The sequence below is a fragment of the Schistocerca americana genome, chromosome 2 (genome assembly GCF_021461395.2).
Source record: "Schistocerca americana isolate TAMUIC-IGC-003095 chromosome 2, iqSchAmer2.1, whole genome shotgun sequence".
In the NCBI taxonomy this organism is placed as follows: domain Eukaryota; kingdom Metazoa; phylum Arthropoda; class Insecta; order Orthoptera; family Acrididae; genus Schistocerca; species Schistocerca americana.
Window position 1 is genome coordinate 589,430,060 of NC_060120.1, and position 72,089 is coordinate 589,502,148.

General features: G+C 40.9%; 1 protein-coding gene across 1 annotated transcript; it reads right to left on the reverse strand.

Moving 5' to 3' along the window:
* Positions 1 to 3,564: 3,564 nt before the first annotated feature.
* Positions 3,565 to 55,599, reverse strand: LOC124595831 (brachyurin-like). Its single transcript, XM_047134728.1, has 7 exons — positions 55,489 to 55,599; positions 52,482 to 52,548; positions 43,577 to 43,745; positions 35,771 to 35,916; positions 23,265 to 23,363; positions 7,520 to 7,656; positions 3,565 to 3,810 (listed from the first exon to the last, which is right to left on the reverse strand). Exons 1-7 carry the CDS (start codon positions 55,555 to 55,557, stop codon positions 3,640 to 3,642), a joined length of 858 nt encoding a protein of 285 aa, XP_046990684.1. The 5' UTR covers positions 55,558 to 55,599; the 3' UTR covers positions 3,565 to 3,639.
* Positions 55,600 to 72,089: the final 16,490 nt, after the last annotated feature.

Below are 72,089 nucleotides of genomic sequence, written 5' to 3' on the forward strand. Positions count from 1 at the left end.
GAAGTTCATGGGAGAGGGCAAGTTTCATTGTAACTTTTGTTAGGGTTCTTTCCATTCCGTTTAAGTATGGAGTGCGGGAAGAATGATTATTTAAATGCCTCCTTGCGTACTGTAGTAATCTAATCTTGTCCTCATGATCCCTATGTGAGTGATACAAAGGGGTTTGTAATATATTCTTAGACTCATCATTCAAAAATGGTCCCTGAAAATTTGTAAGCAGGCATTCTAGGAAAAGTTTATGTTTGTCTTGTTTGTCTTAAAGATTCTCTTTGTCCATTTTCTTCAACATTTCTGTGACACTCTCCCACGCGCCAAACAAACCTGTAACCATTTGTGCTGCCCTCCTCTGTACACGTTCGACATCCCCTGTTAGTCCTATTTGGTATGGGTGTGACTCACCTGTGCAGTATACTAGAATGGGTCGGACGAGTGATCTTTAAGCAATTATGTTTGTAGACTGATTGCTTTTCCTGAGTATTCTATCATTAAAACGAAGTCTACCACCTACTTTATCCACGACTGAGCCTATGTCATCGCTCCATTTCGCATCCCTGCAAAGTGTTACAACCAGGTATTTGTATGAGTTGACTGAATCCAACAGTGACTCCTTGAAGTTTACCTCGTTTTTTGAAGTCTGCAGCTACTCATTTCAGAACGTTAGAGCAAGTTGCCAATCTTTGCACAACTTTTAAATCTTATGAATATGCGATTGAATATCTATGCAGACTCTGTGGTATAGTACTTCATTAAAGATAGCTGCATCATCTGCAAAAATTCTGACGTTACCATTAATATTGTGCGCACGGTCATTATTATATAACATGAACATCAAGGAACCAAACACACTTCACTGGGCCACACATGAAGTTACTTCTGCATCTCACGATGACTCGCCACTGAAGGTAATCTCCTGCGTCATCCCTACCAAGAAATCCTCAAGTCAGCCACAAATTTCGCTTGATTCACCGTATGATCGTACTTTTGAGAATAAACATAAATGTGCTACTGAGTCAACTTGTTTTCGGAAATCAAGAAATACTGCATTTACCGGACTACCTGATCCAAAGCTTTCATTGTTTGAAGTGAGAAGAGGTTTGGATTTCACATGATAGATGTTTTCGGAATCCACGCTACCCGTTGGCATGGAGGAGGTTATTCTGTTCAAGATACCTCATTATGTTTGAGCTCAGAACATATTCTAAGATTCTACAACATACGGATATGAAGGACAATGGGTGATAATTTAGTGGTTCAGTTCTACTACCCTTCTTGTAAACGGGAATCATGTGTGCATTATTCGTACTACTGGGCGCGCTTTTTTGTTTGAGAGATCTGCGATAGATTATAGTGAGAAGAGGAGCTAACTCAGCGTCAGTGTAGAATCTACTAGGGATTTTGAAACCATTCCTGCAACCACATTTATAGTATTACATAATGCTAGAACAAGTTTAACCTTTAAGCCCAAACAATGACCCCTCAGACCCATAATTCATTTGAACATTGAGTGTGGCAGCACTGCAAAAAACCACCCTCTCTTTTTCAGTGTCATCGCTTAAATGCTTGCTGCGTCTAAGGCAAAATTCAGCAATCAGATTAAGTTTGTCAGTGTAACGATAAAGTATATTGCTTAGAACTGAGTGCGGAAAAGGTTGCTTGTCTGACCGCACGTTTCGCATCACTTGTAATAATTAGATAAGTCTAATAGTCTGCATGTTTCTAATTAATGCTTATTTTCATTTCAATTGATTTTTCAGAATTTTTGTTTCACAGCTTCTTATTTTATGTGTGAATTAATTATTTTTTAGCTATAGCATGGAGCGATTTTCGAAGAGCTGATGCTGATATCTTTTTGTGGTAGCTGGTGGTCACCATGAAACAGTGTGTGATACTAGTGAAGAAAATGCTTCACTGGAAGCGGAGCCAGTTGTGCCCTGTACCACAGAAATTATTCACAGCAAACACAGTCTTTTCATCACAAAGACAAACTCAAGTGGGTACGTTAAAAGTCCATTAGAGCAACAACAACGCCTCAAGACAACATTTTTAAAGGAGGAATGCTTGGACTAAAAGCAAAAATCGAATTTTGGTGCAAGCGCCTACCAAATTTCGAATACAGGAGAATTATTTGATGACGACATGTTAGAGGTACACCAACTGACAGAATGGAAAAGAGCAAGACGTGTATGAAGTGTCCTGCGTCAGAAAGAAGGAAAAGGGCGTATAAGCAGTGGCATATGTTCACCAAATGTGGTCAGCCAATTTGCCTGAAACGTGGTAGGAAGATGTGCGTCGAGCGTGCAAACATTCTGCGAACTAATATTCTCAGTTCATTTTATTACTGCGTTTGTTTACTTTTCTGCAACCTTTTTAATTTATACTCAAACACTCATAAGCATCGTGACTGGTGTTCATTTTAAATATCGTAATCAATGAAGTCTGCAGAAGCGCTGAATAGTATTTCATATGCTAATAGTATGAAATAGTTCACTATTCACTTCACTTTAATAGCTGATGTCGAGTCATGTGATAAAAAATATTAAGATGTTTACAAGACCGCACGTTTCTAGTTACACATACACTATGTGCTCAAAAGTATCCAGACACTCTCCAAAACATACGTTTTTCGTATTAGGTGCATTGTGCTGCCACCTACTGCCAGGTAATCCATATCAGCGACTTCAGTAGTCATTAGACATCGTGAGAGAGAGCAGAGTGGGGCGCTCCGCGGAACTCAGGAACTTCGAACGTGGTCAGGTGACTGGGTGTCACTTGTGTCATAGGGCTGTACGTGAGATTTCCACACTCCTAAACATCCATAAGGCCACTGTTTCCGACTGTTTATTTAACCAATATGCTTACGTAAAAACACAGGGTATTTTAATAAAAGCATTTTGGATATTTATGCTTTCAAATTTTGATTTTTAATTTTACATAGAATATTTATTCTGTTTGTTTCTTGTGTTGACTGTAAGACAAGCACTGTGACGTCAGACACTGAAGCACTCTACACTGCACTGTATGGAACTTCATAGGATAGCTTTTTTAGCACACAGTCTTAAGTTTTCTAATCAATTTTGGTAAAAGTTATTTGCAATACAGTTATACAGTTTCAGACGGATTTGACGACTCTTTTTATCAAAAAGCGTTTACATAAACATTGTTCAGGTTTACCTTAAAACAAAGACACACACGCAAGTTAAGGAACAGGGAAACAGTTTACATATACGGCAGCAACAAACAAAACAATTACACAGTACGTACGTCATTTACGAAACTAGCAGGAAAGTATTACAATCGAGTTGCTCCTGCCTGCTTCCAACATCAGCTGTGTGTGATTGGTAATGACGAATAGCGTAAGGACTTTTTTTGGCGTAATTTGCGGCTTCAAAACAACATGGCTGCCTTCTTAAGTGCCGTTGTCTATATGTTTCGTACATGGAACTGAAATTATGGAACTCATAAAGAAGTTTACAGATGAACTGTGTATGTAATTGACGCATTCATACTCTGGCTAATTAACGAGCAATAAATTAATAAATAAGACACTTCATATACTGAATTATTTATTTGGGGCTCTATATTGTTCACAGTTTCTTCTCTCGAGGAATTTGGAAATATCTGGTGATGAATGTGCTGCCTTTACGGAATGGTGATGCCGGCGGTACTTGAGATCCAGTCGAGGAGGTAGGTGACCCTGATGAAGCCGGCCGGGTCTCCGCTCGCACAGCCCTTGCCCGAACTCCAGCTGACGATCCCGATCTGCGTGTAGCTTCCCTGTGAGCCGACCACCAGCGCGCCGCCGCTGTCGCCCTGAAACGTGACCACAGTATAATATCTGGCTGGTGGGAGCCCCAATCAGGTATTCCCCAACACAGTAAAGTGTCACTCACTCAAGATGTAGTGCTGAGGGTAAACACATACATTCTAAAGTAATCCATAAGTACTTGAAGCCGTTTCCCTGGAATGCAACTTCCATTGTGGCGGATATTCGCTATCTGTTCGAAAGTACCCGTGCGTGTCCGCCACGCGCCTTTACGTCGGCTTGAAACTGTGCTGGGACACTTTCAGTCAGGTGTCTGAACGTATGTGGAGGAAAGCTAGCCCAAAACTAGAGGAGGTTGTGCTGTAGGACGCTGCAGTTTGAAGTAAAGGAAGTCGACCAAAAAGTGTTCCATTGTGTTCAGGACGGGACTCTGTGCAGGCTAATCCATTTCAGGAATGTTATTGTCCACAATCTATTGCCTCACTGCAGCACCTTTATTATAAGGTGCATTGTCATGCTGAGACATTCATCGTCTGCTAACTGTTCTTCTACTCTGTGAAGTACACGATGCTATAAAATACACTGACGAAAAAATACTGCAACACCAAGGTGTCCTGCGACATGCACGAAAACTGGTAGTCGTGTTTCTACATCTGAAAAACGATGTCTACTCAAATTTCGAGCTATTCGTATAAGAGTGCCGCTAGTAGCGTCACTGTGAGCATGCAATTCAGTTTTGCTTTAATTACACGCTGTAAAGGTCGTGAGACTTAGTTACCTTTGAGATTGAATGTGAGTTGATTGCAGTCAGGGATGCCTTTAAGGCGATAAAGACGCCAATATCATCACCTCAGTGAAATTGAACGGGGTCGTGTAATAGGGCTGTGATAAGCTGAATGTTGCTTCTGCGATACTGTAGAAGAACTTGGTAAGAGTGTAGCCACTGTGCATGATTATTGCCAGCGGTGATCACGAGAATGTACAGTCGCGAGAAGAGCGGACTTCGGACGGCCACGTGGCACTACCAGGAGGGAAGACCATCGTCCTCGGCGTATGGCTCTGGCCCATAGTACTGCACCTACTGCAGCAAACTCAGCAGCAGTTGGCACCACAGTGACACATTAAAGAACATTCGTCTGTCATTGCTTCTCTACTGACAAAACACAGAAGAGGATATTTAAAAATATTCTCTTCTTTGTGAAACAAAATGACGTGAGCACAGAATCTGGGAGAGCCCAAATTTTTATTATCGTCAGCAGACCATGATTGGTAAAATGAAATTTGGCATCTACATTTACGCCTTTTTCGTTACTTGTTTCCGTACCAAAGTCCAATACCTGAAATTGATACATTTCTCTTTCTGTACCACAGCTAACAGTATGCATCCTCATCACAGAAATACCCTGTAGAGAACCTTCCCTATCGTTAACCCTAGATGAACTTATTTTCGCGGTTCGTTCACATTATGGAAGATGTGCAGTACGTTTAGCTTCACACACAGTGTTGCCCATAACGCAGGGTAAACTCCTACCGGGAGTAACATCAGCTCGGCATCGTGCGAACAAAAGTATATCAGATTCGGAAATATTTTTCATATCTTTGGACACCGAGATTGCAGCATCAGCTTTTCATGAACGATGAATGTTGTGAAGTATTTCAAGGATCTTTAGTAATTCGGTATTGTGAATCATTCGGTGGAGAGGAACGATCTTCATGATTTCAGACCATGAGTATAGTACAGATACGCAGTGCACTACCTCCATTACTGTTCATCACTTTTATGGGCGATGGAATAAAGAACAACTAGAAAAGTTTTATTGAAATTAATGCAATTGGATTTGCAGATGATATCATGATCTGAGGCAAATCAGAGGAAGGAGTTCAGAACAGATTCAACGTGTGTGGAAATCAGCTCCTAGAATACCTTCATATCAGCGAGACCAAGGCAGAGGCGACGGCATTCAATATAGACGAGCATCACGCAATTGTGAGACAAGGACATCCTCAGCTACAGTTCTACAGTTTGTGGACTGTTTTTCGCACCTCTATAGCATAATCTCCATGGATAATTCGATGGATGGAAGACTACGAACAAAGTTCAAAACGGTGCTGAGTTTTACCAACAATAAAAATTTTGACATTCAGGCATGCGATCTCACAAAGAGAGGCATCGAGGTTCCTGGCATCACAAATGAAACTCCTGAAATCTACCAACCTGAAGACCAAGATGGACAAGAAATGAGAAGAAGAAAGCCAAGGTCAAGATATCCCTTTTAGACCGTATCAGCACATCCAGACTACGGTTGTACAGGATGTAATGAGAGTGGAGCCTGCACGAACAGCTGGAATAAATTCGGGCAGACAAGTGGAAGGGGAACATCCTGTAGGAAGAAGCAGAACTCATTGGTTGACCATGATCAAGCATGGCAGGTGTCAGAGGAAGGGCAGAGGATGATGTTCTCCGCTACAGGTCTTATAGGGACCGAAGGAAGCAGAAGTGGCTCATTAACAGCACTCGATAAACTGGTATTGAGCTTTGATGATGACGATGACGATGTAGGAGAACAAACTGAGAAGTACTGAGAGTCCACGATGATGGATAAGTGTCAACTGGTGAGACGCAGTTGAGCTTTTCCTAATGCGGCTGTCTCGTGTGTTTCCAAATCGACAATTAAAACCAGTGACCTCAAAGGTTCATCGAGAAAAGGGACAGCAGTGTGGGCATGCGAGACACCTCAGCGTCACTGAATAATGACAGGGTATCTTACCAGACTAATATCGAGCTGTGCTGCAACGAACCGACAGGTGATATCTAATGAGCTGCACAGCTTGCAACTTCACCAGACTTAAACAAGGTTTAAAGGAACACAGGCACTATTACAGTATGGCGGCGACTGATGCCAATAGAAACGCATCAGCCTTCATTTTGGATACTCTGCGATCCCGACATCTAACAATTTTCTCAAATTTTTTCTAACTATAGTGGCGTACTATGGAAATTAAAATTACTACAGGGCACCCGTAAAAATAAATGGAAGACAGCAAGAATGTTATGGAAAGGCTGAAGATCAGCAAATGATAGGTTTGTACAAGAAGTGGCAACCGTCAATGAGCCTTGTTACTATGGTATCACAGCCAGCAAACACTACACAAGGGGCAATCACGCTGTGTTCAAGGACTGGCACCAGAGATCGCGCTGTTGCCCGACTGCGACAGCGACGCAACCTTCGCCGCCCAGTCACCGGACGCACGAGTGCCACGCACCCTGAGCTTAGGCGCCACCGGTGCCAAGCATCACCTTGGTAAGAGGCTGCCCGACCGTAGCTCTAGCCAGTTCCTGCTGAGTTGTAGTCCAGTTCTGGCATAGTTGTTACCCAGTTGTCGAATAGCTCGGGTTAGCAGCAGTCGAGGATAGTTACAGTGCAGTCGTAACTTGCTCTACGAAAGTAGTGCATCAAACTGTCATCAAGACTTTCAGTACGTATATTTCTATGTAGTCAACTATTAACGTGATAACTTATCCCTGCTTTGCTAAAGACTTTTATACGGATTTCAACAAGGACACTTTGTACTAAAGTTAAGTGTAATACGATATTACGCTGAGTGATGGTGTTCACTAGTTCTTTTGACTTCTATCCCAGAATCCACGTACCGTCCCGACTGGACATGGTACTCTTGGTGGTCAGACTACTCCGTCACTTCAGTTACCGTGTGGAATCAAAATCTGTAGCAGTGAAAATGACGGTAGGTACTTACGCCGCAGACATTCTGTCCGCTGGAACCGACGGCGCAGAGTGTGAAGTCGTAGATGGGACCGCCGTAGTATTGGCTGCACTGCGTGTTGGACATGACGTTCAGTGTCGTGTACTGCAGCGTGTCTGGGATGACACCGTCTGGAAACAAACAACACGGCCTCGTGTACCCCTAAATGCTTCCATGAGTGACAGCTTCACTAGATGTGCTGATGTTCAGTTTCCAAGAATGTTCTTTATCATGTTACGTTACGGAATTACACAGATAATGTGTAATGGAACTAGTAGGCCGAACATTAAACATATTCTATGTATTTTGTATTACATGTTTCTCTTCACATACATAACTTCATTGTAAACTTTTATTAGGGTAACAAGTGCCACATTATATGTGCTTTTATTGAGGCATGTACAGGGTGACAATTATTGAACTATGTGAGAAAAAACCATGAAACATTGACCTTCCCATAGGTAGGGTGGCTTGCGTGCCTCAGTGATACAGATAGCTGTACAGTAGGTGCAACCACAACGGAGAGTTATTCGTTGAGAGTCCATACAAACGTGTGGTTCCTGAAGAGGGGCAGCAACTTTTTCAGTAGTTGCACGGGCAACAGTCTGGAAGATTGACTGATCTGGCCTTGTAACACTAACCAAAACGGCCTTCCTGTACTGGTACTGCGAACGGCTGAAAGCAAGGAGAAAGTACAGCCGTAATTTTTCCCGAGGGCATGCAGCTTTATTGTGTGGTTAAATGATGATGGCGTCCTCTTAGGTAAAATATTCCGGAGTTAAAATAGTCCCCTATACGTATCTCCGGGCGGGGACTACTCGGTAGGACGTTGTTATCAGGAAAAGGAAAGTGACGTTCTACGGATCGGAGTGTGGAATGTCAGACCCCTTAATCGGGCAGGTAGGTTAGAAAATTAAAAAAGGGAAATGGATAGGTTAAAGTTAGATATAGTGGGAATTAGTGAAGATCGGTGGCAGGAGGAACAGGACGTCTGGTCAGGTGAATACAGGGTTATAAACAGAAAATGAAATAGGGGAAATGCAGGAGTATGTTTAATAATGAATAGGAATGCGGGTTAGCTACTACTGACAGCACAGTGAACGCACTATTGTGGCCAAGATAGATACGAAGCCCACGCCTACCACAGTAGTACAAGTTTATACGGCAACCTAGTTCCGCAAATGACGAAGAGATTGATGAAATGTATGATGAAATAAAGGAACTTATTCAGATAGTGAAGGAAGACGAAAATTTAATAGTCATGGGTGACTGGAACTAGATAGTAGGAAAAGGAAGAGAAGGAAACGTAGTAGGTAAATATGGAATGGGATTAAGGAATGAAAAAGAAAGCCGCCTGGTAGAATTTAGCACAGAGCGTAACTTAATCATAGCTAACACTTGGATCAAGAATCATAAAGAAGGTTGTATACATGGAAGAAGCCTGCATATACTGGAAGGTCTCAGATAGATTATACAGGGTGAGTCACTTAACATTACAGCTGGATATATTTCGTAAACCACATCAAATACTGACGAATCGATTCCACAGACCGAACGTGAGGAGAGGGGCTAGTGTAATTGGTTAATACAAACCATACAAAAATGCACGGAAGTATGTTTTTTAACACAAACCTACGTTTTTTTAAATGAAACCGCGTTAGTTTTGTTAGCACATCTGAACATATAAACAAATACGTAATCAGTGCGGTTGTTGCATTGTAAAATGTTAATTACATCCGGAGATATTGTCACCTGAATATGACGCTTGAGTACCACTCCTCCGCTGTTCGATCGTGTGTATCGGAGAGCACCGAATTACGTAGGGATCCAAAGGGAACGGTGATGGACCTTAGGTACAGAAGAGACTGGAACAGCACATTACGTCCACATGCTAACATCTTTTTACTGGACTTTTTCACTGACGCACATGTACATTACCATGAGGGCTGAGGTACACGTACACACCTGGTTTCCGTTTTCAATTACGGAGTGGAATAGAGTGTGTCCCGACATGTCAGGCCAATAGATGTTCAATGTGGTGGCCATCATTTGCTGCACACAACTGAAATCTCTGGCGTAATGAATGTCGCAGTAAATCTGGTGTAATGTCGCCGCAGGCTGCCACAATACGTTGTTTCATATCCTCTGGGGTTGTAGGCACATCACGGTACACATTCTCCTTTAACGTACCCCACAGAAAGAAGTCCAGAGGTGTAAGATCAGGAGAACGGGCTGGCCAATTTATGCGTCCTCCATGTCCTGTGAAACGCCCGTCGAACATCCTGTCAAGGGTCAGCCTAGTGTTAATTGCGGAACGTGCAGATGCACCATCATGCTGATACCACATACGTCGACGCGTTTCCAGTAGGACATTTTCGAGCAACGTTGGCGGATCATTCTGTAGAAACGCGATGTATGTCGCAGCTGTTTGGACCCCTGCAATGAAGTGAGGACCAATGAGGTGGTCGCCAATGATTCCGCACCATACATTTACAGTCCACGGTCGCTGTTGCTCTACCTGTCTGAGCCAGCGAGGATTGTCCACGGACCAGTAATGCATGTTCCGTAGATTCACTGCCCCGTGGTTTGTGAAACCCGCTTCATCGGTAAACAGGTAGAACTGCAACGTATTCTCTGTTAATGCCCATTGACAGAATTGCACTCGATGATTAAAGTCATCACCATGTAATTGCTGATGTAGCGACACATGAAACGGGTGAAAGCGGTGACGATGCAGTATGCGCATGACACTACTTTGTCTCAGTCCACCGGCTCTCGCAATGTCCCGTGTACTCATGTGTGGGTTCATGGCAACAGCAGCTAACACACCAACTGCACCCGCTTCTCCTGTGACGGGCCTGGTTTTACAACGTGAGGCACGTTAGATGCTCTCTGTCCGGATACCGTTCTGCATACACCCCGCAGGCTTCAGCTGCATTTCGTCGACACTCGCTTTAGATGAGTATCATCTCCGCCTTTTCAGAGTTCGAATACACCATGGTCACAGTTCCCACACCACTACACTATCCGTGATTTCCCCTAAATCGCTTCAGGCAAATGCCGGGATGGTTCCTTTGAAAGGGCACGGCCGATTTCCTTCACCATCCTTCCCTCATGCGAGCTTGCGCTCCGTCTCTAATGACCTCGTTGTCGACGGGACGTTAAACACTAATATCCTCCTCCTCCTCCTCCTCTACACTATCACAGACGTCTGGTAACACGGTGTACTGCAGTTGGTCTGCGTGCGAAGACGAATGCAGAATAACAACAGCAGTAACCGCTACATGCGGACACTGCGACAGCTAGACCAAACCACAACATTGCACTACAGCCACACTCGTAAACACGGTCGTCATCGTAAACATGTCCCTGCAGATGCTGCTCGCCGACCGTGGCCCGTGTTTATTACAACACGCAACTGAACGTCGGAGGTTTCAAGCGTCAACTTTAGGTTACAATATCTCCGGATGTAATTAACATTTTACAATGCACAAACGGCACTGATTACGTATTTGTTTATATGTTCAGATGTGCTAAAAAAACTAACGGGGTTCAATTTAAAAAAACGTGCCTTTTTGTATGTTTTGTATTAAACAATTACACTAGCCCCTCTCCTCACGTTCGGTCTGTGGAATCGGTTCGTCAGTATTTGATGTGGTTTACGAAATATATCCAGCGGTAACGTTAGGTGAGTCACCCTGTATAGTGGTAAGACAGACATTCAGGAACCAGATTAAAATTGTAAGACATTTCCAGGGGCAGATGTGGACTCTGATCACAATATACTGGTTATGAACTGTAGATTAAAACTGGAGAAACTGCAAAACGGTGGTAATTTAAGGTTATGGGACCGGGATAAACTGAAAGAACCAGAGGTTGCAGAGAGCTTCAGGGAGAGCATAAGAGAACGATTGACAGGAATGGGGCAAGAAATACAGCAGAAGAAGAATGGGTAGCTTTGAGACATGAAATAGTGAAGGTAGCAGAGGATCAAGTTGGTAAAAAGACGAGGAATGATAGAAATCCTTGGGTAACAGATAAGATAATGAATTTAATTGATGAAAGGAAAAAATATAAAAATGCAGTAAATGGAGCAGGCAAAAAGGAATACAGACTTCTAACAAATGAGATCGACAGGAAGTGCAAAATGGCTAAGCTGGGATGGCTAGATGACAAATGTAAGGATGTAGAGGCGCATATCACTAGGGTAAGATAGATACTGCCTACAGGAAAATTAAAGAGACATTTGGAGAAAACCACTTGCACGAATATCAGGAGCTCAGGTGGAAGACCAGTTGTAAGCAAACAAGGGAAAGCAGAGAGGTGGAAGGAATATGTAGAGGGTCTATACAACGGCGATGTGCTTGAGGATGATGATATAGAAATGGAAGAGAATGTGGATGAAGATGAAATAGGAGATATGATACTGCGTGAAGAGTTTGACAGAACACTGAAAGACCTAAATCGAAACAAGGCCCCGGGAGTAGACAACATTCCATGAGAACTAATGACAGCCTTGGGAGAGCCAGCCCTAACAAAACTCTACCATCTAATGAACAAAATGTATGAGACATGCGAAATACCCTCAGATTTCAAGAAGAATATAATAATTCCAATACCAAAGAAAGCAGGTGTTGACAGATGTGAAAATTACCGAACTATCAGTTTAGTAAGCCACAACTGCAAAATACTAGCAGGAATTCTTTACAGACGAATGTAAAACTGGTAGAAGCCGACCTCGGGGTAGATCAGTTTGGATTCCGTAGAAATGTTGGAACACGTGAGGCAATACTGACCCTACGACTTATCTTAGAAAACAGATTAAGGAAAGCTAAACCTACGTTTTTAGCATTTGCAGACTTAGAGAAAGCTTTTGACAATGTTGACTAGAGTACTCTCTTTCAAATTCAGAAGGTGTCAGGGGTAAAATTCATGGAGCGAAAGGCTATTTACAATTTGTACAGAAACCAGTTGGCAGTTATAAAAATCGAGGGGCATGAAACGGAAGCGATGATTGGGATGGGAGTTAGACAGGTTTGTAGTCTATCCCCTATGTTATTCAATCTGTGTATTGAGGAAGCGGCAAAGGAAACAAGAGAAAAATTCGGACTAGGGATTAAAATCCAGGGTAAGAAATAAAAACTTTGAGGTTCACCGATAGCATTGTAATTCTGTCAGACAGCAAGGGACTTAGAAGAGCAGTTGAACGGAATGGACAGTGTCTTGAAAGGAGGATATAAAATGAACATCAACAGAAACAAAACGCGGATAATGGAATGTAGTCGAATTAAATCTGGTGATGCTGCGGGAATTAGATTAGGAAATGAGGCTTAAAGTAGTAAATGAGTTTTTCAATTTGGTTAGCAAAATAACTGATGATGGTCGAAGTAGAGAGGATATAAAATGTAGACTGGCAATGGCAAGGAATGCGTTTCTGAAGAAGAGCAAGTTGTTAACATCGAGTATAGATTTGAGAGTCAGGAAGTCGTTTCTGGAAGTATTTGTGTGGAGTGTAGCCATGTATGGCAGTGAAACATAGACAATAAATAGTTTAGACAAGAAGAGAATAGATGCTTTCGAAATGTGGTCCTACAGAAGAATGTTTGAGATTGGATGGGTAGAGGAGCTAACGAGCAGGATAGGGAAGAAGAGGAATTTGTGGCAAACGTGACTAGAAAAAGGAATCGGTTGATAGCACATGTTGTGAGGCATCAAGGGATCACCAATTTAGACCTGGAAGGAAATGTGGAGGATAAGAATTGTAGAAGGTGGTCAAGAGATGAATACAGTAACAAGATGCAGAAAGATGTAGCTTGCAAACAATAGAGTAGCATGGAGAGTTGCATCAAACCAGTCTCTGGATGGAAGACCACAATAACAACAACAGACTGCAGCTCCGCTTCTGACAGACACTCAACTCTACATCCAAACGTGCGAATAGAAGGTACAGATTGCTCAGTGATCACGCACTGGTAAACGAAGAGAACCAGAGAAACTCTTAAAGCGTGGATTTGCTTTGGAACCAGCTAGAGGGTGAAATACAAGGGACCTCAACTCGCAGTTTTAGTTTCAACACGCAAACTGGGAAGGAACGACAGTTTCGGAATATGACTGGCTACTATCCTGTTCACAATAGAACAAATTTAAATGTCAGAAAACTTACTGACGGTTGTGATGCGTTTGGCCTTATACTTGTGTCTACTGTTTTCAAAAGACATTCCCAAAAAAAAGAAAATTTGGCGCTCTCCACAAAAATATTTAAGTGAATTTCAACTGGACTACGTCGCAATATCTAAATGCGATGTTAAGGAAATAGAGAATGTAGAAGTGAGGAAATGTGGCATTTTTAACCTATCACTTTCTGCCGCGCGGTGTAGCCGGGTGGTCTAAAGCACCTTGCCAGTGTTTGCGCGCCTCCCCCCATTGGAGGTTCGAGTTCTCCCTCGGGCATGAGTGTGTGTGTTGTCCTTAGCGTAAGTTACTCGAAGTTAGATTAAGTAGTGTGTATGCCTAGGGACCGATGAGCTTAGTTTGGTCCCAAAGGAAATTTCCACTTCCTGACCCATGTAAGGTTAGACTTCTATCATTAAATAAGAAAACACTGCTTGAGAATTAAGTTATAAGAAACGACGCTGAAAAGCTCAGGCATAGCTAATTTTGAAAAGCTGCTACAGCAAAGGAAAACAGGGATCTAGCATAATACCTGAAAAAATACGTACCTACAGAAAAGTAAATAACAGCGTTACAAAGGAGATGTAAACATGCTTGGTGGACTGAAGACTGTGATAAGGCAGTCTGCCGAATAAAAGTAGCTTGTAAAACATTGTACATTGACAAAACAAGAGATAAGCTCTCAGAATACGGAGAAGTGCTGAAGCAGACAGCAAAAATCCTCCGTAAAGCCCAAAGTTCAAGAGGGCAATGTTAATGTGGCAGTGAAGAATTAAGAAAACTGAAAGACGTTGGCTGTGGAGTGATCTTGTGGATGTTGCAGTTCTTATTTGGGTGCTGGAAGAAAAACTGGAGACGAATTCCGCGTTATTCAAGTCACTGCTTTATAGTTTTTTTTTACCCAAAAATGTTTCAGCACTTTTGTGCTATCTTCAGTGGATTATTGTTTATTTTCTTTCTGAAAAACTGTTGTTTCATATTAACCTCTCAGGTGGATTATTTGAACTTCTGGTACAAATGTATTTATATTTGTAAAAGGAACAATTGTTAAGTGTCAATCTATTTTCATTACTTTACATACAGCACAGAGTTGAGACATACACACATCAAAATAAGTTTTGCATCACCCCGGTTCCTAGAACTCCTGAAGACAGACGTTAACTGTGGATATTGTATCACAGACAGTCCCTTTAACTATTCAGAGACGTCTCTAAACCCACCCAAAGATGTAAACAACCATGCATCAGCAGCACCTATTAGACGGAGGAGGTTCGACGGCCGTTAAGTTCCAGTCATTCCACCAGGAAGGAGGTATACGGCCCGCGTTGTCTGTAGTTCAACCATGCCTAAACGGTGAATACCGTGGTCCGATCGCGTCCGCATAGTTGCTTTGTGCTAGGAAGGGGTCTGAACAAGCGAAGTGTCCAGGCGTCTCGGAGCGAACCAAAGCGATGTTGTTCGGACATGGAGAAGATACAGAGAGACAGGAACTGTTGATGACATGCCTCGCTCAGGTCGCCCAAGGCCTACTCCTGCAGTGGATGACCGCTACCTACGGATTATGGCTCGGAGAAACCATGACAGCAACGCCACCTAGTTGAATAATGCTTTTTGTGCTGCCACAGGACGTAAAGTTAGACTCAAACTTTGCGCAACAGGATGCATGATGCACAGCTTCACTCCCGACGTCCATGGTGAGGTCCATCTTTGTAACCGCGACACCATGCAGCGCGGTACAGATGGGCTCAGCAACATGCCGAATGGACCGCTCAGGATAAGCATCACGTTCTCTTCATCGATGACTGTCGCAAATGCCTTCAGCCAGACAATCGTCGGAGACGCGTTTGGAGACAACGCGGTCAGGCTGAATGCCTTAGACACACTGTCTAGCGAGCGCAGCAAGGTGGAATTTCGCTGCTGTTTTGGGGTGGCATTATGTGGGGTGAACGTACGCCGCTGGTGGCCATGGAAGGTGCCGTAACGGTTTGTACGTTACGTGAATGCCATCCTTAGATAGTGCAACCTCATCGGCAGCATACTGGCAAAGCATTCGTCTTCATGGACGACAATTGGCGCCCGCATCATGCACATCTTGTGAATAACTTCCTTCGCGATAACGACATCGCTCGAGTAGAGTGGCCAGCATGTTCTCCAGGTATGAAACTAATCGAACGTGCCAGGTATAGATTGAAAATGGCTTTTTATGGACGACGTGACCCACCAACCGCTCTAAGGGATCTACGCCGAATCGCCATTGAGGAGTGGGACAATCTGGACCAACAGTGCCTTGATGAAGATGTCGATACTATGCCATAACGAATACAGGCACGCATGAACACAAGTGGTCGTGCTACTGGGTATTGTAGGTGCTTGTGTGTGCAGGAATCTGGACCACCACATCTGGAGGTCGCGCTGCATGGTGGTACAATATACAGTGTGTGGTTTTCATGAGCAATAATAAGGGCGGAAATATTGTTTATGTTGAGCTCTGTTCCAATTTCCGTACAGGTTCGGAACTCTCGGGACCGAGGTGGTGCAAAACTTTTTTTGATGTGTGTATATCACAGAGTTGAGACTTTAGTTGTTCATTTACCGTATGCCTAAAAATTTTAGTTTTATAGTAAATTTGGAAATAACACAAATATGTACATGTGTTTACATACCTCACGCGAAGCTGTTAATTGCGTATGGTGGTAGCTTCAAATCTACTATACAATCTACAACTTTTATCTGCAAACAAGGAAATGGTTTTTTTTTCTTTGTTTGTTTTTTCTTCCGACTGGGAAATCGATATATATCGAGTTATTTGGCGTGTTACGATTTTTAATGTTGAAGAGTTTTGTACCTCGTTCGTGTCGTATAAACGAAGTTATTTCTTAAAGGGGGATCACTGTTGTCAGTTGCAGCGACACGTTACGCGGAATCAGCGGCGACAAGTGTCATTTTACTCTCGCTCGTCGCCGCTGACTCCGCGTGACATCCTGCTGCAGCTGACAACAGTGATCCACTGGTCCCCCTTTATTTTGATATAATGTTTCAAAGCTGCGGATTATGCGTGATGTCTGTTCTTACGGACATGTCCGAAAGAACAGACACCACGCACCCATACAAGAAGTTATTTCCTTTGCTGCTGTCGTTACACATGCATTTTGTATGATTCGTTTGCCACCGCCATTTCACGTTTTGTGGCTGTGTGGTGCTCATTTCTTTGGTCCTCACGTGCTTCGTTGACGTTTGTGATTCTTATGTCGTGTGTGTGTGTGTGTGTGTGTGTGTGTGTGTGTGTGTGTGTGTGTGTGTGTGTGAGCATGCGCGCGCGAAAAAAAGAGCGAGCGAGCGAGACAAAGACAGACACAACGACAGAGAGAGAGAAGAGAGATAGTGTGATGGGAGGGAGTGAAGGAGATAGGCGACATTATTCACATACTGTCAGCAGATAGTAAGTAACAAAAGGCACTTAATGACTTATAGAAACTGAGTGGGCAATATGCTAAAGATACCGAAAAAACAACATAATACAGAGGAGACTTGGAAGACATAATACCGACGCTGATAAATGTAGTCGGTCTGGTATGTATCTGTTAACATGCAATTACAATCAGTCTGCACATATGTGTCAAACGTGCAGGAAGTTGGGAACCAGATATACAGAACATGATTGCATTTGCAATTGTAGTGATGTTTTAGCGACTTTTGGTTACTGATTACACCTTCTCTCCAATCGCCCACGAGCGCAATGACCATTTGGCATCCGTGCGCGGCTTTTGCTACAGTCACTAAATATGGAGCATGTACAACCACAAATCCAGGGTTTTATCCAATTGCCACCACAGTAACTGCAGAGGCCCAGAACAATTTTAGATTTAGTGCCGTACAGTACTGTTTCAACTCCTGCATATGTTTTCAACCACATTTTTTTATGACATTGCAACTGGGCAACACAACTCTACAGCTGTCCTTGCGGATTCGTCGAAACAGGACTCCGTTGGTTGCCCTGTAGATCGAGTCCTCTAGGGCCGGCAGCCTCGGAACTTAACTGCCTTCGACGGGGAATTTCATACGTTCTTGCGGGCACTGGAGCAGATAAGATGCTGCTTCAAGAGCATAATTCCTTGTCTTTTCAATTTCTCTGAGGGACCGTCATTCTCTATAATGCTTGTACCCAGCAGAGAAAGTAGGACAGAATATACAAGACACCTCCATTAAGTACAATGGCTGTGGAGGGAGGTCTTTTTTCTTGGTACCAAGGCACATGAATATTGCGGGGAACGAAAGCGCAGATGTAGCAGCGAAGGAGGCATGTCGTGATTCTCAGTTATTTCACTGCGCCGTCCCCTTGCACACTGTCGCCTCGCTGTTGAGGTACAGAGTCATGCCGCGATGGGAGTAACTGGATGTGACAGCTAATATGCTGCATCTAGTAAAGCGCACTACGCGGCGGTGTTTCAGCCACGAAGATGGGGTGAGCTTCCCCTTGTTCGTCTCCGCGTAGGCCACAGTCCTTTCGCGCCTGGCTTCTTGCCCCAGCGCGGCGACCCTCCAGTGTGTGGTACTTATGGTGTACAGATCACTGTGCGCCACATTCTGTTAGACTGTGTTTTATCTTCGGGCCAGAGGGCGACGGAAAATTTACCAGCAGTTCTGCCCTCCGTTTTAAGTGACAATGAAACGAATGTGGTTAGAGTTGTAACGTTTTGTGATCTGTCCACCTTGTTTCCCCAAATTTTAGGGAGATGTTCTTAATGTGTTAACAGTTTGGTACTTTATTGTGGCGCTGTTCGTATTGAGAAGTTTTCATTTACGTTCGTGCACTAGAGACACACTTGTGTTCCTGGCCAGTGTAGGCAAGCAGACTGCAGAGTCTCGTAAATGTCTGCGATAACTGAGTGTCTTCAATCATAGGAGTTTTCCGACTCAGTAATACGTCCATAGTCTAGCCGTATTTATTTTCTGGACGTCACACTGAATCTCCACGGCGCCGCCAGTCTTCTACGACGGGGAAGATCGACACTTTTCTGATCACTTGGGTGATATATGCGAATCGAAGTAATATAGGGAAGAGTAATTCACACAAGTGCAGTCCCACTAATTCGTATCTGAGTTTTTCGTTGTCTACGCCAGCTTAGGTGGTGGTTAGAGCTTACAAAAGGGTTACAATATCAACCTTTGCAGTGTTCTTAACGAACTTAACAAGGGACGCGTTTTGACCGCTAGGTGTTGTGCCAGTCTTGGATAGGGTAGATAGTAGGATTTATGATTGTGTGTTTGTTAGGTTTCCATGTTGTGTGTTTTGCATTTTCATTCTTATTTTATAGTCAAATATTCATTAATAGAATTCTCTTTCTCTCGTTTAACTAGGTTTTGTCCCTATTCTCACTCTGAATACATTAGATAAGGAATAGAAATAGAAGGAAGGATCAGAGCAAGAAATGTCAGAGCGCTGAATCGGACAGGTATGTTGGATAATTTAAAAAGGAAAATGGATCGGTTGAAGTTAGATATACCGGGAATAAGTGAAGTACGGTGACAGGAGGCACAAGAATTCTGGTGCGTTGAATACGAGGTTATAAATAAAAAAGTGAAATAATGATAATGCAGGAGTGTGTTTCACAGTGAATAAGATAGTAGAAATTCGGGCAAACTACTATGAGCAGCATAGCGGACGCATTATTGTGTCCAAGATACAATGGTTCAAATGACTCTGAGCGCTATGGGACTTAACTTCTGAGGTCATCAGTCCCCTAGAACTTAGAACTACTTAAACCTAACTAACCTAAGGACACCACTCACGTCCATGCCCGAGGCAGGAATCGAACCTGCGACCGTAGCAGTCGCGCGGCTCCAGACTGTAGGGCATACAAACGCTCGGCCACACCGGCCGGTATCCAAGATAGACACGAAGCCCACACCCACCACTGTAGAACTTGTTTCCATATCGACTAGCTCAGCAGAAGATGGAGAAATTGAAGAAGTGTATGACGACATAAAAGAAGTTATTCAGACGAAAATTTAATAGTGATGGGGTACTTGAATTCGCAAGCAGTAAGAGCAGGAAAAACATCAGGTAATTATGGACTGGGGAAAAGGAATGAAAGAGGAAGCCGTTTGGTATAGAGTTTTGTACAGAGCATAATTTAATCGTCGCTAACACTTGGTTTAAGAATCACAAAAGAAGATTATTTACGTTGAAGAGACCTGGAGACACCGGAAGTTTTCAGATTGAGTATGTAATGACAAGACAGATTTAGGAATCAGGTTTTAATCTGTAAAACATTTCCAGGCGCAGATGCAGACTCTGACCACAATTTATTGGCTACGAACTGTAGATTAAAACTGATGGTATTGGAAAAAGGTAGGAAATGAAGGAGATGGAACCTGAATAAGTTGAAAAAACCAAAGGTTGCTGAGAGTTTCAGAGGGAGTATTAGGCGACGGATGACTAGATCAGAGGAAAGGAATACAGTAGAGACTAATGGGTAACTTTAAGAGATGAAATAGCAGCAGAGAATCAAATACGTAAAAAAACAAGCCCTAGTGAAATCCATGGATAACACAAGAGATATTGAATATAATTGATGAAGAAGAAAATATTAAAATTCAGCAAATGAAGAAGGCGCAAGGGAATACAAAATACTAAAATATCAGATTGGCAGGAAGTGCAAAATGGCTAAGCAGGAATGGCTAGAGGACAAATGTAAGTATTTAGAAGCGTATTTCATTACGGGAAAAACAGATACCGTCTACAGGAAACTTAAAGAGGCCATTACAGATAAAAAGAAGCAGCTGTTCGAATATCAAGAGCTCAGGTGGGAAACCAGTGGTAAGCATAAAAGGGAAAGCTGGAAGATTGGTGGGGTACATACATGGGAGATAAACTTGAAAGCAATGTTATGGAAATGGAAGTGGACGTAATTGAAGATGAGATGGGAGATATGATACTGCGAGAACTTTACACAGCTCTGAAAGCCCTAAGTCGAAACAAGACTCCGGAAGTAGACGATATTCCGTCAGAACTTCTGATAGCCTTGGGACAGTCATCCATTAAAAAACTCTTCCATCTAGTGTTAAAGATGCAGGAGACAGATGAAATACCCTCAGTCTTCAAGAAGAATGTAATAATTTGAGGGAAAGCAGTTACTGACAGGTGTGAAACTAACCGACCTATCAGTTTCATGTCATGGCTGCAAAATAATAACACAAATTCTTTACACAATAATGGAAAAACTTGTAGAAGCCGACCTTTTGAAAGCTCAGATTGGATCCCGGAGAATGTAGGAACACGCGAGGCAATACTGACCCCATGACTTACAAGAAAGATTAAGGAAAGACGTACCTACGATTATAGTATTTGTAGACTGAGACAAAGCTTTTGACGACATTGACTGGAATACTCTCTTTAAAATTCTGAAGGCAGCAGGGATAAAATTTTGGGAGCGAAAGGCTATTTACAAAAGAAAACAGAAGGCAGTAATAAGAGTCTAGGGGCATGAAAAGGTAGCAGTGGTTGAGAAGGGAGCGAGACAGTTTTTTAGCCTATTCCCGACGGTATTCAATCTGTATATTGAGCAAGCAGTAAAGGAAATAAAAGAAAATATTGGAGTAGGAATAAATATCCAGGCACATGAAATACAAACCTTGAAGATTGCCAGTAACATTGTAATTCTATCAGAGACAGCAAATTACCTGACCAGTTGAACGGAGTGGACATTGTCTTGAAAGGAGAATATGAAATGTACATCAAGAAAAGCAAAACAAGGTTAATGAAATGTTGTCGAATTAAACCATGTGATGCTAAGGAAATTAGACTAGTAGATGAGTTTTGCTATTTGGGAAGCAAAATAACTGAGGAATGCGGAAATAGAGAGGATACAAAGTATAGACTGGAAATGCCAAGGACAGGATTTCTGAAGAAGAGAAGTTTATTAACATCGAGTATAGATTTAAACATCAGGAAGCCTTTTCTGAAAGTATTTGCGTTGAGTGTTACCATGTGTGGAAATGAATCATGGACGATAAGCAGTTTAGACTAAGAAAGAATAGAAGTTTTCGAAATGTGGCGCTACAGAAAATTATTGGATATTGGATGGGTAGATAACGTAACTAATGAGTAGGTACTGAATATAATTGGGGAGACGAGAAATTTTTGACACAACTTGACCAAAAGACGAGATCGGTTGAGAGTACAGGTTCTGAGACATCAAGGGATCACCAGTTTAGTATTGCAGGGGAGTGTGGAGGATAAAAATCGTAGAGGCAGACCAAATGATGAATAGAGTAAGCAGATTCAGAAAGATGTAGGTTGCAGTAGTTATTCGGAGAAGAAGATTCTTGCAGAGTATAGAGCAGCACGGAGAGCTGCATCAAAGCAGTGTTGCCACTGAAGATTACAACAACAATAAGTCACATTTTCTGGAATTTTCTAGAAGCGTTTCGAAGTTAAGCATTACATGTCAATTTTGCCTAATGCCACCTCTACCTCTAGGAGTCAACTGTCACTGAAAGTGTCACCATTCGGAAATCCCGAAAACTATGGACTTGATACTAATATAGATTATTTTCGGCATTTTTAATGTACTTCCCTCAAGCACCTACGGCTCTGCCCTAGGGGTGTCTTACCCCACAGCAAATTCTTCTAAATGACAAATCACATGTAGCAAATCTGGTTCGAACTTTTTGCAGACGATCCAGTGCTAAGCATGTGTATTCATATTCAGACGGTAGTTGTCCCGTTGTACTAACTCCTATGTATCAAGTCTTTATAAAGCACTGCAGGCCCTCCAGAGCTATTCCCGAACAGGACAAATACGCAGTATGTAAAATATCTCGTAGGACAAGACTGTCATTCACGAACCTCATAAATGACACCTATATATTCTTAATTGGAACTTGCATTGAGGCTTATCCACAAAACATTTATGCTGCAATGTTAATGAGCTGTAGCATTCTTTTACAAACTAACTTCAGTTAGCTTTATGCAGTTTCGATAGATATTACACTAAAGCGTCTCTCCTGTATTACATTTGGTTATCTACATAATTCTGAATATCTTATTCAAGCTGACACATATGACGATTTTTTAAAGATAGATATTCAAATGTAAATTTCGAATAGCTCGTGACTTTCTATCGCTACCTGATGGATATTCTTTTCTATTCTTCTCTGGATGCATCCAGTCAGCAACTTATGAAATTGCCATGCCTTGTTGATCATGTGGTAGCTATTAGCGTTATCTGCTTTTAATTTCTGCCGCAGTATGAGTACATTGCTTTCCTGGAAACCTGATGGCGCGTTTCATATCTCATGCGCCACTGATTTTAGTGATCCAGAAGATACTTCCATGAAACTTGTTGCGTTGAGAACATCACTCAGTTTACATTAAATTTACTCAGATCGTGCAAAATTTGACGTATTGTATGACGAGACAACCTATACAATAAATCCAGACTCACATTTTCAAACGTATTACCGCTAACAACATTCGATACCTTTACACCAACTTTCAGGATGAGACGGAATCAATAAAAAGCATAAAAAGTAGTCACCACCAACGTAGAACGCGTGTACTTACTGTCGGTATTGAGGCCCCAGCCGCTGACCGTAGCGGTCTGGCCTTCGAAGCTGTTGCTCGCCTGTGAGCGAGAAGGCAGGTTCACCAGTCCGATGTAATCTGTAAAAATAGAAACATATTTTTATATTTCTCGTTATACCCCTGGAATTCCAATAAGCAAGACATTATGCTAAAAATGGCCGTCGAAGAAGTGCTCAAGTAGGGAAGTCGAAACTAATCGTACTGTTCAATTACACTGGAAACGAGCCATTAAAATGGACTGTAATATACATTATGATCTCTGTAACTGTAGGTAATAATTATCAGAACATGATGAATGAGAAATCCACGACATTGGTGCAATATTCGACAAGATTGTACTGAAATCGATTTTCGGCTGTTACTCTATCGCCAAGTACATGCGTAAATACGTGTGGTTGTGAAATTACTGCGCGGTCAAATACGTGAAGCTTGGTGTATCTAGCAAGTATCTAAGTTTGTTTTCAAAGATGACAGTTGGTAATATGTGCTTTAGCACTAAAAAAAAAGAGGAGTTTTTCAGTAAAATGCGATGTAAAACTATTTAACTTAGGTATAATATGTGACAAATGAAATGACAAACTATATAATAAATTATAACAATTGTTTTAAGAAAAAAAATTAGTTGCACAAAATATATAATCCGTAATTGCTTTATTCTTCATAATACGACCGACCGACGTCCAACCAAAGTCGTCCCCACTCCAATCATGTGTGTTGGCAAATGTCGGTCGAGTCCTGGCGGTCCGGACCTCACTGCTGCCGCACCCCGACTGAACTTGTGCCGCGTGCCAACTCAAACACTGCCATGTCCTAACTAACTCCAAACACGCGACGACCGGGAAGTAATAGCAGTCCAGCAAAGATAATACGGCAGGGCCTATATCGTTGACACCAGTAATTGAAAATTAACATAACGAGGTGGCAGTACGGAAAAAACAAGATGTAAAATAATAAACGGCACGAACACCAGCCACGCACGGCTCAGTGCCTTTTCGTGGCGATCTGCTACAGTGGCGCCTTACGACAGCGTCTAGGTCGTGGATGAAGTTACCTCTTAATTCTCTGAAGTGAAACTTCTCCCCTGAAACAGTTGCAATTTGCCATAGTGTTACTATTTATCTCCGGAAACCTAAACGCTACCACTTTTGCTTGCTCTCCACTTTGTGTCTCTGATTTCCTATCTTAGAATGCCCTTGATGGCTCCAAACAGCCTTAAGCGTAACAGCGTACAAGTCATTATGTCGTCAATATATGACAAAATAGTCTACCAAGAACAATGAACGGTCAGCTAATGCAATTTCTCAGAAACTATAAATGTAGGTCAAGCCAGTGCATTATCAGACCATCAAAAATAAAAGGATTATACCTCAAACGTTGCATTTCACTGGTTATACAGAACGACGGGAACAGAGATGCCAGAATTTTTCTTCAAAAAAGTGCTTTTGGAATTTTTACACAGTAAAAACACAATAACCTCTGTCTTTAACAATCTTCACGTTTTAAACACTGGGAAATTATACACGAAAGCTATATGTCCTGCTGATACTTACAAAACGGAAATGGGCGTACGCTTAAGTTTCATCCAACTGTGGACGCTGCCAGAGTGGCAGAACTGTTGTGTTAACGTTCGAGAAAGGGAGACGTGGATGTGTAAATCATATGTGCTCCGGTACAGGCAAACGATGAGCGCCGAAAAGCGCGAATCGAGAAGTGAGCGCCGATGTGACTGCCTGACTGCTGTAAAAATTCAAAATAGCCTTTTCTTCTCTTTGCTGCTCACTTAGTAGCTATTTTCTGTAAGATGTCACGCTTTTAGTGATCTTGAAGTATGTATCTGTTTGCAGTCAATCGAGCACCAATTACTTTTGTGATTATCTTTCAGACATGAGCCACTTTTTGTTTATGAAATCGTTATTTTGTCATCTCCTGCAATCATGAGACCCAAATTAATTGACTCTTAAAATAAAGATGGGGCTGCTTAAGGCAGTTGATGAAGAACGGAATTCGAAAACGTCTTGTTAAGGCAGTTATCAGCTTGTAAAAACTTAATAAAATGCATGACACACGAATGTTGGCTTTATTTATATTTTACTCCAACGGCTTCGGACACAAATTACGTTCACAGTCGACGAAAAATTATTCTGCAGTTTTAATATGTAATATTGACTACAGATTAATTTTTCGACGACCATGAACAAGGTTTTTTCCCGGTTGAGCGCACAATTTCGAGTCAGAGACATGTATGAAGTGTAGACTGCGTTGCTTGTTGGTTCAAATAAGCTAGGTCGCAAGAATGCTCCTGTGCCAGGAGCTTTTTGCGTGGAAAAACTGTTGAACTGGCGAAAAACAAATCGATATCGAATTTTCCGCATATAAAGACTGATTATAACGTTCATGAAAACGAACAGCATAGAGTTGAATATTTCTGGAGTGATGCTAACCGAGGTTTATCGACTACAACTACAGATATGACGCGGCAGATGTTTTCAACGCCAACGAAACTACGTCAATTTGCGCCTGCATACCCAATAAAACTGTATCGCTTAGGGGTCAATCATTTTCAGGTAGGCTAACCTGTTAGGAGAGATTTACGTCAATGGTAACGTTCATGTCAGATGGATCTCATTAACGATCCTTATTTGTCATCGGGACAAGTTTAAAGCGATTATGTTTTAAAAATATACGGCCACGAAATAAACGTGGCTGCTGACTGATATGTTTACCGTCTGGATTCTCAAATTCGGTTTACGAGAAAAGCATTATGCGTAGATGTTCTTGATAATTTTCTGCAACCCCGCAATAATAAATTAAAATCTATAAAGCATACAAATTTCCCTACGAACACCACAAATGTATTGCAACCGTGAGATTAAGGTATCACACAGATCTTGAAATTTCACTATCAAAAGAACTTACTTGCAATCGAAGCAAATAGAAGCACACAGGGATTTCTCCCCAGTCTCTTAGATGCATTACATAAGTTGAGATTACGGACGTTGCGATCTCCATGGAAGTTAGTGACGCCAGTGCCATTTAATGAAATGTTTGGGAAAGTTTTTAGATTATTGGGTGGTTTTACACCATCACTATTACACTCACCTACACTCTATAAATACACGACACATCTCCCGCATTTCCGCAAGAGAAGGGGGCAAAGTGAGCCGAAGAACAACACCCTTTCCGACAACCAAAAATGCCACACGATACTTATTTTACCGGGCGAATTTATTGCAGTCCATGAGGACCTTGTTTTCCCACTGTTAATCGCGGAAAAACGACGCTAGTCATGCATACATCCCCAGCCCTCTCACTCCTAATACTAACCAGCGTTACGTTAGAACCGGCAAAGGGTAAGAAATTTGACCTCAGCAGTCTCATGACATCTTCAGAAATTTCAACACATTGAAATACCCACCGCTCACCTAAATCATTCTACGCCCTAAGAAAGATCGCTACCATGCCTCTAGGCGCGCAGTCCGGAGCCGTGCGACTGCTACGGTCGCAGGTTCGAATCCTGCCTCGGGCATGGATGTGTGTGATGTCCTTAGGTTAGTTAGGTTTAAGTAGTTCCAAGTTCTAGGGGACTGATAACCACAGCAGTTGAGTCCCATAGTGCTCAGAGCCATTTGAACCATTTGAACCAGCTACCATGCCACCAAAACAATTCTTATTTTAGTATTCTTTAAGTATTTTATAATACAACGCGGCAGTGCAACAAAATGGATTTTAAATGGACGACGACGAATATGACGATTGAATAAACACTGCAGTTTCTGTCCCTAGTACATAAAGATGCGAAACACCATTCAAAACACTCGCAGCTATTGAAATGCTGATTCGAGTGGTGACGTGAATAAAATGGTGGACGATATCGAGCAGTTTGTCGAAAATTATTTATATAGAAAGACATTTTAAATTACAACAACAGATTTTTTCCGAAAAAAAAAACGAAAACATATTGCTTACGGACTTCCGGTCTTCAGTTTTTGGTAAATGTCAGCGGGAGATCGAATTCTCTAACAAAATTTGACGAGATCGAAACTACAGCATTATTGGACTTTTCTGCGTACACCACTTAACACGGAATTCTATTAACACGAAAAACAATTTCGGTCTCCTCAGTTTCGTGTTAAGAATTTTTCATCATACTCTTCTTAGAAAATGTCCTTGTTCTTTCTAAAATGCTCAGAAATAGTTATATTTATCATACGTTACCTGGCACACGCAAATAATTTTGCTTTACCGACACTCATTCAGCGCATAATGTGTATTGTGTGAATGCATATTTCAACCGAGAAATGCATTTTTGGTTTGAAGTTTAATTTTTTGTTTTATTCGTTAAAGTTCAGTTTAGCAGCTATTTTCTGTTTTCAGCATTTGGTCATAGCTCTATTTTCGCACCATTAAAAACATTAGCTCGCTGGAAAAATAATTTTTTTATGTGCTATTGAGGGTGCAAGCAATCAACCTGTTTGGTAGGGTATAAGGTCTGACTACTGCGGATATTTTTCAGCGTACAGCACATGAACTGAACAGTTGCTTCCATTTGCCAGACCATAACAAAACATTATGTCTGCCGTTTTCTCTGTCTAGTAATAAGCTTACATTGTGACGGCAAGTGCGAAAATAAAACTCTTCATCTCAGCGTAGCACCTGCAACCTACGTTCTTAATTATTTGCTGGATGTTTCCAATCTCTGTCTTCCTCTACAGTATTTGCCTCTACAGCTTCCTCTAGTATCATGTAAGTCATTCCCCGATGTCTTAACAGATGTTCTATCATCCTACCCCTTCTCCTTGCCAGTGTTTTCCACATATTCCTTTCCTCTCCGATTCTGCGCAGAATCTCTTCTATCCTCATTTCATCAGTCCACCTAATTACCAATATTCGTCGGTAGCATCACATCTCAAATGCTTAGATTTTCTTCTGTTCCAGTTTTCCTATAGCCCATGTTTCACTACCACACAATGCTGTGCTCCAAATGTACATTCTCACAAATTTCTTCCTAAAAGTAAGGCTAATGTTAGATACTAGCAGACTTCTGTTGGCCAGGAATGCTCTTTTCGCCATTGTAACTCTGCTTTGATGTTCTCCTTGCTCCGTCCGTCATGGGCTGTTTTGCTGCCTAGGTAGCAGAATTCCTTTACCTCATCTACTTCGTGACCATCAATCCCCATGTTTAGTTTCTTGCAGTTCTTATTTTTGCTACTTACTTCGATTTACTCGCATTCCATATTCTGTACTCATTAGACTGTCATTCCATTCAGCAGATCGTGTAATTCTTCTTCACTTTCATACAGGATTACAATGTCATCAGCGAATCGTATCATCATATCCTTTCACCTTGAATTTCAGTTCCACTCTTGAAACTTTCTTTTCTTTCCATCACTGCTTCTTCGATGTATAGATTGAACAGTAGGGGGAAAGACTAGATCACTAGGATACACCCTTTTTAATCCTAGCACTTCGTTCTTGGTCCTCAATTCATATTATTCTTTCTTGTCTGTTGTACAAGTTGTACATACTTGTTTTTCTCTATAGCTTATCCCTATATTTTTCATAATTTCGAACATCTTGCACCATTTGATATTGTCGAAAGCTTTTTAGAGATCAACAAATCCTATGAACGTTTCATGAATTTTTTTTAGTCTTGCTTTCATGATCAACAGCAACGTCAGAACTGCTTCTCTCATGCCTTTATCTTTCCTAAAGCCAAACTGATCGTCATCTAACACATCCTCAGGTTTTATCACCGACACGTAAGTCGTCCCATACGATAATATACAGAACGATGGAAAAGAAAATTAAAGGTAAAACTGCAATGTAATAAAAATATTTGACAGTCTAATCACAACACAGCCTGGTTCCGGCAGAACTAATGTATGCTCTGCACTTACCCAGAACTGTGAATACCGTTTACAGTAACAACACTAACAAACGTTTACTGCACGCTGTATCCACAGACAGTAAAGAAGGAGTGTGTCCTTATTTGCTCACTGCATTCCATACTTTATTCGTAGTAACAAAGAGCTTGTAGGGATGTGTTTCACACTAGCAAAGATAAACAAATGTTCATAGCTCTTAAGGCACGCATTCTGGAGCCTGTATTTAGTGGACTTTTTGTCTTGTTTTTGGTTCATATACCTCCTCTCATTTATACTATATTCCAGTGACACACAATTAGCGCACAAGGCGTTATTTTGGCAATGTCATACAGTCCAGGGTGTAAAGTTACGTTCTGATGTGTTAATTTGTAAAGATTCCCTATTCAAACCCCCAACCCCTAACCCCCCCACAATCCCTCCTCGTATGATGACGTTAGTCGGAACACAAGCTCCGATATGTCAGAAAACCTGCAATGGCTTTGTCAATGATTCATAACATTCCCAAGTTAGCTTTTAATGATTTAAGGATTAGGGTCAGATCCTCGCTCCTCTCGAATCCCAGACCATTGCCTCCATAGGAGGAACTTGCTCGTCCATTGCCTCCATATGAGAAACTCCCTGGCTGAAAAATCTGTGCACTAATCAACATTCCTGTATTCCATTAGTGAAGTAAAAGAACAGCCAATAGCTTCTTCAGATCAGTAACCGTAAATTTTTTGACTGGAATGCGTTAAAGTTTCCCGAATGTTATATTTATTGTTGCTTTTCTGGTCCTCAGTCCAAAGATTACAATCAAGAACAGCTGACAAGATGAGAAACATAGAAGTAGATATCCTCGGTGTAGAAAAACAGCTTAAATCACTTAATAAAGGCAAGGCCTCCGGTCCAAATTGTATACCAGTCAGGTTCCTTTCAGAGTATGCTGATGCAATAGCTCCATATTTAGAAATTATGTACAACCGCTGGCTCACAGAAAAATCCGTATCGAAAGACCGGAAAATTTCTCAAGTCACACCAATACGAAAAAAGGACCATATTACTAACGTCGATTCGCAGTAGGGTTTTAGAACATATACTGTGTTCGAACGTCATGAAGTATCTCGAAGAAAACGATTTATTGACACAAAGCACGGATTCAGAAAATATCGTTCTTGTGAAACACAACTGGCTCTTCATACTCATGAAGTAATGAGTGCTATCGATAGGGGATGTCAAATAGATTACATATTTTTAGATTTCCATAAGGCTTCCGACACCGTTCCTCACAAGTGTCTTCTAACCGAACTGCATACCCATGGAATAATGCCTCTTGTGCGACTGGATTCGTGGTTTCCTGTCAGGAAGGTCACAGTTCGTAGTAATAGATGGAAAGTCATCAAGTAAAAGAGAAGTAATATCCGGCTTTCATCACGGAAGTGTTATAGGCGCTCTGTTGTTACTGATCTATGTTAACGACATAGGAAACAATCAGAGTAGCTGTCTTATATTGTTTACACATGTTGCTGTCATTTACCGTCTTGTGAAGTCATCAGATGAACAAAACGATTTAGATCAGATGTTTTTATGGTGCGAAGAGTACGAAAAGAAATCAGCTAAATTTCGATTACGCGATAAGCCACACAAATCTGAAGGCTGTAAATTCAGTTAAATTCTTAGTACAATTACAAATAACCTAAATTGTAACGATCACGTAGATAATGTTGTGGGTAGAGCAAACCAAAGACTGCGATTCAATGGCAGAACACTTAGAAGGTGCAACGGGTCTACTGAAGAGACTGTTTACACCATGCTTGTTCGCCTTATTTTGGAGCATGCTGTACGGTGTGGGATCCGCATCAGGTGGGACTGACGGATGACATCGAAAAACCTCAAAGAAGGACAGCTCGTTTTGTATTATCACGAAATAGGGGAGGCACAGACATGATTCGTGAATTTGAGTGGCAGTCACTATTTTTATCGTCCATCTTTCACTTCCATTCATGGATGCACTCCATACAAGTACTTACACAAAATACCTCCTCACACTTAAATCTGTACTCGATGTTTACAAATTTCTCTTCTTCAGAAACGCTTAACTTGGCATCGCCAGTCTACGTTTTGTACCCTCTCTACTTCGACCATTATCAATTATTTTGCTGCCCAAATAGCAAAACTCATCTACTATTTTAAATGTGCCTCATTTCTTAATCTAATTCCCTCAGCATCACCTGATTTAATTAGACTACATTCCATTATCCGCGTCTTGCTTTTATTGATCTTCATCTTGTATCCTACTTTCAAGACACTGTCCATTCCTTTCAGCTGTCTTCCAGCTCCTTTGCTGTCTCTGACAGAATTACAGTGTCATCGGCAAATCTCAAGGTTTTTATTTCTGTTGCCTGGATTTTAATGCCCACTTAATTTTTTTTTCTTTCCTTTACTGCTTGCTCAGTATACAGATTGAGTGACATCGGGGATAAGCTACAACCCTGTATAACTCCCTTCTCAACCACTGCTTCCCTTTCGTGCCCCTCAACTCTTATAACTGGCATATGGTTCCTGTACAAATAGTAAATAGTCTTTCACTCCCTATATTTTACACCAGCCACCTTCAGAATTTGAAAGAGAGTATTCAGGGCAACATTGTCAAAAACCTTCCATAAGTCTACAAATGCTAAAAACGTAGGTTTGCCTTTCCATAATTTATCTTCTAAGATAAGTCGTAGGGTAAGTATTGCCTCACATGTTCCAGCATTTCTACAGAATCCTAACTGATTTTCCCTTCTACAAATTTTACCATTGTTCTGTAAAGAATTCGTGTTATTTGCAACCGTGACTTATTAAACTAATACTTCGGTAATTTCACACCCGTCAGCACCTCCTTTCTTTGGAACTGGAAGTATTAAATTTTTCTTGATTTATGATGATATTTTGCCTGTCTCATACATCTTGCTCGCCATATGGAAGAGTTTTGCTATAGCTTGCTCTCCTGAGGCTATCAGTAGCTCTAACAAAATGTTTTCTGCTCCCGTGGCTTTCTTCTGACTCAGGTTTTTCAGTGCTATATCAAATTCTTCATGCAGTGTCATATGTCCCATCTCATCAATATCTACATCCTCTTCTATTTCTATATTATTGCCATCACTTACAGGGAGCCGGTACAATGCATCTCCTCCATGTTAAATTTAGCAAATAGAAGGAACATTTTTTCTATAACCATTAAACATATTGCTCTGAAATTTGGACTACGTGTTCAGTGACTATTTCTCTACAAAGTTATAATGCCATGTTAAGAAATATTTATTGGTTTTTGTTTTACAATTTTTTAAGCATATGCTTATTTTTTCTGTTAAATTTTACACTTTTTGTTCTATAACTCTTGAATTATACAATATTTTTTTTTACAATTTGATATAAAAATGAAGGAAAGGAAGCAAACAATATTGTTATAAATTTCATTGATGTACTGTTTGCAGTTTTTGAGAAAATGTTCCTCAAAGATGAAAATTTTAAAGTTACAGGAAATGGCTTCCAAAGTTTTTTTAATACATTCCTGGCTCATATGATGGATTATTAGTATCCTCGTCTTTTTCCAGTGTTAATTTCCTTTCACTGGTCTTTTTTTCCCTTTTGCTTCATGTAGCAGGCTTTTGTCTCTTCTTCCTGCACCTCTTAGCCTTTCTTCATCAATTAGGCACATTGTGGAAATGGTGTTGTGTCCTGGTTGGAAATCCAAACGTTTCAGCACATCACATTTGACAATGTTTCCTTCATTGTATGTTGCCAGTGCATTATACACTCGAAAAGGCAATGTCTTTATCTGAACAAACACTCTTTTGGGAGTCCAAATAGAAATTAAATTACTTACACTTTCATTTGTATTTTGTGTTTTCCCTTGCAAACACTTTTCCAATAAACTTGGCTGTGATAAATCTCTGAATATCGGCTTAATTACATCAATTACAGCATTTGTCAAACTTTTTTATTGACATATTCCTTTCCTGATTGGTACTTACACCACGAGTCATCACCTGTGGGGCACAGTGCATGTTGATGCAATATGAAAAAGTAATGCCCATACTTTTCTCCTCATATGTTCAACGCTTCTTGTATTTTGCCTAATAGCACACTCATACTGCCTTTGCAATCTATTAATTGCTTCATCTGTCAATCTTCCTCTTCCTCCAAGGGTCTTACTATCACTATGCTTTTGGGATCCTAATGTTTGCTTTAGTTAGCACAAGCGATCCCGCATGCGCTTCTGCACATGTCCAGTGCACTCCTGTTTTTTAATGTGAATTTCATTGCCATAATGTTTGAGTTCCTCTACAGCTTTATTTCCCTTAGAATCACCATCTCCTAGATAGTTATGTGTATCATACACTATACCACTCCTGTGATCTGGAAAAAATTGCTTTCACTCTCTCTACTTCCATCGCACCACTTGTACCGTGAAAATTTGCTTCACTACTTTCACTCTTTTCGGCCTTGGTATTTCCCTTAAATCTACAATGTTTTGAGAGAACAGCAACATTTATTACTTTGCAACTGTCTCCACTGGTAGCTGTCACAACTCCATTTAGAAATTTATACCCCTAGGTTGCCATGTTCCATCTAAAGCAACAGTTAAATCTCTACAATTCCCATCATCTGCCACAGCTTCTTCAACTGTTTCTTCATTGTTGCTTGAGAAATATCTTCAGCAGAAGATCGCATCAATTCATTATAAAATCCAAACTTGGTTGGTGATTTCGGCAAGTTCATAACTCCACATAACATTGTACCTGCAGCTCTGCCCTTGCCAATGCAATGGAAGCCATGCACTAGCTTAACATTTATATCATACACCTTCTTTCCACTATTACCACTACAAGGAATACTGTTAGAACTAGAAAACGAAACTTCTGCATCCCATTTGTTACACTTCAATAACATTTTACATGCAAAACCAATGTGTGAAATTATTTTCAATTCCAGTCCTCTTTCATCGCAAACTTGGCATAATACGTTATGTTTAAAAAAATCAGAGATGAAGAAATTGTAAATTATTTGATTCATATAATTACTGTCACTTTCATAGTTTCCAATTTTTCTTTGCAGTCACAAAGTTTCTTGCTGGAAGAAGTTATATCACATTCATTTGGAGTAGTCGTTGAAGCAGTCTGAGCAGAATCTCCCTTCGAAACAACAAAATATTTCTTAAACACTCGATTGCTGAAACGGGGCATATTAATATCCACAAACCAAATACGTAAAACAGGTAAGAGCAAAATTCGTCCAATACGCAAAATTGAACAGCTAAACAGCTTGAAGCAAACTCCACAAGTCAACGCACACGGTTTAGCGTTTATGTTTAGCGATATGAACAGTCACTTGTCACAGAGATAAAGCCATACAACGTTGGAAAACGAAACACTGTCCAATTCCTCAAAGATACCCAGCTTGCAGCCAGCGGGCGGCGCCGTCAGGGGTGACACACCAAGTTGCTACAACCGTTTAAGCGGCGCGTCAACTGTGCAGCGATAAAAAACACATTTAGAATTCACTTAGAAGGGTGAAACTTGATTTGTTTTATTCAGAAAACTCCAAATCATTTTTTAATGGAAAAACGAAGAAACGTCGATTTTGTCATTTTCATCGTTCCGGCACCCTTGTGTAGACCTTATACATACTCCTTCCCCCTTTCTGCTTTCCCTTCTTTACTTAGGACTTGTTTTCCATCTGATCTCTAGATATTCATATAGGTGGTTCTCTTTTCTCGAAAGGTCTCTTTAATTTCCCTGTATGCGGTATCTACCTTATCCCTATGATATATGCTCCCACATTCTTAAATTTGTCCTCTAGGCATTGCTGCATATCCATTTTGCACTTCATGTCGATCTCATGTGTTAGGCGTTTGTGTTTCTTTTCGCCTGTTCATTTACTGAATTTTTATATTTTCTCCTTTCGTCAATTAAATTCAATATCTCTTCGGTTACCGAAGGTTTTCTACTAGCTCTCGTCTTTTTACCTACTTCATCCTCTGTTGTCTTCACTATTTAATCTCTCAGAGCTACCCATTCTTCTTTTACTGAATTCCTTTCCCCTGTTCGTGTCGATCATTCCCTCATGCTTCCTCTGAACCTCCTTACAACCTCTGCTTCTTTCAGTTTATCTAAGTCCGATCTCCTTCAATTCCTACGATTTTGCAATTTCTTCATTTTTAATCAACAGTTGATGACCAATAAATTGTGGTCAGAATGCACATCTGTCCTTCGGAATGTCTTACAATTTAAAACCTGCTTCCTAAATCTCTGTCTTACCATGATATATTCTCTCTGAAACCTTCCGTTGTCTACAGGTCACTTCCACGTATAGAGCCTTCTTTCATGATTATTAAACCAATTGTTAGCTATGATTCAGTTATGCTCTGCGCAAAATTCTACGAGGTGGCTTCCTATTTCATTCCTTACCCCCAGTCCATATTCACCTACTATTTTTCCTTGTCTTCCTATTCCTAATGTCGAATTCAAGTCCGCCACGACCATTCTATTTATACAGTGTATACAGTGGTAAATGTTTAGATAGTGTTGGAAACTATTTGTCTATATGATAATGTATTCACATTTGTGTTGGACTTACTGTTTAGCGGGACGTTGGTACCCAGGAAGACGACGGCGATGTCGTATTCGGAGTGCACCGTCGCCGACGTGGTGATGATGGTCACGCGGCTAGGCTCAATAATGCTGAGACTGGTGAGTCCAAGTCTCACCTCCCACGTGCTGAACCTGTCGCAGCAAAAGAAGGTTACAGCACAGGTTAGCGTGACGAAGTAAGAATATACTGACTTAATAGTATTCAGGAGAATTTTCTTCCTTCTTCTTCTTTTAGACAGCGTAGACCATTGTAGGCTCTGCTGTACTCAAACTTTGGCAACTTTATGTCTGTTTTACTTTTGTGGCCAGATACTCTTCCTGTCGCCGAAGTTGTTTGTTACCTCAGGGAGGGAAGACGTGTGCTCAACTTATCTGTGGATCGTGTATCTTGTATCTGCAGAGGGCGTAAAAACGCCACGAACCGTCACTGTCGGCACAAATGTTAACTGTGCTAGCTGGCGGTGGCTCGACTACATATCCGGGGAGCTGAACCTCGGAAGAGGGAAAGGAAACTCGACATTCAAGTCGATCTACCGGTAATGCAAAGAGTCTGAACAATGCGTAGAGATAAGCATAGAGAAATACACAAAACGTCTCCAGCGCGAGGAACTGAACAACCAAGCACCAGAAACAAAGCACGGTGCGAGGTGAACGCTCCAGCCAAGGAAGTGTAAATCAGATTAAAAACTCAGTGCCGGTCTATCGCTGCCGACAGGTAAACTCCTGGGTCAGTGACTCTGCCTATAAAATGCTTTGACTGCGCCTTCAGTGGCAGCTTGGTGCACTATTCTGCAGTGAAACCTACGCTATATCTACGTCCACATCTATGTCCACAGGCGGGAATGCTAATTCTGTCACCCTTGTAAAGGCCACAGAGCGGCGGGAGATGGTGCACGCTGGAGTAATGGATGGTCCGTCTGCATCAGTGGGCATGAGAAGAAATCCACAGGCGGGCGGCAAAAGGAAGGCGCTGGTTCCAATTCCATGTAGTCCGAAAAGGGAGTCGCGGGATCAACACCACACTGCCCTATTCTGTTGGTGAAAGGATGGCAATGGAAACGGTGAGGGCGGTATGCACGCAGTATCAATTTAGTCCACGGGTAGAAATATGCCATGACCGACACCGTCGCCCTGCTGACACGTAAACCCATTTATGCGAAGCAAGAGCTGTTGAGGGCTCTGTGGAAGGGGCGGGCACGGGTGGAGTGGAGGCTTCTCTCTAGGCACTTGGCCCACCTTCAGAGCAGAGTGTGAGAGCATAGTTACTCCGCATTCTGTTTGGGCAGTTTCTGCATCTGCTCGTGCTGCAGCTTTTGCTGCCGTTCCTGGAGGCGCAACTGTTCCTACTAGCACTGCAAAAATGCCATCTCCGTGATGGTCACCAATTAAAACTACAAAAGAAAGAAAAGGAAAAGCGTCACACGCATAACAATATCCTACCTCGCTACTTTTCCACCAGCACAGAGGTGACACCTCCGCAAAACCGCCACACTCGGCACAAATTGTTGCAAACTTTACTAGCCGACTACTAATCCCGTGACCTGAACCCTCAGAAGAAGGAATGAAAATTCTATATTTGAGCTGATCTATCGGGGGAACAAAGTCTGAACACTGCGTATAGACAAGCGTGGAGGAAAACACAAAACGCGCGATGTAAATAGCACTGAACATACAAGTAAACGGAAATAATGGAGGACACGTCCGAGGTAGTTTAAATCACTGTAAGAACTGTTCAACCATGTGTTTAACTGTGTAAGAATTCACTTGAGTACGAACAACTGCTACAATTCCGCACTGCATTGATAATGAGCTGACTTAGGTCGAAATCTGATCTGCGTTGTGACTATAAATGTCATATTAAAACAACTTAATTCCACGACTGATTGCTGCTCTATCTAACCCAATCGAAGCATTGTTCGACATTTGAGTAGGAGCGATGCTATTATTCGATGATGGTAACAGGAATTGGTGAACCAAGGTTGAACTGCATGCTAGGTGGGTAACCTTAAGTCTGTAAGTTGTCTTAGTGTCCTGTGGTTAAGTACAGAAACTATAAAACTATAGTGCCGTGTATTGTAATTATTATTGTGTCTCCCAGATTGATTTATGTTTGTTTGTGTCGAAATCATTTAATTGTTAATTTCTTGTTTGAGCTCTGCTTGTAGAACTAAATTGGGGTAAAAACTAAGTTCTGTTTAACTGTTCTTGATCTATTGCAAGAAATTTTATGTATATTTGTTAAGCTGAACTCACGAATGCACAACCCCCAGTCCTAATCCAATGACACTGAAATGCTATGTATCCATATATAAATAGTGGCAACTAGAATAGCAACACCGGGAAGGATAGAAAATAATGAAACTTCCGACAGGTTTTTGAGTCTGAGATAGTAGGGGACTGGATGTAGAGCTATGGGCTGGTAGTCCAAGAAGCCTGCTGCCAGCGCCGCTCTGTCGAGGCAGTTCTTGCCGAATGACTGTGGGAAACCTGGATGAAAACTGTTGTCTCGCTTGACAAGAGCATTCTAGTTATTGTGGTCTTCAGTCCTGAGACTGGTTTGATGCAGCTCTCCATGCTACTCTATCCTGTGAAAGCTTCTTCATCTCCCAGTACCTACTGCAACCTACATCCTTCTGAATCTGCTTAGTGTATTCATGTCTTGGTCTGCCTCTATAATTTTTACCCTCTACGCTGCTCTCCAATACTAAATTCGTGATTATCTGTCGTTATTTCCACCGCCTCTTTGATCACAGACTCTCAGATCCCTTTGGCACTGTACTGCACTATGACCTGTTCGAAGTTGTCATAAGGTGTGTCCTTCATTGTTTCTCTGTTCTGCAAATTTCATTTAAAGGAACTCTTTTTGTACGTTCCATCCAGTGCCGCATGATAATGCAGAGTGTTTGGTCTATCTACAACTAACACTGCAACGCGTAGTCGGTTTTAATGGACGGCACCGTATTTTTAATTCTGCTATTATTCGGAAAAACACGGTTCATTTACCCCTCTATATAGCCTTTTTCCAGAGGTATCGAGCAGGAGTTATAGATCGGTAGGTCAATAGATAGGCTGTTTCTCTCAGATACTCGACCTGTACACCAGGATGGGTAGCACGAAGCTTTAATTTGGCAAAGTCCTACAGCTCCATAATTACTCTGTGGTGCGATAACTTGGAAATAAATGTTACATACGTTACCCTAAGTTCCATCCCCTCCCAAAAAGCGAGATACATAGAAACAAATACGAAGTAGGTAGACTACACATCTCGTCTATGGCGATGTCGTCAGAGTCTGAACACAAGCTTTGATGAGACAGTAAATGTGTAATGGCATTGTCAAGGAACGATTTAGTTCCAGAATTCACATGTAACGACTTAAGGATAAAGACCAGACCCTTACTCCTGCCAAATTGCTGTCCACTGTCTCCGTATGAGGTACTTTCTCGTTCAGGGATGTGTGTAGCGCACAACATTCCTCGACTTCAGCAGTGGAGTAAAACATCTACCAGAAGCTTCTTCAGAATAGTAATTTGTTGATTTCAGTGGAGAGTTCTAGGTATGTGCTACAGTTTCTCGCACGTTCTTATATGGTGTCGACAACGATTTGTTTTTATAAGTGAACTAGCCACACATCCCGGCTTCATACGGTTATTTACGACGGACGAGTTGTCGGGGTTAGCGGTAATGCCGCCACCGCGCATGACTATGAATAAATATCAGAGAACAACTTTGACAATTTAAGCAGGGAAGTTCTCGGGAGTCCTGAATGTTGTCTGTTCCGTAGTTAATGGCGCTTGGTGTGATTTCTCAGGGTAATGAAGGAAGAACATCATGGTTTGTTTGAAATGTTTATAACCAATGTAATAGGATCTACCTGAAAGAGAGAGAGAGAGAGATCGTCAGGGACTTACATCTCTTTTTCTTTCTCTTATTGCGTTAATGCACATCCACACTAAGCATTCTGCGCTAATCTCTCCGCATGGTGGTACATCAAAGAGAGGAGAACGCATGCACTCTGTTTGAGTGGAGTGCATCGCACTTTGCAGAACTGTGCTTCCAAAGAGTTCTTCCATTCACCACTAGATGTCAATGACATTTATTTATTTATTTATTTATTGTTCCGTGGGACCACATTTAGGAGAAGTCTCCATGGTCATGGAACGAGTCAATACATGAAATTATAACACGATTGTAGAAACAGATAAAATGAAATATAAGAAACATATTCAGGCGACAAGTCGTTAGTTTAAATAAAGAAAATCAAGAATGTAACACTGGAATTTGCTTAATTTTTTAGCTCTTCCAGGAGCTCCTCGACAGAATAGAAGGAGTGAACCATGAGGAAACTCTTCAGTTTAGACTTAAAAGTGTTTGGGCTACTGCTAAGATTTTTGAGTTCTTGTGGTAGCTTATTGAAAATGGATGCAGCAGAATACTGCACTCCTTTCTGCACAAGAGTCAAGGAAGTGCATTCCACATGCAGATTTGATTTCTGCCTAGTATTAACTGAGTGAAAGCTGCTAACTCTTGGGAATAAGCTAATATTGCTAACAACAAACGACATTAAAGAAAATACATACTGTGAGGGCAACGTCAAAATTCCCAGACTATTGAATAGGGGTCGACAAGAGGTTTTCGAACTTACACCATACATAGCTCGAACAGCCCGTTTTTTAGCCAAAAATACCCTTTTTGAATCAGAAGAATTACCCCAAAAAATAATACCATATGACATAAGCGTATGAAAATATGCGAAGTATACTACTTTTCGTGTTGAAATGTCACTTATTTCAGATACTGTTCTAATGGTAAATAAAGCGGCATTTAGTTTCTGAAGAAGATCCTGAACATGGGCTTTCCACAACAGCTTACTATCTATCCGTACACCTAGGAACTTGAACTGTTCCGTCTCGCTTATAACATGCCCATTCTGTCTGATTAAAATGTCAGTTCTTGTTGAATTGTGGGTTAGAAACTGTAAAAACTGAGTCTTACTGTGATTTAGCATCAAATTATTTTCCACAAGCCACGAACTTATATCATGAACTACATTATTTGATAATGTTTCAATATTACACACAAGATCCTTCACTACCAAGGTGGTGTCATCAGCAAACAGAAATATTTTTGAATCACCTGTAATACTAGAAGGCATATCATTTACATAAATAAGAAACAGCAGTGGCCCCAGCACCGACCCTTGGGGAACGCCCCATTTAACAGTGCCCCATTGGGACTGAACATCATTACCACTCTCAATATTGCGGAGGATTACCTTCTGCTTTCTGTTCTTAAAGTAGGAGGCGAACCAATTGTAAGCTACTCCCCTTACTACATAATGTTCCAACTTCTCCAGTAATATTTTGTGGTCAACACAGTCAAAAGCCTTCGTTAAATCAAAGAAAACACCTAACGTTCGCAACCTTTTATTTAATCCGTCCAAAACCTCACAGAGAAAAGAGACTATAGCATTTTCAGTTGTTAAGCCATTTCTAAAACCAAACTGTACATTTGACAGCAAATTATGTGAATTTAAATGCTGCAGTAACCTTGTATATACAACCCTCTCGATAACTTTAGCAAACACCGATGGCATAGAAATAGGTCTATAATTGTCAACATTATCTCTGTCTCCCTTTTTATAAAGTGGCTTCACTACCGAGTACTTTAATCGGTCAGGAAACCGACCACTCCTAAAGGAAAAGTTACAGATATGGCTAAGTACTGAGCTAACATACGTGGAACAATACTTCAGTATTCTGATAGATACCCCGTCATATCCATGAGAGTTCTTGGTCTTTAGTGATTTAATTATTAACTCAATCTCCCTCTTGTCAGTATCATGGAGGAGCATTTCAGGTAACAGTCTCGGAACACTTTTTTCTAAGAGCGCTATATGATTCCCTGTTGGGACTAGGTTTCTATTTAGTTCACCTGCTATATTCAGAAAGTGATTATTAAGTACTGTACATATATGCGACTTATCAGTAACACGGACATCCCCACTATGCACTGATTCTATATTCTCGACCTGTCTCTGCAGACCAGCCACTTCCTTTACGACTGACCATATGGTTTTAATTTTATCCTGAGACTTAGCTATTCTATCTGCATACCACATACTTTTTGCCTTCCTAATAACTTTTTTAAGCACCTTACAGTACTGTTTGTAATGGGCTGCTGCATTTAGATTTTGACTGTTTCTAACGTTTTGATATAATTGCCACTTTGTTCTACAAGATATTCTTATCCCTTTAGTCAGCCACCTAGGCTGCCTGTTTGTGCTGGTACCCTGTTTTGAACGTTCTAACGGAAAGCAACTTTCAAAGAGCACGAGAAAAGTCTTGAGGAAGGCATTATATTTATCGTCTACTGTATCAGCACTATAAACATCTTGCCACTCTTGTTCCTTGATAAGGTTTACAAAAGTCTGTACAGCAACTGGATCAGCTTTCCTAAAAAGTTGGTAACTATATTTAACATGTGTTGCAGCACAAAAATCTTTTAGACTTAAAATTTGTGCATCATGATCTGAAAGGCCATTCACCTTTTTGCTAACAGAATGCCCTTCTAATAATGACGAATGAACAAAAATATTGGTTGTTCTACTGTTCCCTTGCACACTCGTTGGAAAGAATACGGTTTGCATAAGATTGTATGAATTAAGGAGGTCTACCAGCATCCTTTTCCTTGCACAATCACTTATACAATTAATATTGAAGTCACCACATATAACTAACTTTTTGTATTTCCTATAAAGTGAACCAAGAACCTCCTCTAGCTTTAGCAAAAATGTTGTGAAATCGGAGTCTGGGGATCTATAAATAACAACAGTAAGAAGTTTAGCTCCACTAAATTTAACCACACCTGCACAACATTCAAACACCTTTTCAGTGCAGTACTTTGAAACATCAATTGACTCAAATGGGATACCGTTTTTCACATACATGGCTACTCCCCCACACCGCAAAGAGCTCCTAGAAAAGCTGCCAGCCAACCTGTATCCTGGTAAAGGAAGCCTCTGAATTATCTCCTTATTTAAGAAGTGTTCAGATATACCAATAATTTCAGAGTCAACATCTATAAGCAGTTCACTAACTTTATCTCTAATACCTTGTATATTTTGATGAAATATACTAATTCCCTCATTAATCGGATACCCAAGCTTTGTAGAAAGTGGTTTCTTTGTTAGAGAGACTTCCCTTAAGCAGGAATACCTATCAGCTGACTTCAATCTAAAAATGCTTTTCACAGCAGCGGTGGAATTTAATTCGTCGTAGTTGAATGAAGTATTTAAAAATTATATACGCATTCGTTCCTCATAAGTCAGTCTATTTATCAGTGAAAACCATATCAATATCCCCCCCCCCTACAGTAGATCCTGATAGAACAGCGACTAAGCACTTCATTTTGTATGTCGATAGATAGATGATAGAAGAGAGAGAGAAGATAGAACGCAGAAGACGGATAAATGATAAGTAGGCTAATACGGTAGATCGTGTTGCGCTGTGTCAGATGAGGGCAACTGCCGGTCCCTCAAGGCAGGAAGAGTGCAATTAATAGTATGTTGAAGATGACTTCATACAGGATTCCAGTCCCTGTCATGAAGTTGATAAGTAGGAAGCTTGTCGAAACATTGCTTCAAGGCAGTATTGTTTTAAGGTAATAACACAGAAATATTCCGTCAGTGCAATTCGACTTCAAGTCTTACAATAGCAAATGAACGTAGTCTTTTTTCGAATAAGCATGAGACCACTTTCTGGATCTTGGCGTTGGTACATTGGTTTTACTCACCCGGAGGCGCAGTGCCCTGCTGTTAGGGCGACAGAGGCGGAGATCAGCGACCCGCCACACATGTAGGAGTTATCCATGATCATGGACGCCTGGTGTGGGAACTGGCCGAGTGAGGCTGGGGCACCATTTACAATGCGGCCAGCAGCCTTTTCAGCCTTTGGGTGTCCAGCTGAAACAGGCGGAAACTGGTCATGGGTTGGCAGTTTAGTTAAACACTGAAGGAAGGGTTTGGGAATATGACAAGTTTTTGTTCTGGTTGTATCTATATATTCAGATAAAACTTGCACAAGTCACACAAAATGTACACTGCCCAACTTAGAAAATGAAATATCACAAAGAGGTGGCGGGATGACAATATAGCTTCATACACATAGAAACTATCGGCATGTACGTAAATGACAAGTGGAATGGCCACCAAAGTGTTTGCTGAGTGATCACTAAGAAGAACACTGAGATGCTGTATACTCGCGTGAGACACCGTTATGAACAGCTGAAAGAGTTTGAAAGGGGCCTCATTGTTGGTCTCCATTTGGCCGGCTTGTCGAATCGTGTAATGTCTGAATTTGTGGGGCATTGAGGTATGACAGTGACCCGAAATTGGCCTGCAAAGGAAATGTGAGGGTAGGCATGCTTGTCTTCAATCCTCTGGTCGACAACTTCTGACCATCTCAAGCGACGACCAACTTGTGAACCGAGCTGATTGTAACGCCTTCGTATCAGCGCCTGCCATCCGAGCACAGGTAATAGACCCCCTCCAACATTCTGTGTCATCCCAGAGGTTTGGTCAGTGACCAGCGATGACCACAACATAGTCATTTGCGTCTGGAGGGGAACCTTTCCCAGGAACACCACTTCGTTCAAAATGATTCAAATGGCTCTGAGCACTATGGGACTTAAATTCTGAGCGCCTAGAACCGCTCGGCCACACCGGCCACACCAATTCGTCGTCATGGGTTATCTCTCAGGTGACAGTTGCTTGGTGCCAACTTTCAACAAGACAATGCTCGTTTAAATATGTCATGTGTCACTGTGAACTGTCTGCCTGATGTTGACGTACTACCGTGGCCAGCAGGACCCCCGGATCTGCCCCTGACAGAACATTTATGGGATTTGTGTGGATTTGCGGACCAGCTTGTCTCTCGGAGAGGATGCAATGGCTTTGTGACAACCTTCCCAACAGACTCACTGCTTGCATCGAGGCGAGAGGGGGTGCAACGTCACACTGATACACGGGCCATACTGACAAGTTCTTTATAAATTTGACTTCAAATTGTAATCGCTCCAATAACATCACAAACTCTCTCAACCCATGAAGTTTGAGCTTCTGTCATTTATTCACGCAGTGTAATTACTGTTACCGACTTTAGGATCAATGTTTTTCGTGGGTCCAGGACTTATGTGCGGTAAATTTTTGTGTGATGTTTTCCCACCGTGCCTAATTGGTTGTAATTTCCAGCGTTAACCTGTTTTTCCAATGAATAATTTATTCTCAGTCTCTAAAAAAAAAATGTAGCAAAAGTAAAAGCTACTTATTCCTTTTTTATTGGTACCTGCAGAAGAATCTCTCTTCCTTTATTTTGTTCCCATTTTCCGTCTCTTATATTCTATGTAATGGATTTTCATCTTCATCGTCTTCTTCCTCATTTGGGGAAAAATAGGGATCCTCATGACTGTAATCGGAATCCCAATGTTTTACAACCCCGTCTTGCTTTTCTTCTTGTACTTCCCTCATTCTCAAATACTCTAACACGAATTCATTGACAATCTGACGCATACTGTCTTCTTCATCATTGGATGGTCCTTTCCATTATTCTGAAGACACGATAACGCTTAGCCCACTGGTACTTACAAAAATAGTTTGCCACGTTCATAGAGCAAACGTATACAGTGAAATGTTGCGCATATTTTCTCAGTGCACGAAAATGCTAAAGCACCTAAGCAATGCATATACTGATGATGCATATTCTTTTCGTAGACAGATTTCTTTAAACTCTAACCATACGCTTATTTGGAGCAGTTCCCTTGCTTTCAACTGCGTTGTTGACACTCCAACGATTATCCATGGCCGTTCCCTCTGGATTCCACTTCCTTGCTGCAATCTTGAAGCTCTTTGTGCGACCCTAACATTCAGTGCCGCCGGATATGGAACAATAATTTGTAACTTACCACTACAGTATATATTACATATCATTAGTGTTCTAGTTAACAGCCATCGATGTTTTTGTTAATCATCCTTTCGCTATGTAGCTTTTATTTAAGAAAACGTCTACGGTCGCCGTGCACCTAAACGCCATTTGGACTCTGATTGTCGAGCTGTTAACACGTACTGTGGAAATGGCTGACGCCGCTTCCCGCCCCCTAGCGAGAAACTAGTTGTTCTCCCCATTTTTCACAACATTACAGAAAAAAATCAGCTATTAAGTTTCTGGAGAACTTGTATTTACTGACATTAAGGGCTTGAGATAAGTGAGATGTTTGGTTTAATCGGTGGCGCGGGACAACGGTAACTGGATATTGTGTAGACCTTTGGTTCCAGTTTCGGTGGAGTCTCCTTTTCTGTTTCTTTCTTTTTTGTTTAGTTCGAATATCTACATCTTTTAAATATAAAATGCGTCAAATGTATACTACCTACAACATATCTAATCATCATTTTTTATAAGTAATGCAAGTCTTCTTCTCTCTAATTACGTATCACACGCAAAATTCCAGTTTTCATTGCAAATGTAATTTCTTAACCATCGACATTTTATAAAGAATTGTTAACAATTAAATTTTTGCGAAAAACGTAAATATACTCTTTATCTAGACTACCTTCATTGTTTTATATCACAAATGTGGTCTCACATGAGCCATTAGCTCTAGTACGCCTAGCAGCTTAAATGCATTGTTATTTCTCGCAACAAATCCCTTAATTTGGTTTCAGATCCATTCTATCTGGCTTAAACTGCAGTTGTACGACAGAAACTGTAAAAAAGCAGCATTTGTACGGTGTGCTCGATGCAACGAAAAATATTTTCCATGTTTCTGGTGGAAACTAGAACGATATATCATAAAAGACCAGGAGAAAATGTGGCACTTGGGTGGTTTTGAGGATTTTGTTGTTGCTCGCCTCGTTATCAACGTAGCAGATGTCCGTTCCAGCACTGAAATGTATACGACCGATCATAAATAATACCGTCTGCGGCTTCAATATTCAACGTTTCTGTGCAATCCCTGCGATTTGCTTTTACGTCACAGATCACTCAGAAAGACTGCTCGTAGTTTAGATTAGCAATTTTCATCACTCTTGTTTTTAATTACAGTACTATGCCAGTTAAAAACGAGGTCATGTTATGTTTTCAGTCTGCAACTGTTCACATCACATTAGGTTTGTGGGACCAGCTGGCTAGCCAGTGCTGTAGAAGTTAAATGTACAGGCAAAACTGTTGTCCCGTATTATCGCTGAGTCGATGTGCGCATAATGTACAGCATAAAACGTACAAATCCTTATTATCGTGTCTGACTATACTGCAGACAGTTTGGCTTCCCCTCCACGTGAAATGAAATCTAATGAGGTGCCAGCAAACTCGGAACAATACATATTGTAATGTTTGCATCGGGTTCAATCAAGGTGAACGCATTATAGGCGTGAGCACAACAGACATTACTGTCGGTTACAAATGTCCTATTTTTTGGCTTCGCGAAGGGAATCTTTCCAAGGCGGGAGACATTACTGGACGATAAATAACAACCAGCCAGTGTTAAAATTAGGTAACGTGCATGAGCGGCAAAGAGAGTGGGTCAGTACCCAACACGTCCCAGATTATATGATATATTTTCAGAAATAGAGGAATGGATGCTCGTAACTCATACATAATCTTTTTTTAAGTTCCGTCTATTGACCAGCCTTTTAAATTAATTTATAGTGGCGTGCGCCATAATTTTTAAAATGCAGTAAAATTTAAAATATCCTCCAGCATCATGTTGTAATTATAAAAAAATGGCTCTGAGCACTATGGGACTTAACTTCTGTGGTCATCAGTCCCCTAGAACTTAGAACTACTTAAACCGAACTAACCGAAGGACATCACACACATCCATGCCCGAGGCAGGATTCGAACCTGCGGCCGTAGCAGTCGCGCGGTTCCGGACTGAGCGCCTTAAGCGCGAGACCACCGCGGCCGGCATAATTATAAGTATTGTCATTGCCATATTTTGTATTACTTGTATTCAGCCGCTTTTGGTAAACATCCGACGTCCTTTTTATCCAAGGTTGTCACTTCCCGGATTATTTCACGGTTTCTTTATATTCAGGACTTCACCTGATGATGTAACTAACGTTACGAAACCTGTCGTGCATTTGAAGTAAGGCAACCATGCAACTGCAGATGTGGTTTTATTCGTCAATCAAATCCAATACAGACATGATTCTCTATCCGACACAACTATCAGGCATTCGTACATTAAGTGACATTATTAGAGAAAAACACAAATGGAACCTGGTGAATTAAGTAGCGATTAAAGTATCCGGGAGGGAACTTAGGTAATATTTAGGTAGTGCAAAAATTCAAATTGCTCCAAGCACTATGGGATTTAACATCTGAGGTCATCAGTCCCCTAGACTTAGAACTACTTAAACATAACTAACATAAGGACATCATACATATCCATACCAGAGGCAGGATTCGAACCTGCGACCGTAGCAGCAGCGCGGTTCTGCATTGAAGCGCTTACAACCGCTCGGCCATTAGGAAGTGCAGCGAGGTGATACAAGTCATGCGACAGCGATGTGCACATATATACAGATGGCGGTAGTACAGCGTGCAGAAGGTATTGGGGGAGATGTCATTTACACTCAAGCGATTCATGTGAAAAGGCTTCCGACGTGATTATGGCCGCATGACAGAAGTAACAAATTTCGAAAGCGGAATGTTAGTTGCAGCTAGACGCACCGGACGTTCCATTCCTGAAATCGTCAGGGAAGTAAATATTCCGAGATCCACAGTGTTAAAGTATGACGAGAATACCAAACTTCAGGCATTGGCTCTCACCATGGACAGCCCATTGGCTGACGGCCGTCACTTAAGGACCGAGAACAGTAGCGTTTGCATAGAGTGTTCAGTGCTAGCAGACAAGCAACAATGTGTGAAATAAGCGCAGAAATCAATATGGGACGTACGACGAACGTTTTTGTTAGGGCAGTGGGGCGAAATGTGGCGTTATTGGGTTATGGCAGCAGTCGACTGATTCGAGAGCCTTCTCCAACAGTGTGACATCGCCTGCAGCGCCTCTCCTGGGCTCGTCATCATATAGGTTGGTGCGGTTCGAGTATGGTACAGGCTGGACGAAACCATGCACCCAGGTTGTCAATAAGGCACAGTGGAAGCGATGGTGTTTCCATAGTGGTATAGGCTGTGTTTGCATGGAGTGGACTGCGTCCTCTGCCGCAACTGAATCTATCATTGACTATAAATGGTTATATTCCCCTACTTGGAGACCACTTGCAGCTATACATATACTTCACGTTCCCAAAGAACGATGGAATTTTCATGGATGACAATGCCCTACGTCACCGGGCCACAGTTGTTCGCGACTGGTGTGAAGAACATTCTGGACAACTCGGGCGAATGATTTGGCCACTTAGAATTCCCGACATGAACCCCATAGTATATTTATACCATAATAGAGAGGTCAGTACGTGGACAAAATCCTGCACTGTCAACTCTTTCGCAATTATGGATGGCTATGGAGGCAGTATAGCTCAATATTTATGCATTGGACTTACAACGACTTGTTGCTTCACTACGCTGGGCAACACGATATTAGGAGGTACCGAATGAGTCACCTCACTGTAGAGACACATTAAGAGAATGTCCAAGTGTTGTACGTGCAAGTGCTGATTCATCGACGCAATAATTAATTCCTGCTCGGAAGACGACCAGAAAACGTCGATATGTAGTAACAACGTGGCATCTATGGCAGAACCAGCAGAATGAATGATAGCTTTGAGAACAATGTGAGTCTCCCACCAAGAGCAAGCTGTGGGACTGGGCTGGCGGATCCATTAAATCCCAATGGTTAATCTCAGAGGGGTTGCTGATGATGGCGCTAGCTCGCCCGTCATCCATTCTAATAGCTGACGCACGTGGATGCGGAATAGTTAGGGGCTGCTATGGGTTGCCTAGAACTCCGGTCCTAGAGAAGTGGCGGTGTCGTGGTTGACTACCGTAGGTCATAGACATATAATTCTGCGACAGGGCCTGCCAGAAGTACATAACTTCCTTAACCCTGAGCTGCCCTAGTGGTAAAAATAAAAAACTGCCAGTAAGTCATCTGTTGCGAGATTAGTGGAGATGTTCAACAAATGAAGGACCAGTCTGTAAGAGTTTTGGGTGTTTTTCTTTCTTATATGACATTCAATTTAAGCAGTTATTGAACGTACTTGAACTGCCTTACATATCTTGAGGCGAATACTTAGTTCCAGTTGTATACAACTTCCTGTTGCTTTGTGGAAATACGACCCGCAGAGCATTCCAAGTGGCATATACTCCTTCTCAATCCTATGTGATATTGGTCCGACACACATGAGTTATATCGCAGAATCGGTTGCATTACGAGTGTTCTGTATGTAAAATACTTCGAAGGCTAACTGCAGTTTCCCTATATTCTATCACTGAACTGAACTCTTAACACCTGTTTTACTTACAACTGAGCCCATACGATGACTCTGTTTAACAACTCGCAAACTGTTACGCCCATATATTTGTGTGAGTTTATTGGTTCCGGTCATGAGTCATTGATATTGCACAGGATCTGGTAAAAACTCCTCCCGTGTTTCAAATGTGGATACCGTCAAAGATAGAAAGATACGGAGTTTTATTTGTGAACAACAAATACTATGCCATTTTAAGATAGTACGTGTCGTCTTCCATTGCTGACACATTAAGGAAGCCTTAAGGAGCTGTCCATTTTCGTGTTATTTCCTGTGTAATGGCAGCTACTTCCTGGGTGATTGCCTACTTCCGTGCTTGCAGAGTTGTGGGTATATGTTGGTGCACTTCAGCCTCCAAGCGTCCACAAAGGAAAAAAAGAATCAGAAAGTAATAAATCAGGTGACGTAGGGGGCAGGCGATTTCTCCTCAAGAAGAGAGAAGGCGCCTGCTGAAAATGGCATGTACGCTACTGATCGATACCTCGTCCACATCAGTAACCCCATGAAAACTCACACAGTGGCCTCTGCAAAAACAGGAGGTCTTTTTGCCGGACCCAATATTTATACTTCCTGTTCCCATTTTGTAAAATTCCCAATTTCAACGTTCTGAACATTTAAGGTTCCGATTTTAGCACAGCTTTGAAGTCTTATTAATATCTGACATGATTTTGTGTGGCATTTTACACACTGTACTTCATTAAAGGTAGAATATCATCTACATAAATCTGAGATAACTATTAAATTTGACTGCCAGGTAATTAATATAACAATATTAACAGTAATGGTTTCCAAGCACTTCCCTGCGGCATGCTTGGAGTTCTACGTCTATAGGTGACTGTCCTGTTAAGGTAACATGATGTGCCCTCCATACTAACAAATTCTCAAAAAATGTTCAAATGTGTGTGAAATCGTATGGGACTTAACTGCTAACGTCATTAGTCCCTACGCTTACACACTACTTAACCTAAATTATCCTAAGGACAAACACATACACCCATGCCCGAGGGAGGACTCGAACCTCCGCCGTGACCAGCCGCACAGTCCATGAGTGCCGCGCCTTAGACCAACAAATTCTCAAACAAGATACGAGTCTCACTTTATATCCTACACAATAGCAATTTCGTTATTAACTCTTTGTGTAGTAATGAGAAAGAAGGATTTCTGAAGTCAAGAAACACTGCATTTGCCTCCATACATGGCTATCAGTATGTTATGTAAGAAGGGCGCATTCCGAGTTGACGAAGATGCCAGCTGTATTAATCGGTAACTAAAAGAAACATTTAACCTAACAACCAAATAAGCACATTCAGTTGATGGTGGACAAGAGATCAATCGCCTCGGAGGGATCTTACGATGTAGTTCCTGAAGGAGATGAATTTTTTTGCGTTCTCAATGACCGAACGCGCTTACCACGTCATACCGCAGCGTCAAGTACGTAGCAAAACAATAGTACGATTTATCCATTCCCCACACTTCTTATATTATCATTTTGTTAGCGTTGTCCAGAGTTTGTTTGCTTTTTGTCAGTTTCTTCTTACATATGTCGCAGAAAATCCTTGCTCCACATTGAGTTCACTGTTGTACTTTTGTTTCTATCAATCTATCTATAGTTGTGAGGATAGAGCCCCCAGCTTTTACTTATAGTACTAAAGGCACCAGGATACTACACATGTGCCGCAGAGGCATGACACACTGTGTTTTCCGCTCAGAGGACCTGGCGGAAATAACAACTGATCGATAATGTAGGGAGGCAGGTAGCAGCGTGCGAAGATTCTACAGTTATTTCATGGGTACTTTGTATAAGACCTTGGACATGAATAACACGTATGCAAAGAACGTTTGCTAGAATGACCAGGCAGAAAAGACTTAAAGGAGATTTTATGTACTGAACTAGTGTATGTGCAGATAATTTTAAAATTTATGTTAGTTTCAACAAATATGATTTAGAACATCGTATCATTTCAGAACAGATAGATGTACAACAGCTAAATAGTGATAGGCACAATATGGCGTTAAGCAATGACACACAATTTGCGACGTATGACTCTGCTGCTACGAGAAATACGTATTCTATGATACGCGGATTTAAAGGTCGCCAATAAGTAAGCAACCAGTTATAAAATGTCACGGATTCGAGGATTAAGTAAGAGTGAATTAAATACTGCTGTGAAACATAATTTTTCTCTGGTACTCGTACATTATAGAAATACTTACGCACAAGTGGCTTTGTCTTCACCATTGGTGTAAGATTGCGCTGTAGCGTCGCATACTGGGGCAGCGCCTGTCAACAAAGGAATGTTATACATTTTTGTTGATATCGTGTTCAGCAAAACCATACGTCGAAAATACGTCATCTTCTATATCTGTATCTATACTAATAATGATGCTGTAAAAAAAGTTATGCCTGTCTCTCTATTTTAAAGACGAATTTTAGTGGGGTTTTCACAGGTAACTTGAGCGTAGACTGCGACAACATATAGGCTATGATCTGTCAAATCGGGTCAATAAAAAATATCCTAATTTAATACCTGTAACTATACTAATAATGATGCTGTAAAACTGTTGTGGCTGTCTCTCTATTTTAAAGACGAATTTTAGTGGGGTTTTCACAGGTAACTTGAGCGTGGACTGCGGCTACATACAGAAAAAATATCGTAATTTAAGGTTCTGTAAATGCGAAAGGGTGTGTGTCTGTTACTTTTCCACGACTTAAGCGCTGATTCGATTTTGATTATATTTGGTACAGAGATAGCTTGAACGCTATGGCAGAACGCAGGATACTATAAAAAAGTGTGTAATTTAAGAAATTTATTGATTTGAGGAATATTAAGTGAATTAGGAGAAAATATTTGCTCTTTGAGAAAGCTGTTTAATCTTTGACTTGTGAACTTTATCGTACTTGAGAAAATGCATTTTTTGCTTGGTATGTTTTACAAAATACGATTCAATGTAACGTAGCCAATGCTTGCACAATCCTCAATGTTTTTAATTCATGCTGTACCATAATATGCGCGAAAGTATCTGAGTTATGGTTTCACGACTAAACTGCTGAACCATAAAATGTGATATAGAGACAGCTTTAATCTCGAGGAAGAACACAGGATATTTTAGAAAATAAAAAAAGCCTGCACCTAAAATGATGAAATAACGGATGGAACACGCCTGCACCGCTCAGCAACAACGCTGTGTGCGTGCAGCCTTGTTGTGAACTGGAGTAGGGGATGTGATGGAGGGAGGGGGAGGGTGTGCGGCGTGTATGGTACACTTCCTGAGCTAAACCTACCCAAACAAGCAGACACGTGAGGGCAGCTGAGGTTACTTCATGTACAGTAGCTTACTCACCATCACTCATCCTAACAAAACTACTGATATGCAAGCACAGGTAGAGGAAACAGCTAGTTTTCAAGTAATCAACTAAGGCAGCAAATTCTTTCATGTATTAATACTGAACTAGAATCGAGCAAGATCGCGTCTGTGGTGACAAATTATTTTACAATTTGTTGGGAGTTACATGCATTACCAATGTACATGCCCATAAACAACCAGAATTAATGAAGTTAAAACAGTAATCAATATGAGTAAATTGTCCACACAAAATCATTAAAATTGATGTGGTTGGTTCTTCACTTTGTATTACCAGATAAATCGTCAAAGGATGTGAAGCTCCACACAAACATGAGGGAGCCTAAAGTAAATGAAATTAATACTGTACTGAAGCTGTCATGAAGTAATAACAGCAGATCTAATGTACAAAACGTATTAACAAGTGCGGAATGGCAGTGATTGTGGATACCCAGTCGAAAGTTTGTCTTTTAGGGGAGCGAAGGGCCTGCAATGCTCAGAACATTTCCTTCAGGCTCTTGATTGATGGCAGTCATGAAATGTAATCAAACAGAATTACTCAATAATAAAATGGGAGAGTGGGGATTGCACGTTTGCCTGCATGACGGATGTAAAATGATTAGTTAGGACATATGCTTAAAAACATTCAATAGAAACAAAGCATTCATTAATCAGGTGTTCTGTTGTGAAAATTATGACAACATATGAAATGGTTTACATTACAAATGTTGTTAGCGTGCATATAAAGTCTGTAAGCTTTCATTCAGTTCTCTTAGCAGTGATGTGCTACTAAAATTATTCAACTACCTGAATCACTACATTCTAACAAATTATTTGCGATAGAATACATAGTTTATTCACACAATTTGCTGCTAAGAAACAGTGAAATTTATTGGAGAAGTTTGAAAAATTAAAATAATAATAGCAATAAAATTTTCGGAAATTATTGAACATGTTAAAAATTGTACCATGTTCAGAAATACTCGATAATTACATATTACATTGTCGCTGTAGATTCACGCATGTTTCCATTCATTATCATAGACATTGATTCTGGACTTTGTACACAACAAAGTCTGCTCTCTTCATATGATGTGGTATTTTAATATTTAGAATGTGAATTACTTCAGGAACTTGGAGAAAAAAGATAAAAAAATTATATTATATGTGACCTAACTAGAAAAAGGATAATACTTCCGTAAGCTAAGCTACATTTTCTCTTACTTAAGACTTTTAAATTAAATTCGTAAAGTATAGATCAGCATTTGTAGTTCTGGCTTAGATGAACAAAATTCTATAGTCATAGATGTTTCCTAGCAAGCACATTAGCTCTTTGAGAAATTTATATCATTTGATGCACTGTGTATCTTTGAACTCTGTGTTCTTATGGAACTGCGTATTTTGCATATTTTGACAGATTCTTATTATTATGATTATCACGTAAGTATGATTTATGTGACATTAACGAATGAATCTCAATGTAGTTCATTTAAAATTCCTCGAATCGTATTGCGAAGCTACGTTGATTATGAGATTATCAGTTAGGATAGCTACTAAATAACTTGGGAGTATAAATCAAACCCTGTTATAAAAAATATACCAGGTATAACCTTAACCATTGTCAAATCGACGTATTTCAGCACAGCTGATCAGTACACAACTGGCTTTTCGACTGCAGTGTAATGTTCTATTGCCTAATTGTTTGAACCAGTCTACATAAGCACTGATGTAAGTTTGGTGGTAAGATTGCTTAAAAGCAGTAAATACATTGACGGTAGCCTCAGAATAATCTACACAATGTTCAAAATCTCCATTGAATGACTCAGTCTGTTTGCTGCACTTATAGTATATGTGCTAAAGTGACTGCAACACATTTTACCTGAACGGCAGCGGCCACGGCAAAAAGCAATATAGCCAACACGTTCATTGTGGTCTTCCACCCGCACATATGGGTATCAGACGCATCGCTCCGTTTTATACTCGATATTGTGCAGACTTGTTGACAAATGAGTTATCAAATTCAGATTCAGATTTCAAGATAAAACTAACAAAACGGACTTTGAAACTCTCAGAGGACTATGATATCTGTAAAATTGGAAAGATAACAGTGATTTCCAAATTACAGGTCGTGGTACAGGATCGAAAGAACAAGGAGTGATTTACTGGTTTAGCACACAGTCGACAGCATTGTTATTTGATATGCATTTGCTATGATTGAGAGAAACTGTGGAGCATCCTGATTGGGGCAGCACGATGGGGATTTGAAACCGGCTCCTCCCTAATAAGAAAACAATGCATTAAGCAGCCTAATCTAGGTGTAGAAACAATTTATATTACCTAACAAAAAAGTGAAGCAACCAGAGTGGCAGGAGCATAGGAATAAGGGCATGTGACAGAGTATGTGATGTTATGTTGTAAGAAGTGTGTATTTCTATTGTCTATTGTCAAACCACAATTAATGAACGATGTTTATATTTTTATCAATAGGATTAAGTAGGAATAATTAATATTTGTCATGTTGGAAATAATTTTGGTTGCAGGGAATGTCTGCACCAAAGTATTGACATTATTTTAAAAAGGACGGAGAAACCGCGTATGGATACATTTTAAGAAAAGAGCGGGAAAGACCGCGCATTGATACATTTTGTAATGGTAGGAGGGATTGTCTGCACCAGAAAGCATTGTTGGCAGGTGACAGCGCACTTTAGCGTTCGTAGGAAGTCAGTAGTAAGCGAGAAGTGAAGCGAGTCGGTAGCAGGTCTGAAGCGAGAGGTTGAGAGGAGCAGTGTGGCTGCCAGCCACCAGCTATGATTTACAAGAGGTTGTAAACGGATGTACAGAGACATCAGCTAACTATTATAATAAGAGGAACTAATATTATTGAATTAATTTTTTGAGAAACTCAAGACTACTGAAGGTATGTTTGCGCATTGCTAGTTGTAAGATTATTGTAAAATGTAAGTCCCATTTGAACGTTTGCAAAATCATTTCATGCAGAATATAATTAACTTTTGCCAGCAATATTGCATTTCTAATTATAATACATCCCAAAAACCATCAACGTAGAACTTTGCATAATTTTATTGTTGTCAAGAAAAAGTTTAACTATGAGTTATGTAACTTCAGTCAAATTAATTAAAGAATAACGTCAGCTTTGCTATTAAAGAATAACATCAGCTTTGGTGATAAATATAGCCACTTATTATGAAAGCCCACCAGCAGCTAATAGAGTATAGTAAAACAGAGTAAGTATATTCATGTCTCAGTTCGATGTAGCGATCAGATGGCGATCCAGTAACAGTAAAAAAGGTAAGGAACAGTTTTGGGCTATTGCAGATAACGACTGAAGGTCACACGACGACGACACATTCTATGTTTTGTCGAAATAATCCGAAAACCACTTTTAAAAAGCAGCAATTAAATTTGTATGCGAATATTGAGAAAGAGAATAAATTTCAAACGGAAGATTTCATTTGTTATTATTAAGCAAGAGATAGAAATCCTAAGGAAAGGTTTCATAGTATATTGTAAAAGGGAAGGTTATCAATAACAAAAGAGATATAGAGGAGACTGGAAGGTTTCACTTAGCGACATCCAATCGGTAAGACTCTTTAATTCACAGCCCATCGGCAATTCTAATTGTTCTATTGATTCTTCGTTGAAAAGTGTTTGTTCAGTGTTGTGTGCTAATTATAGACCACGTCTCACAGAACAATTACTCGTTCTCAAAATGATAAAAGTGTAGAAAATACTGACGAGAATTTCTTTTCAGGAATAGACAGAAATAATACGTGTGAAAAACCCGATAGTGAAACGTTAGGTGACCGGACATTCGAGAGTAGTAATAATATGGAATCTTTTGATGAAGAATCAACTTCAGCTATGCCAACTGATAATGAGACACTAGTGCAAAAAATTTCTTTTTAAATACAACAGACGCTACACAGCCACAAATTACGCGTAGCAGACATAATAGTTTCAGTAACGAAACCACTATAATGCAGTCAAACAGTGTGACTCCATTACGTGCCGAAACAGATTCAAACGGTACACAGCTACACAATCTGCGTAACAGATACCACAGTTTCATCGACAAAAATTCCGAAACCACAGAAGAGGTGACACGATTACAATCGTCTGAGGATGTTCAAATGAACACAGATGTACAACCTTTAACAACGAATACAAATACACACAGACGTCAATCCGAAACGGATCCATTAATGGCATTTTTGCTACAAAGACATGAATTAAAACTTTAACGGAAGGGCACAAAAATCAGCAGACCTAAAAAACGAAATCAAGGCAGAACGCAGAATGTGCAACAAACAATCGCAGACCTAGAATCACGTAATAGTTTGTTACATCCGAAAATCAATTCTTTACAGCAAAGGATAGCTGACACACAAGAAACAACTGCAAACAATCAATTCCAACAGAACACACACCATTACGACATGCCTCAGATGCACAATACATACAATGTCGGTAGAGTAAGAGATCTTAACCAGGCAGAAAGACACACAAATTCATATTCACAACATTATGAAAATAATTACACACGAAGACATGACGGTTTCGACCACAAGCATTTCCTTTCAGTGAGAAATTGTAAAACATTTAAAAACGACAGGACGCAAATACATCCACTGGACTGGATCCAACACTTCAATGCGGCACTCCCACCATCATGGCCAGTTCAACATAAGCTAGAATTTATTATTAGTTTTCTTGAAGGGGCATCAGCGTGAAGAATGCGACCAATTGCTAGACAGGGTTTTCAGTAGAAGCATTTCAGGAAGCATTTCTAGCAGCATATTAGTCAGATATCACACAGAGTGGCATTAAAGATCCACTAATTAGTCTGCCAAATTTCGAGAATTCTACTTTCCCAACAATCACACAATTTTTCGAGTATATGGTTTAACAAAACCAATACCTCAATGAGCCATATAGTCAAGCCACATTAATACAGCTGTGTATTTCAAAACTCCCCAGAGCATTAAAAGTGTCATTATTAACAGGCCAGCAAAAGGGCAGCGTGTACGCATTTAGAGACATCCTGCAATTGCTAGAGGTACACCAGGCAGATTATGCGTTTGTTAATAAGAACTTTTCATGACATAACGCAAACCAGACAAACAATACTAATCTTGAGCAAACACGATTTGGCAATAACAATCATAATAAACGCTTTCGCAGTGAAAATGAAAACCTTAATCGAGAATACACACAGGGATTCAATGAACAGCAGTATAATAACAATGTACATTACAATTCAAGACAATAACAAAGCCATCCAAATAAAACGACACATATACGACAGGAAATGCCAAACCGGTCAAACTTTCACACGACTCATCTCCAAGAAAATGTGACAGGTGCAAACAATTACATGGGTAAGCCGCAAAATACACAAAACGAACGAAGACAGCCTTTTCAGAGAATCACTCGTGCCTTACCGTATAATCACAGTTATGACGACAGAAGGAGAGAATACGAACACTGACCACAAAGGACATTCTACAATGATAATTTTCATAGAAATTAAAAAAGTGCACAACAACCAAGTTATCGTATGAATGTACCAGACACAAGATTTCATCCGCCACCTACCGCTAATAATCAAAACGGTAGAACAGTACAGCTCATAGAAAACACACAACACTCCCCGACAGAAAATGAAGTGTCAGAACATTTATGACTAGAGATAGCCTGTGATGAATCTCTAAATGACGAAACTATGGATAAGGACAGAGAAAAGATAACGATAGAGAATGCCATTACATTCGATGATGTGCGAGACACATTGTTACACGAAAAACCGATCATGCAGAAAACTATATGCCACCCAATAAGCCAGATAAATTTAAAGTCACAAAATATTTTAGCAATAATGGATTCAGGTTCACCAATGTGCGTAATTAACGAAGACACATTTAACAGATGCAATAGCAATAATAATATTACCCAGTATTCTCATTACACAAAACTTAAGTTAAGGGAGCATTTCCAGGAAAAATCATTGAAGTCAAAACACAGACACAATTAACGTTTGTTTTTGCAGGGCAAACTTTCCACAGCAATTGTTGGATAGTTCCACATTTAACAACTGATATAATATTAGGAATGAATTTTCTCGTACAGTACGACGCTAAGATTGACTTTAAATTCTCATGCCTAACATTGTAGAAGGAAGACAGTGAAGTGGTAGTGAGATTTCAAAACACAGTATCCTCAGAAGAACAAAATTTGCACAGGATCTAGATTATTGCAGATTCTAAGGATAACGATTGTTATCTCACACTATACACGAATACACATAATAACGACGTGGCAGAGGAACAGGAGTATAATGTACTAAAGACAGTTACACTCAAGTTTGGAGACAGTACAGCAAAAGACGACACAGAGCGCACAGAATTAGAAAATATTCTTGTGCAACATAAAACAGTTTTTAACAATGTTCCAGGAACGATGACAGGATTTATGTTCGAATTTCAGGTGAAACCACACGATACTTTCAAAGCAAAACACTATCCAATCCCGCATATATACACAGAAGCAGTTAAGAAAGAGTTACGAGCAATGACTAATCAGGGTATAATTGAACCAGCAGCAAGCCAATATATAAATCCATTACACATCGTTGAAAAGAAGGATGGATCACTCTGCTTAGTTTTAGATTCGGGGTGAGGTTAATAAAATAATCATTACAGAAACTGACCGACCACAGACGTTAGATGATTTACTGCAAAAGTTTCATGGCACCTCTATATATACCACCCTCGATCGCAAATCAGGTTTATGGCAAATCCAGTTGCATCCAAATTGCCGAAAGTATACGGCATTCCTTTGCTTTGGTGAATGTTACCAATTTTGTAAACTTCCGTTTGGACTAACTATTTCGTCTGTTGCCCTTATACGAGGCATGAATACAATTCTCCCACAGGATCTTAAAAGCAAAATTACTGCATATGTAGATGACATTTTAATTGCAGCAGAGAACTGGGGACAGCACGACCACACCCTTCAACAATTACTGAATACATTCGAGCAGAACGGTGTAACTATAAACCTCCATAAATCTGAATTTCGAAAAGCCTCAATAAAATTTCTAGGTCATATCATTTCACAAACAGGTATTGCACCAGACTCCGACAAATTGCAAGCGTTGAAAGATATCAACGTGCCAACAAATAAGAAGGAACTTCGGAGCTTTTCAGGCCTTATTAATTATTTTATAAAATTCATTCATTATAAGGCATTAGACACACCCTTGCTATACCAGCTCACAAGTAAAAACACAATTTGGTCATGGAATGAAGACGCTGAAGCTGAACTCGAGAATTTGAAAGAAGCGTTACTAAGGGCACGTTTGTTATTGCATCCTGACCCAACACATAACTTTTCCATTGCAACAGATAGTTCAACTACAGCACTAGGAGTACATATTTTCCGGGAAGTAGAGGAGGACGGTAAGACAATCTTTAAACATATATTGTTTGCAAGCAGGATACTTTCTCCAGCAGAGCGCAATTACTCTTTAACAGAATTAGAGACGCTATGTGTAGTATGGGCATTTAAGAGATTACGTCATTATCTATATGGAAGACACACCACAGTATATACCGATCACCGAGCAATCCAGTTTTTATTATCAGTAAAACTTACGCATGATAGATTAAGCCGTTGGAAATTATATCTACAAGAGTTCGACTTTACTGTTGTACACATTCCAGGCACGCAGAATATTGTTGCCGACGCACTATCGAGACCTATTCAGCATAAACGACTAGAGAAAGAAAATACCTTCTGCCACAACAACCACAGTATTATGCATATCAAACAAGTAGCTTTCGAAAACTTTATATCATCAGCATTACAGGACATAGAGAGAGAATAGCAGAGTTGAAACACTAAAAGAGATTGTAACGCTTTGTCGAGACAAAAATGGTTCAAATGGCTCTGAGCACTATGGGACTCAACTGCTGTGGTCATAAGTCCCCTAGAACTTAGAACTACTTAAACCTAACTAACCTAAGGACAGCACACAACACCCAGCCATCACGATGCAGAGAAAATCCCTGACCCCGCCGGGAATCGAACCCGGGAACCCGGGCGTGGGAAGCGAGTTGTCGAGACAAGAGCAACGCAAAATCAGACATAATTACGCTATACATCAAAATATTCTGTTCATTCGCTCGTACCCGACGGCAACAATTGGCTTTTATGCATTCCAGAAGGGATCAGAAACAAACTGATATGGTATACTCACCTAACCTATGCACATTACGGAGCTAGGAAATGCTTTCTAATTCTTCGACAAAATTGACACTTCTACAATATGGAAAAACACATTCGCAAAGTTATAGCATCCTGCAAGATATGTCAGAGAGCTAAATCATCTACAGTATCACATATTCCACCACTGTATCCCATGATACCGGTTAACTTAAGACACATGGCAGCAGTAGATCTTTTTGGTCAAATCCCCAGAACAAGTAAAGGTTATAGTTATATTCTAGTAACCGTAGAACTGACATCCAAATTTGTAACATTTTCTCCACTAAGGAAAGCAACAGCTAGATCAGTATCAAGAGCATTTGTAAGAGATTTTCTATCAATAGTAGGACATGTACAGAAGGTTATTTCAGATAATGGACCACAGTCTTGGTCAGACATATGGAAACAAATGTTAGAGAGTAAGAACATAACACCAATTTACATACCAAGACATCACAGTTCTTCTAACCCGTCAGAAAGAATAATGAAAGAGATCGGGAAACTTTGTAGAATTTATTGCCACAGAAAGCATACAATATGGGACGAATGCATTTCACAGTTTCAGGAAGTAATAAATGCAATACCTAATGAGTCAACGACGCTCTCACCAACTGTAATACTGACGAATAAAGACCCACCGAATAAATTTACTGAAATGATTACTTTTCCAAAGAAGCGTAGACTTCGTCATTGTGAGATAATAGAAATGGCATTAGCGAACATTAAACGAGCTGCAGATCGTCGGAAGACACAGCAGAAGCAGGTAAGTAGATGACGCAAGTACGAGATTGGCGATAAGGTACTAGTTTGTACCCATTATCTGTCACATAAAGGGAAAAAACGATGCAAAAAATTTGAACTTCTATAAGCAGGACCATACAGAATTCGAAATATTCAGCACGCTAATGTAGTACACATTGAGACATTCAGAACAAAAAAATCGAGAGGAAACCATCATATGTCAAACGTAAAGAAATTCTTAAAATTGAAAAACCTTCTTACAGGGATACATATCGACAGAGTACAACAATGAGCTTTTTGACACATTCCAGCAAGCCCGAATACAGTGAGCTACTAATGGGTTCGCAGGACAGCTTCTGTATAGTTTGGAAGGTAAGAGACGAGGTACTGGCAGAACTAAAGCTGTGAGTACCGGGCGTGAGTCGTGCTTCGGTAGCTCAGATGGTAGAGCACCTGCCCGCGAAAGGCAAAGGTCCCGAGTTCGAGTCTCGGTCGGGCACACAGTTTTAATCTGCCAGGAAGTTTCGTTACTAATGGGTTATTTACGTGCACAACAGGTCACCTCGATTCGACCACAGGTAAATACACTGAACACTAATAGCAGTCTTAGAAGCGTTCTCGCAGGACGTTTATTTCACATTATGTAAGGTAAGAGAAGCAATTAACAGGACTACTTTAAATGAAAATGTATAACACGTACAAATAATTTTCATACAGTAGTAGCAATTAGATGCATTCTTTAACCTGTGCATGCAGCGTTGTTGTCATAGTTCACCAAAATAAACGTAGTTTTAATTATAATATAAGTATTGAATATGGAGAAATGTGGATAAATGCTATACAGGTCATACCGAGAGCTGATGAGATATTCCAGATGCAGAGAGATTATTAACCATAAATATTTTGTTATAGGTAATACAGAGAGATATTGAAGTCATGCCATGCGCTGATGATTATTAACAATGAATATTTTATTATAGGCTATGCAGAGAGATGACACGAAGTACAAAGGAGAGAGGAGAATGAAGATGTTAGTATGTAAGAAATATAATTTAGTAATGGTTTATTTTGATAACAGGTGACACAGCGCAACGCAGCACTACGGTTGGAGAAACCACATTAAATTGCCTTCTATATGTACTTTGCTATTCGAAAATTTTTTCAGCACTGAACATGATATCTTTTACAACAGATACATACATAGGAAAAACAGATCACACCAAATGTCAGCATACCGATTCGCACTCTACGTAAAATACTAAGTTTTCTCTTAAATAACAATGACGATGTGTGCTACACAACTCAAACATAATATATAGTCGACTGACAATATGACTCGTAACTGACGAACACATTACCGAACATACTGAAGTCACAGAAAGTGACATATTTTGTCAAAATGTACTTTCATATTTCAAAAACTGTGAATTCACAACCTGTGAAGTAATATAACAATATCTTTATGTAATTATTTATATGAGCACCAGATTATGATTTATTTAGAGTCACAGAAAGTGACGTAGTTTGTATAAAGGTACATGTCTATTTTATTTAAAATATTGACGCCTAAATGTACTACTAAATTCCACTTACAGAAATATTTGTTTATGTTATTGACTGTCACGTCATGTAGTATGTATTGTAGGCTGAATTCACTACAGATGGAATATGTGTTATATATGTAATTGTTTAAAACTATAAACTTTTTCTACAGTCACACAAGGTGACATATTTTGTCCTTTTAAACGTAAGATAAATAATTTTTATGAGCACAGAGGAATGAGATGATGTAAAATTTGGTAATAACGGCATCAACCATATCCATGAACCTTTTGACAAAACGATTATACCTGTACCTTAATTCCTGTGCATCCCCATGGTTATGGAGCACAAACAAAGTGAATAGTGACTCACGTTACTTCAATCTACGATGTTTTCTATGAGGTGTCGGCATACCAAGATCCACACCACAGTCATGACGTACGTCAATAGTTGCTCGCATACCAAGATGCACACCATCACTACTAATGGACAATTGGAGTTGAAACTTGTACCTCGCGTAGCTGCGGCAACTCAGACAATTCGATGGTTAACTTAGTGCTTGGTTACACTAAAACTATGAATCAAAAAGACGACGGAATCACATGGCGAAACCTGGTGTTGTGCTATGTGAGGAAAAGAAACGGACTTTTGAGTGCATTCACAGACAGTTGCCAGTGCTTTGACCATGCTACCCAATTCCTTTTTTTTCCCTTCCTTGAATATGGTACTAATAGATGCCAATTTTACAAAAAAAATTATAATGAAACATAAACTATGTTCTAATTTTTGCCATGAATTACTATTAGAGATATAAATAACTTTTACTACCTGATGTACACTTCCAACTTACTGACTCATATTATTTGTATATGTTGATGTATACTCTTTTGAACATTCTCTTTGTTAGACTTAGAAAACAATTTCTTATGGCAGTATACGTATGTGCTTTGTTGAAAGAAATATTCTATCAATAACTTACTTATTTCTATAATCAATTATTCTCCTTACGTCCAGTAACAGTAAAAAAGGTAAGGAACAGTTTTAGGTTATTGCAGATAATGACTGAGGGCCACACGACGACGACACATTCTATGTTTCGTCGAAATAATCCGAAAATCACTTTTGAAAAGCAGCAATTAAATTTATATGCGAAGATTGCGAAAGAGAATAAATTTCAAAGGGATGATTTCATTTGTTATTACTAAGGAAGAGATAGAAATCCTAAGGAAAGGTTTCATAGTATATTGTAAAAGGGAAGGTTATCGTTAACAAAAGAGGTATAGAGGAAACGGGAAGGTTTCAATGTTAGTGAATTTAATTGCTAGTGAAGTTTACAAAACATGTGGGAGTGTGAGACTAATAATCAGCATGACACTGGACCTCTCTCTTGCCTGGATGTAAGCAAAAGATTCGATTAGGGAAGGTGTCATAAAGCCTTTCTATCCTTTCCTGAGGCAAGTTGGCCCACAACTGTTGTAACTTCTTCTTGATATGGAGGTTACTGGCACTAGGACAATGTTGATTTGCGAGCCGGTCTCACACATGTTCTATCGGGGACAGATTTTGGGAACTCGCTGGCCGTGGTAGTATCTCAGCAACACACAGATAGTTCAAAGAGATACATGACACTGTAAGCGTATTGCCATATTGCTGGCTTAGTTGCGGAGTATCTTTGCGGGCAGCGCGATTGCAGTGTCGAGCACGGGACACGGAACTGTTATGTTGTGTTGTGGGTAGCTCTTCATGTGAGAAGCATAGCTATTATGGAAGTTCAAGTGTTACTACAAGTGCTATTACAGTAAGGTGATGAAATATGGAAGTGATTCAGAGGAAAGTACGTAATGACGTAATAAAAAATGAGCAGTGCCGCCGATAACGTATTTGTGTATGCTTCCGTTGCGTGTCGCTCAGCATCAATCAACCGCGCCGTGTTCTGGCTCTCTGAATGAACTAATGTGAATCAGCAAAAATTAGTTACCATAAAAGAGTGCAATCAAGTGCCAGTGTCTTGTAGCGTTGTGTGAGAATGTGTGTTCGGTCATCGCGTTCCAGCATCATCAACAATCAGCCGCGCCGCGACGGTTACGCTCACGCTTGTACGATTGTGTACTGTGAAGTGTAATTTAACTTTATGAGCAGTGTTATATCATTACTAGTGTCAAGGAGGACGGGTACCGAAAGTGCGCGACCAGCGTAAGAACTATCGTTCGATCATTAGGCTTCCGCATCATTAACAGTCACCCGCTTCGCGTCGGATTCGCGTACGCTCGTCCAAGTGATACTGTGGACAGATAATCATCAAGAATGTCAATTGGGATAAGCAGTTATGACTTAGAATGTAAACAGTGCAACCTGTGATTTTCATATCGTCTCAGAATATACACTACTGGCCATTAAAATTGCGACACCAAGAAGAAATGCATATGATAAACGGGTATTCATTGGACAAAAATATTATTCTAAAACTGACAGGTGACTACATTTTCACGCAATTTGGGTGCATAGATACTGAGAAATCAGTACCCAGAACAACCACCTCTGGCCGTAATAACGGCCTTGATACGCCTGGGCATTGAGTCAAACAGAGCTTGGATGGCGTGTACAGATACAGCTGCCCATGCAGCTTCAACACGATACCACAGTTCATCAAGACTAGTGAGTGGCGGATTGTGACGAGGCGCCGGCCAGGGTGGCCGAGCAGTTCTAGGCGCTTCAGTCTGGAACCACGCGACCGCTACGGTGACAGGTTCGAATCCTGCCTCGGGCAGGGATGTGTGTGATGTCCTTAGGTTAGTTAGGTTTAAGTAGTTCTAAGTTCTAGGGGACTGATGACCACAGCAGTAAGTCCCATAGTGCTCAGAGCCATTTGAACCATTTTGTGACGAGCCAGTTGCTCGGCGGCCATTGACCAGACGTTTTCAATTGGTGAGAGATCTGGAGAATGTGCTGTCTGTATCCAGAAAGGCCCGTCCAGGACCTGCAACATGCGGTCGTGCATTATCCTGCTGAAATGTAGGGTTTCGCAGGGATCGAATGAAGGGTAGAGCCACGGGTCGTAACACATCTGAAACGTAACGTCCACTGTTCAAAGTACCGTCAATGGGAACAAGAGGTGACCGAGACGTGTAACCAATGGCACTCCATACCATCACGCCTGGTGATACGCCAGCATGGAGATGACGAATACACGCTTCCAATGTGCGTTCACCGCGATGTCGCACAAACACGGATGCGACCATCACGATGCTGTAAACAGAACGTGGATTCATCCGAAAAAATAACGTTTTGCCATTCGTGCACCCAGATTCGTCGTTGAGTACACCATCGCAGGCGCTCCTGTCTGTGATGCAGCGTCAAGGGTAACCGCAGCCATGGTCTCCGAGCTGTTAGTCGATACTGCTACAAACGCCTTCGAACTGTTCGTGCAGATGGTTGTTATCTTGCAAACGTCCTTATCTGTTGACTCAGGGATCGAGATGTGGTTGCACGATCCGTTACAGCCATGCGGATAAGATGGCTGTCATCTCGACTGTTAGTGATAAGAGGCCGATGGGATCAAGCACGGTGTTCCGTATTACCCTACAGAACCCGACGATTCCATATTCTGCTAACAGTCATTTGATCTCGACCAACGCGATCAGCAATATCGCGATATGATAAACCGCATTCGCGATAGGCTACAATCTGACCTTTATGAAAGTCGGAAACGTGATGGTACGCAATTCTCATCCTTACACGAGGCATCACAACAACGTTTCACCAGGCAACGCCGGTCAACTGCTGTTTTGTGCATGAGAAATCGGTTGGAAGCTTTCCTCTTGTCAGCACGTTGTAGGTGTCGCCACCGGAGCCAACCTTGTGTGAATGCTCTGAAACGCAAATCATTTGCATATCACAGCATCTTCTTCCTGTCGGTTACATTTCACGTCTGTAGCACGTCATCTTCATGGTGTAGCAATTTTAATGTCCAGCAGTGCAGATGTTCATACCTGACGTAGGACAGTGTTGTGCTTAATGTTGAGTGGCTCTCCTAAATCCGCTTACACATTTAAATACATAATTTCAGGCAAGCCAGCGGCAGTGTGGAGCAGAACAATACGACCGTCGCGGGATTATCGGGTACGTGGTGACGACAGGGCGCGCGGTCACAAAACGAGAAGTGACTACCAGGTAAGGAGACCCCTCCGCCATTTGTACCCACGGGCGTGTTATAACATGTGTGGACGAGTATTGTCGAGTTAAAAACTTGTGCGACAGTACTATGGCGTGGGAGGTAACACCTGAGGGCGCAGTATGTCCGTGTGACATACTATTTTGTCTTCAGAGTTCTCTCAATCAATAGCAGCTGCGATCTGAAGTCATACCCGATGCCTCCCCACACCGTGACACCAGGTGTAACACCGCTGTGCTTTTCCAAAGCATCGCAAGAATGGGGCCTCCTCGAATGTTCGTCCACGGAAGTGCAGAGCCGTGATTCATCGCCGAACGCTTTGGAGCCGCGCAATGCAGTTGCGCCAGTCATCAGCAGTCCATTCTTCCCGATCGCTCCACTGCAATGAGGTCCTTTTCAGACTCTGTCAGGTGCTGTTAACTTTGTCTCAAATGAGCACGCTGCACCTCCACGTTCTTTGCAGTCGTCAACCAACGTCTGACTCTGTTCACGCCCCTTACGTGCGCTACCAGGCCTGGCTACAACGCTAATCTCAAACAACACTCCTTCTGGCAGCAGTTCTCGTGTCACGAAGAGTTGCAGCTCTAATTATTTACATATCAGCAGACGGCGTGCAAATGTAAAATAATTACGCTCTTTGACCTTGTCTTCGAAGTGCGTCATTGTTTTTCTCAGGTAATGTAATCAGCAAGTAATTAAATAGCTGTCAGCCGCTTCACTGCTTTTCTTTACAACAAATTTATTTCGATCTCACAGATAAACTGAACAACCTAAGTAACCTTGATTAGTCTGCAAATGTAATCTAATCTAAAGTGGACGACACCTATAGCTAAAGGCGTTATATGTCTTGCTGCTGGCTCCCACCGTGGGATAAGCAAGCCGTTTAAGTGATTCACACTGACGCCGGCGGCTCTCCTCCATTACCAGACTCCTAATCTCTTGTGATAAACAGTTGTTTACTACTTGCCACAAATGAACGCTCAGCTGAGATGATGATTTCTCGATCTTCATGTTCAGTCGATTGCTTCCTTCTTGCCACTGTGTTCGGCCATGGTTTACCAACTGCTTCCAACATCATCGAATATTGGCATCGCTCCCATTCAAATGTCGGGTGATTCGCTGATTACTCCACCCGGCTTCTATGAGCCCAACTACACATAGTTTCTCAAATTCTGGCATCAGACCGTCTGCGAGGCATAGTTACTGACCAACCGAGTACATGGAACGATGTTTACCGAGGCTTTAGGGCCTGGTATCGACATGTCCCCTGTTTACTATCTTTGCCAGCTGTTCGGTGAAACTGAGCTCACACATTCATCCATCGACCACCAAAGTTTACAACATACGTGTATGAACATCAATTTATGAGCAATTTGCATAACTACTTTGTGGTGCCTCTATTCTTTTCGTCTTGGATTGTATTTAAGAGTGCTCTTCTCGGTCAAACTAACAGCTCCTTCTGTCTCGGTTCCAAAGGACCCTGCGTTCCGCGAGCAACGCTGCAGCTTAGTCGTGGATTAGATCAGGTGAAAGAGACCCTGATTCCGATATTAAGAAAATTTGTCATTTATGTGTTCTTTATTAGCTCTCTAGATCAATCTTATTGAGATTATAAAACGAGTCGGCAAATGAAACAGAAAGAATTGCCTTGCTGTAGTCCTGAGGGACAACGAGAGAGAAATGTCGAACTGGGGCCACAGCGACAGCATTTTAACTTCGACCTTGAACTCTACTTGTGCGCTATATGGTGCATGAGAGTGTTCGAGCAGCGACGTTATGATCAAGCAGGATTTGTAATAGAGTCTCCACCCTTTCTCTGAATGTTATCTGTGTTTTTTGGGCTGTGACCCTAGTGACGAGAGGAACTCACTCTGGACTGCACCGTCTGCCTACGAACATAGACCTGAAGCGTATGCTTTTACTTCTCTCCTGTTACAGACATAAGTAGACCACATTCTTGAAACAAGACACAGGAACATTCCTGAGGCACATTGGAATGGAGAAGGGACAAATTCACCTGAGATAGCGGAAATTACAGGAGCCCACTAGAGAGACAAAAATATTATAGAAAATAAATATTTGAGATTCTATAAAGAAACGAAGTGACAGATTTTTGTACGTAGAAAAGAAGGTGACTCACGGGGTCAGTCAAACAACTTAATTCCTATTACTGTTAGCCACCTGCGAGACCAAGAGAACGATCACTAACTTTGGTAGGACACGACCGTTTAGCAAGCTTAATTTACAGTTATTTGTTTACTACTATGAAATAACATTGCACCAGCCTCGAAGCAGTTCCACTGTGAATGCTGTTCTCAGTCAAGGGGTGAGTTAGTCACAGTTGGTAAGTTGCTGAAGATCCCTCTGATTGCTGTCAACCGATCAGCATACGCAGTGACAGGGCGTAATGGGATGGCTAGCGACATACGTGTACCAAAGATACTCCAAGTATCCTCTCCCGTGGACACTGTATTCTCTACTTGAACTGCAACATCTGTCAGCACTCGTCCGTTAGACTGTGAGTGGCGTATCAGTGGGGTGGGTCTATGGAATTTGTACGGGAACTCGACGCGGAAACGGATCCTAACGGTTTAAAGTTTTTGTAAATAAGGGGACGCAAGAAAACACTTCTTTAAGGTATAAAAAACACCTTGAAGTATAACCCAGCGTACCTTACACGACATATACGTAAAACTTGAAACGTCCCCTTTGAACAATTATACAAGACTGTGCTTAAACTGACATACAATATTTTTAGCGCAACGCAATCTGACTTTCAAAAATCCCTGCAAAAGAATGGCCCTGATTAACATTAAACTATACCTTTCAGAAATCACTTACCTCACAAAAATCTTCATTACTCGAACTACTGCAGTACAGCGAGCGCCACTACTGCCAGCTAAATAAAAGATTCAAACTACGGAAGGCACTAACTACTGATAGGGATAGTTAGCAAATGAAAGATATTAATAGAGAACAAACAATGTATTTACCTTAGTATCATCAAAAGTCATAATATATATAGCAGTTCATGACTAATTACAAAACTCCGCCATCTCTCTCCCCACAACCACCACTGCTGGCGGCTCACCTCCAACTGCGCAACGCTACACGCTGTTCACATCCAGCTGCCGCTGCCCAACACTACAATGGCAGACAACAATGCAAACTAGACACAGACTGCACACAGCACAGCCAGTGATTTTCACACAGAGGTGGCGTTACCAATAAAAAAACCTAAACAGCCTACTTACAAACTCTACGTTTTCTAATTTTAACATTTTTTCCAAGGAATGCTTACACATTTCCCGTTCTGCCTATAACCACTCGCTATATAGCCGGTCTTTTTTTAAACTAAAATTTATTCGAACTGGCGTGAACAATTCCCAAATTTCATACAAAATCATGAATTCCAGTTTTAACATAGAGAAAATTAAACAAACGGATAATAAGAGCTATTGAATTGAGTATTATACGCAAAGTAGCAAGGGGCTCTATTGAAAGAGTTTCTAATGAACGTCCCTTTGGTTTTACAATTACTATATAAACCCAGCGCACTTATCGTTAACGTCTTTAGCGTCTGGGAGTCTTAAGCGTCTGAGGGTCTCTGGCGTTTGGGGGTCTTCTGAATCTGAGAGTCTTTGTGTTCGAGATTTTAGTGTCCGAGCTTCTAGCATTTGAGTCATGAGTATTCGTGTCTCTTATTTTCGTGCGCCACTGTGTGAGATAGCTAAGTTTAT

Bases quoted from the DNA above. Each gene is read 5' to 3' on its own strand.
- LOC124595831 (XM_047134728.1), bottom strand. From the start codon at position 55,557: ATGTGCGGGTGGAAGACCACAATGAACGTGTTGGCTATATTGCTTTTT. The intron at 43,746-52,481 runs GTAAGTATTTCT...CGCCTGTTTCAG, and splicing joins GAAGACAAAGCCACTTGTGC to CTGGACACCCAAAGGCTGAA. The intron at 7,657-23,264 runs GTAAGTACACGC...GTTTGTTTCCAG, and splicing joins CTGGGGCCTCAATACCGACA to ACGGTGTCATCCCAGACACG.